At 33.0% G+C, this 71,395-nt stretch overlaps 7 protein-coding genes across 7 annotated transcripts; all 7 read left to right on the top strand.

Moving 5' to 3' along the window:
- Positions 1-19,950: 19,950 nt before the first annotated feature.
- Positions 19,951-23,737, top strand: LOC107911978 (triacylglycerol lipase OBL1). Its single transcript, XM_016840000.2, has 5 exons — positions 19,951-20,407; positions 21,811-22,004; positions 22,096-22,129; positions 22,219-22,826; positions 23,226-23,737. Exons 1-5 carry the CDS (start codon positions 20,095-20,097, stop codon positions 23,526-23,528), a joined length of 1,452 nt encoding a protein of 483 aa, XP_016695489.1. The 5' UTR covers positions 19,951-20,094; the 3' UTR covers positions 23,529-23,737.
- A 4,051-nt stretch (positions 23,738-27,788) lies between these two features.
- LOC107910898 (triacylglycerol lipase OBL1) lies at positions 27,789-30,652 on the top strand. Its single transcript, XM_016838821.2, has 3 exons — positions 27,789-28,164; positions 28,249-29,740; positions 29,830-30,652. The coding sequence occupies exons 2-3, from the start codon at positions 29,171-29,173 to the stop codon at positions 30,124-30,126; spliced, it is 867 nt and encodes a 288-aa protein (XP_016694310.2). The 5' UTR covers positions 27,789-28,164; positions 28,249-29,170; the 3' UTR covers positions 30,127-30,652.
- On the top strand, positions 27,855-28,817 carry LOC107911979 (triacylglycerol lipase OBL1). The gene is made up of 3 exons (XM_016840002.2): positions 27,855-28,164; positions 28,249-28,442; positions 28,806-28,817. Exons 1-3 carry the CDS (start codon positions 27,855-27,857, stop codon positions 28,815-28,817), a joined length of 516 nt encoding a protein of 171 aa, XP_016695491.2.
- Positions 30,653-32,836: 2,184 nt separating the features above from the next.
- On the top strand, positions 32,837-41,978 carry LOC121223652 (triacylglycerol lipase OBL1). The gene is made up of 7 exons (XM_041105589.1): positions 32,837-33,164; positions 38,352-38,545; positions 38,645-38,678; positions 38,771-39,387; positions 39,703-40,772; positions 41,060-41,525; positions 41,732-41,978. Exons 1-5 carry the CDS (start codon positions 32,852-32,854, stop codon positions 39,979-39,981), a joined length of 1,437 nt encoding a protein of 478 aa, XP_040961523.1. The 5' UTR covers positions 32,837-32,851; the 3' UTR covers positions 39,982-40,772; positions 41,060-41,525; positions 41,732-41,978.
- A 15,821-nt stretch (positions 41,979-57,799) lies between these two features.
- On the top strand, positions 57,800-59,836 carry LOC107911981 (triacylglycerol lipase OBL1). Its single transcript, XM_016840004.2, has 5 exons — positions 57,800-58,178; positions 58,265-58,458; positions 58,543-58,576; positions 58,661-59,277; positions 59,361-59,836. The coding sequence occupies exons 1-5, from the start codon at positions 57,866-57,868 to the stop codon at positions 59,628-59,630; spliced, it is 1,428 nt and encodes a 475-aa protein (XP_016695493.1). The 5' UTR covers positions 57,800-57,865; the 3' UTR covers positions 59,631-59,836.
- A 1,838-nt stretch (positions 59,837-61,674) lies between these two features.
- LOC121223651 (triacylglycerol lipase OBL1) lies at positions 61,675-66,302 on the top strand. Its single transcript, XM_041105587.1, has 5 exons — positions 61,675-62,194; positions 64,402-64,598; positions 64,674-64,707; positions 64,797-65,413; positions 65,494-66,302. Exons 1-5 carry the CDS (start codon positions 61,885-61,887, stop codon positions 65,758-65,760), a joined length of 1,425 nt encoding a protein of 474 aa, XP_040961521.1. The 5' UTR covers positions 61,675-61,884; the 3' UTR covers positions 65,761-66,302.
- A 457-nt stretch (positions 66,303-66,759) lies between these two features.
- Positions 66,760-69,275, top strand: LOC107911983 (triacylglycerol lipase OBL1). The gene is made up of 5 exons (XM_016840006.2): positions 66,760-67,148; positions 67,642-67,835; positions 67,912-67,948; positions 68,034-68,647; positions 68,737-69,275. Exons 1-5 carry the CDS (start codon positions 66,842-66,844, stop codon positions 69,061-69,063), a joined length of 1,479 nt encoding a protein of 492 aa, XP_016695495.1. The 5' UTR covers positions 66,760-66,841; the 3' UTR covers positions 69,064-69,275.
- Positions 69,276-71,395: the final 2,120 nt, after the last annotated feature.

Raw genomic sequence — 71,395 nt, 5'->3', positions numbered from 1 at the left:
TTTGAAAAAAGCAATTAAGCCCCTCTTTTTTTACTCAATTGGATAATTGAACTTTCAAAATGTATCAAAAAGACCTTCAAACTTTTTCAAAAAAAGCAACTAAGGCCATGCTTTTATTAAAAGTTAGAAAAAAATTATAAAAAATAAAATCAATAAAAGCTATAAATATTATTAAATTTTAATAAAAAAATTCAATCACTAAAAATTTATTAAAAATTAGAAAAAAATATAAAAATTGTAAAATATATATGAAATTGTAAAATTTTATAAAAATCGTAAAAAATATATAAAATATATAGAAATGCAAAAAATTATAAAATTTTATAAAGTCGTAAGAAAACAATACAAAATGTAAAGAAATATAAATTTCGTAAAAAAATTATAAAAATTATTGTACCAAAAGGAGCATTTTATAATTATTCTATAACTTTTATTGATTTTTATTTTTATTATTTTTTGCCAAATGTCACATTATATTGCGACACGTGATGAATTTAATTAAAAAAACCAGGGGTTGTTAATTTTTTATGATTTTTATAAAATTTTACAATTATATATATTTTTTACAATTTTTATAAAAAATTCTAATTTTTAATAAAATTTAAAATTTTTATATTTTTATTAAAATTTAATATTATTTCTAAAATTTATTATTGTTTTATTTTTTTGTTTTCTAATTTTTAATAAGAGCAGGGGCTTAATTGCTTTTTAGAAAAATTTTAAGGGTCTTTTTGATGCATTTTAAAATTCAAATACCTAATTGAGTGAAAAAAAGTAGGGGCTTAATTGCTTTTTTATAAGAAGTTTGAGGGTTTTTTGATGCACTTTGAAAGTTTAAGTGCTCAATTAAGTGCAAAAAAAAGGAGCTTAATTACTTTTTTTTGAAAAAGTTTGAGGGATTTTTACACCCTTAGGCTTTTATTTTTTTTTTCACTTAAGAATAAAATGAATTTTACTAAAATTAGAAACAATAGAATATTATAGAAAACTAGTTTAGTAGAAGTGTAATTAAACAAAAAATTGCTATAGAAGATAAAACTAAATTTACAATAAACTTAGTTGTTATAAAAGTAGATTATTATATAGAAAATATTGGAGTGATACGTAATAACAATTTTAATTAAAATGTATACTAAATTAGGTTTGTTTGCTTACTTTATTTTTTCTTTTCCTTTTCTTTTTCTTTTTCAAAATTGGTTGCTCCTTTTCGGTTGTCTTTTATCTCATTGATGCAAATTCAAACTTTTTAATAATTTTTATCCTTTTTTTCTATTTAACCCTTGACCAGGGCGAAATCAAAAATTTTTTTTAGACAGAACTGAAATTAAATTGTAATTTTTATTATAGAAAAATATAATTTCACTATTTTAATAAATTATATCTTTATAATTTTTTAAGCATTAAATTAAAAAAATTTTATTTTTAGAAGAGCTAAAGTGAAATTTTACTTTTACTAGTTTAAAATTTTAAAAATTTTAAAAGTCTATATGAAATTTTTTTCATTTTAGGGGCCGGGCCATATTAGCCCCCTAATTTTGCCTCTGCCCTCAACTTTGATTTCTTTTTCGGTCACTTTGGCTCAATGAAAAAATCTATTTCCCTTTCCAGAAAAATCCTAAATTTAAAAAGAGTTTACCTACTCTTCTTGTGGATCTTAGCTGTTTTTTTTTTGTGATTGTTGTATTTTTTTTATATAAATTTAGATTCTGATTGTTTCACTAAAAATAGTTTTTAAAAAATGACTTACTTCTAAGGAAAAGTTAATATTTTTTAGTGTTTAGATGAATATGTGTAAAATATTTTCTGTTATTTGATAGATTTCTTCAAAATATTTCATTAAAATTGTTTTCAATGAAACAAATATACAATTGAGATTTTCTTATCTTTTCATTATTTAGTTGAGTTTATTTTATATCTATAAATTTATATTTTATATTATTTTTTCATATATTAAAAATATTTTGTTAAATTTAAGTTCATTACAATGTCATTTTTTAGTTATATGACTACCAAGTAAGTAATTTTTATTTAAAAATATGACATCAACAAAACTGACAAAAAAAGTTAACAATGTCAACAATTGGATTTTATTTTCAAATCTGAAAAGTAGAGGGACTAAATTCTTGAAAATAAAAGTACAGAGACTAAATTGCAAATTTGTGAAGAGTTCATAGAGTTATGACATATTTTAACATTTATACTACAAAAAATTTATTATTAAAATATTAATCTTGAATATTTTCAATAATATGTGAAGAATATTATTTAAAATTATTATTTTTAAAAATTATTATTAAAATAAAATTGAAATATGAAATAATTTATTAAAATAATAAATTATATTAATTATTTATTATATGACTAAATATAAATAATTAAATATGTATGTTTAATAATATTAAAAAATACATTATTTTATATCCATATTTTAATGATTTAAATAATTAAAAAATGTAAAAAATATTATCAATACAATAATATTAAACTTAATTTAAGTCAATTTTTATATAAAAATAAAATTACCTATAGATGAGCTCTTTTTTGGAAAATAACTTACGCCTATAAGTCACTTTACAAGAAAAAAGAGTTTATTTTATAAACAAACACAGAAAAGTACAAAAAATATTTTACGTAAAACCTTTTACACATAAATAAACGGAACATTATATGATTGAATCATCCAGCCCAATTGTTGTTTTTTTTTTTAAATTTATAAACAAAGGCTCAGACGAATTCTAAAATCCATGTATATATCACCACACATTGGAAAGAAATAGTAAAAGTGATTGACATTCACTTTAGGAGGCCAATTACAAGACAAAACATCTTAATAAAATATTGTGATATTGGAACTAACATGTTTTTTGTTTTTTTTACACGACTTTAAGATTCGTTAACATATTTTATTATCATTCACATACATACTTTTATATAATATATAAATCGATCAAAAAAATTAATTCTAGATTGAATTAATCTAAACATTATTCTTTAATGTAATTTTAATTAAATAAATTATTAAAAAATTAAAAGAAATCTATAAAATCTCATAATTGTTGACACCACTTTTCGAAAACGAGGTCGACTTGGATTTTAAAAAAGAATACGAATGTAAGAGTCGCCACCAATCTTTTTTTTAGGTGTGATCGGATCACCTCACTTAATCATTTTAATAAATGTTTAAATTTATTAAAAACGATAATTTTTGGTCTACAAAATCCAGAAAACGGGTTCGGGAGTTGGTTACATACAAGGAAGGATTAGCACCCTCGTAACGCCCAAAATTGGTACCTAGTTGATTAATTAATGTCTTAAAGTCAAAAGTCGAAAATCTATAAAGAATTTAAAAAAATGCGATCCTCCCTTTTTATTAATGTTAAATTTATAAACGATGCTTGGATAAATCGAGGTGGATGCTAAAGACCTTCTTGTCTCAGAGTAATAAAATGTCACATTCAGTACGTTAGGACACAACATTTTAAACCATCGAGAACAAGCTTATCTTTTGATTTTCAAAACTCATACATTTTAATTTCAAAAGGATATTCGATTGTTTGGGTTAAAGGAGAAAAATCGAAACCCAGTAAATTAGGGCACGATCACTCGAATTTCCCAAATACGGAATATTGCCTTTATTATTTTTAGAAAAATCATCATCTCAAGAAAACAATGTGTCATATCCAATGCGTTAGGACACAACGTATTGAATTCCCGATAATGAGCTTTTTCTGTTTTTTGATTAAAGATCATTCTCGATTATTTAGATTCAACGAAAAAAATTGGAACCCAATACGTTAGGGCTCAATCCTCTCGAAGATCCCAAATACTGAGTATTGCCTTTATTTTCAAAATTTTCTCTTTTTTACGAATTTGGGTAAAAAATCATATATGACGGAATAACAATTATGATAATGTAAATAAAAATAATACGAGCAATAACAAAAATGAACAAATAAAAATGTCAAATTAATAACATGCAAAATAACAAGTATAATAAGCAAGTAAAGTTAAAACATTTTTTTAAAATAATAATAAAACATAAATAAATAAGAGATGAACAAAATTATAAAAATATAAAGTATGTATATATATGGTTAAATCTAAATAGAATAGAAATATAATAACAATAATAATATAAAAATAACAGCATAATATAATAATATAATAGTGAGGAATAAATAAATAAACCGAATTAATTAATAAAGTAACAAAATAACATAAGAGGACTAATTTGAATTTTAAGACAGATTCGGGGTAAAATCAAAATAAAATGCAAGGTAGGAAGCAATTTGAACATGCGCATAACATGGGGGGACTGAAAAGGTAATTTTACCTTCCCCAAAACGACACCGTTTCAGATAGGACCAAACTGAATTCGTAGAAAAATCACGGGGTAAGATTTAAAAAATAAAAATCTTTGATTGGAAAACATTAAAAAAGTGGAAGGGCTAAAAGTGAAATTAGCCCTTCCATTGAAAACACGCGGATCCCCCCTAGAGCAGGTCGGGTTGCACGCAGGTCGCGCAAAATGGCGTCGTTTTGACACTGAGCTCCCCAGGTGAAACGAAAGTTAAACTTTTTTAGAAAAAGCTCATTTTTTTTCTTCTTTCTCAAAAAAGAAACCAAAATCCTCTCCAGTTCTCAACCCCCTTCGAACGTCGGCCAATGGATCGACCAAAGGTCACCGCACCGGCTGCCAGTCGCCGGCGCTGCCGTGCACGGCGGCAGAGAGTCAAAAGGTTTTCTTTTTTACCCCGTTTTTAGATCCCGGCCTCCTAAATACGGATCCGGTCTCAAAACACCAAAAGGAAAACAAAAGGGAGAGGATCACCGGCCTTTCAACAACCGATTCTATCGCCGGAGGAGAAGCCTCCGACGACACAGACGCGAAACGATCCCGATAAGTTCCTCTTTTTCTTTCTTTTTCTTGTTATTTCCGTATAAAATGAAAAAATAAAAAATAAAAATAAAAGTAGAATTGGCCCGATTTGAAACCAAAAATAGAAGTAAAATCACCTTCAAAGTTTTTTTTATTTTATTTCTCTCCTCTCTTCCCCCCTTTCTTTAAAATTACATTGGGTTTTTATAAACAAGTTATTTGTTACAATCACTATTCTCTGTTGCTACCTCTCTTTTTGTTTAGTTTTTGCAGGGTTAGGGAGTCAACGGGCAGAACTTTGCCATTTTGGTGCTACTGAAGGCTGCCTCGGGCGTTGAACGTGCTGCTGAGGCACATGGGCAGCAGGGGAAACGACGCCTTAGGGTTAGGGTTCTGGTTTCTTTACTGAAACCAGTTTAGGTTGTGGGCTTATCGGGCTTGATGTTTTTGGGCCAGTTGGGCTGCTATGTTTTTTTTTGATTTGGGCCATATTGGGCCTGTTTGTAATTTGGACTTTTTTGTTATTTTAGGTTTTATTATTTGTGTCTGTGCCTGGGCAAAATAGGGCCTGTACAATAATCAGCGTTTAAAATTTTTTTATAGTTTTTGTGAAATACAATTGATCTTCAAGTTGTTTCTTATAAAAAGGAGTACTTGTGAGATAGCAAGAAAATTCAATAAACCACCACTTCTCTTTTTTCTTCTAATGTTTTACAATTTCTTAATCTACATTTTTAAAATTTATATCTTGAATCAACTTGGATAAATGATGCTTCAAATGAATTCAGAAGTCTATTTGTGTAAATTTATTTTGAACTTAAAATTTGAATAAATTTAATTTTTTTAAATTTCTTTTAAATTTTTTTATTTTTGCCGATTCACGTCAATATCGCAACAAATGACTCATCAATTATTAATAGCTACGTTAGCACAATCGATAAGATTTAATGGTCAATCGTTAAATCTAATAGTTAATAAGCTTAATTGATGGATTTTATCAATTGGATGCAAAGATTCATAGGTACTTAATTAATCTATGGTTGTTTTGTTGTTAGAATGAGATCCAAGTTTGGTAGCCCATTTGCAGTTTTTCTATTAAGCTCTTAAGAGTTACGATATATTATAATAGAAAATAATTGGTTCATAACATAACGATTTATTAGGTCCTTTACTTTATAAAAATTTATTTTATCCTTTTATTTAATTTTTATACTTATATTTTTTGTCAAATCACTCCAAAATGAATGTAAAGGTTAATGTTTGTTAACTTTGTTGATGTGACATACACATGAATTGCCATGTGGATGACACATCAATATTTAATTAATTTTTAAAATTTTTAAAGATTCAAGAAATTATATAAAAATTATTTTTAAAATTAAAATTATCAAAAATATATAAACAATATAAAAAATAATTTTGATATTTTAAAAAAATTAATTAAATGCTGACATCACAGCCAGGGATGGAGGTTGAAACAATCATTTCTTCTTTCGATATAATATAAAAGATATTGGTAATGGGATGTATAGTATGTATACCACAACAATAAAAAAGTAAATGGATGAAATATAAATGGTATGGTGAATAATTCTTCTAAGCTGCGGATTTTCCATTGGTTTCTGGATAAATTTTACACTGCTTTTTTGGGATTCTTCATACAAGTTGTGGAAGAAAGAGATATAAAATGTAGAGCTGTTCATATCACATTGAATAAGGCCACCGTCATTTAAATTTCAACCTTGATATTCTAAACAAATTTCGGATATATTTTCGATCAAGTTTGTAACTACATCATCCATCGGGCTTTTGTTTTGGTTATTAATTTATAAAATGAGCAAATCTGATTCATTTTATTTGACAACAAATTTAAATTTAAGTTAATTAAATTAAATTATTTGAATTTTTGGATTAATTTCAATAAGTAGTTTGATTTTTTAAATTCAAGATAAATTAAATTTTTACAATTCAAATAATTCACATAATAAATCGGTGTAAATACAAGTTAAGTTCCTGTTAGTTTTGAAAATGAGCAAATTAGTCCCTCTAAAAAATTATAAAATAATTAATAATCTTCAAAAAATCTAAACTTTTATAAACAAAATTTAAAAAATCTTAAAAGGTAGTAAAATTCTTCAGGTTCATCCTCAGTATTGACATGGTATTGAAAGAAGCAATTCGAATCGAGGGATATGGTTCAACAAGATGTGGATTATCCAAGTTTCAAGTCACAATACCGGGTAGATATGGGAGGAGATTATGCCTAAAATGGATAATGTCCCTTGGTGTAGGTTGATTTGGTGTAGTTCCCAAATTCCAAGACACTCATTTATTTCTTAGCATATGGTATAGGATAAGCTTCCAACAAAAGACAAGTTTATCCCTTGGGATTATCAAGTTAGCCCTGATTGCGATCTTGTAGATCAACAACCGAGACAAGAAGTTGTGTTTGATTGGATTGTGTTCACATATTTGAAAGATTGATAATTTATTGAAACAAATCTTTGGGTTGTGTTGATGCTGTCGAACGAAGATAAATTTACTTGGAGAAACATATCTTGAGGATCAGATTGATTGTATCAAATCCCTTGTATCAAGGATGTTGAATCGGATCAAAACTTGGAGATACCAATTGTCCACCTTACTTTGGTGATTATTATAATATTGTATCTAGCTAATTTAGTTGTTGTTTAGAAGAGATTGTGATTGATCTTATTATATTTTAGCAAGTATCGATATCATTTATATATTTGAGAGACTTGTATAGGATTATGTACCGGATATAAAGAGCACTTTTCAGTTCATCAAGGAATGTTATTTGTGAAAGTAAAACCTTTGTGGTTGGTTTTTCGAGCTAAGTTTTTCAGGGGAAGAATTTAGTGGTGACAAATTTAGTCTTTGAGTACAAAAGTGAATATTCCTCACTGGGTGTGTTAAAACTAAGATAATTGGTTTATTGGTTTCAAAGATAGTAGATTATTCTCACTAAACTAGGTTTTAAGACGTAAGAAAACTGAATTATGTAAACAATCTTGTTGTCCCTTGTTTTTACTATAGTTGTCGTAGTTCGAACAGAAGTGCCTACCTTCGCTGTCACTTCTACTCATACTTTGTTCTTGCAATTTAACAACTAGTTCAGGTTAATAATTGGTATCAGAGCTTCTCAATTAGCATAGCTAGTGGAGATTTCTAGTGTTGCTAATTGCAAGATATGGAAGGATCATTAACCGCCCATCCTTCAATGTTGAATTACGGAAATTATGCCTACTAAAAGGCAGAAATGAAGGTTGGTATCAAGTTCATCGATGAAAAGGCTTAACACTCTATTCTTACTGGATTGCAACCACCCATGATGGTAATTGAAGTTGGAAAAGTACCCAAATCTGGGCTAGAGTGGACAACTGATAAGGAACAACTTGCTAATGCTAACTCCGAAGCATTATACATAATTTTTTATAGAGTTACCTAGCAAGAACTCAAGAGGATCTCAAAGTGCACCATTGCTAAAGCGGCCAGGGATATTTTGTAATGACCCGATAGTCAGGGGGTGTCGAAAAGTGCATTTTCGGGACTCCGTTCCCATAAATCAGACTCGTAAATATTTTTATGTAGTTAATTAGGTTTCAATTAAATGAATTTACATGAATTAAGAGTAATTAGGTATAAGGACTAAACTGCATATAGGGTAAAAGTTGAATTATAGATTAAAGAATAATTAAAGGGACTAAAGAAGCAATTTTACCATTGTTTCTTTAGTAGGACGACATTAGGTAAGATATTTGTAAAATTATTATATATATTATATAATATGAAACCTTAATATTAAGTATATATATTATATAATTATAATAACAACAAAAGTAATAAAAGAATGAATATATAAAAAAAGAAGAAAGCCAAACGAAATAAGAAAGAAAAGAAAGAAAGAATAGAAAGAAGAAAAAGAAAGAGACGCACGACCTTAGGGGCTTCAAAATTTTCAAGTTCAATTGGTTAGTCAATTTAGTCCCATTTTATTGTAATTTTGATGTTTTGGGAATCTTGGTGTTAAGTATTACCCGACCCATGTTGAAATTTTAGCAAATATTAAGTTTTTAAGTGTTGTTAAAGTTGAATAATTTTAGTGTTAGGGATTAAATTGAAAGATTTTTAAGCTAGAAATGAAAAAGGATCAAATTGTAGAATACTTTGTAAATTTTGAGTAATAGGGACTAAATTGTGAAAATTTGAAATTTAGGGATTTAAGTGAAAAAAGGGAGTTAAATTTAGTTTAAAGTGGAATTTGAATAAAAATATAGAATTAATTGTAGAGAATAAAAATTAGTCTCGGTTTAGGGACTAAATTGAAATCTAGGCAAATATTGAGTAAAAATTTAAATATTCAATATGAAATTAAATTGTGTTATATTGATGAATTTTAATTGCTTTAATTCAATAGCTAACGTTGTAACGAAATCCTCGACTAAAAAGGGGAAAGATAAAGTAGACGTCGAATAGCTCGAAATTTCTGGTTTGTATTTCTATAATCAGAACCTAGTTGTTAATTGTTGTATTTTGATTTAATGTATACGGTAAGTGGTTGAGGTGAGTATTTGGCATTTTGACTATTGAATTAATTTCATGTGTATATGGGATTATGTGAAAAATATATTTGTTATTTTGATATTGAATTGAATTAAAGTTGATTGAATTGGATTGAACTGATATATATATTATGAATATATATATGTATAAATGTGATAATGTGATAATGTGCTAATATGATAATTAGATATTGGTTGTATTTGGAAAGTGAATTGGAACCCTATTAACTGTATCGGGCTGAGTCGAATATAAACGGCATGCCATTGGATAGGAGGAGTTCAGAGATTTCTTTGACTTTGAGTCGATGAGGCATTGGGTGCCAATTTACTTCGGTTTAACCGATGAAACACTTGGTTTCAAATTTATATAGCGCTGGGCGCATATTACTTCAGATTTCCGATGAGGCACTAGGTGCTAAACTGGTGTGTTGGTTGGATCCGTGTATCCGTCCGAGTCCGAGTCGTGTTAATAGGGGTAATTAAATAAAACGGTACTATGATTGATATTGGATGATATTGTACGTGAATTGAAAATGGGACAGTGAATTAAAACATGAAAATGAGATACATGAATTATGTATTCATGAATTGGAAATGGAATGGTTAATGTTATTGTTTAAATGATATGTGGATCAAATTGTGAAAATCTATTATATAGCAAATGATGAGAATTGATTATGGTATAAAATGATGTATTTATGATTTGAGTATTGATAAGCTAATGTCATTGTATAAATAAATGTGGTTTTAAATATTCAATTGCGCTATAATTAATATGTACATATTATATTATTTTGTCTTTAAATATTCGGATTATAGAAATACCACTGAGTTTTACTCAGCGTACAGTTTTGTTTTTCGTGTGCAGGTTAGGTACTTAACTTTTGATCGTCGATTCAGCATCTAACAACGATCCCGAACTCAAATGTGGTGATGTTTATCTTTTGTGTCGGCATGTACCTAGGGTGTCTAGATAGTAGTTATTTTGTGGATTGATTGTAAATGAGGTTATAAGTTTAATATTGGTTTGGTATATACATATAAACGTGTGTTTGTGTTTGAAGCCATATTATGGCAAGGTAAATTGTACTAAATTTAGATATGTGCATGTGAATTTAAGTTGGTGTTTAAGTGCTCATGAACTAGGCAAAATGGATTGAATTTGGTATGTTTATAATTTGGATTTGAGTGATGCTTTGATGATATGAATTGAGGATATAAATGTGGTACCAATAAAGGTAAATTGGTTAGGCACCTAGGATGATTATTTTGACATGTTTTGATTGTATTTGATCGTGTTTTGAATTGGTTGAACGAGTGGTTTTTGAATTGTTTAATGTCCAAGCTTGCAGAGAATGATAAATTATTGCTCAAGGCACCTTTTAGGTCTACACAGCCAGACACAATGGCGTGTGACTTGGTCGTGTGAGACACACGACTAGCACACGGGCGTGCGAGGCCATTTCAAATGGTACACGGCTTGGCACACGAGCGTGTGGCTTGGCCGTGTGACCCAAGTCAGAGAGTTACACGGGCACAAACACGGGCTGGAACACAGCCGTGTTCCCCTACTTCGAATGCCCGCACGGCCGTGTGAACCCTGTAGTTAAAATTTTTTCAATATTGTTAATTACGTGTAAGTTTTTCAACATTTCTTGGAAATGATGTTTGACGAGCTTGTACCCTGTCGAGAAAAGTGAATAGTTTATCCATCATGCCAACATCTATTGATCGGTTAAATATCAAACAACTGAAATAATGGCGAATACATACCTAGGTTGATCACTTTTGTGCGTTGAGCTGCAGAATCGTGCTGTCCATGGTAGCTCACTGCAACATGTCTTAGACAATAGCTATGGTGGACACGTTTTCACTCTAGCACTTTCAACTCCACACTTTTTCCCACTCACCTATCAGATATCTTGGGGTTCCCAGGATATATTTTTTGAAGATATCTCAAAGTTCGAAAATAATGCACTGAAAAATCTGATCGACCTCAACCTCCTGAGAAAAAATTGATCAAAATTCAATTGCATTAAAAAAAATTACAAACTAAGATTTAAATAAATCAAGTAGTTCGAGTTTCGATTATAAGTCGAATTGAATTTTACAATTCGAATAATTCAAATATACGATTGATGTAAATACGATGCTTCTAAAGATCGAATTAAATAATTATTAACTTTACATCTCAACAAATTATAAAAAAACTTAAAAAAATTTTAAAAATCAAAACCATACAGAACACTAAATCTTAAATCTTAAATTCTACAAAACCCTAACTATACTTTAAGAAAAACAAAATCTTAACCCTAAAAAATGGATTAGAAGGAAAATACTTTCTTCTAGACGCGTTTCTGAAAGCGTCTTTTTGCCAATACATTGAAAACGCTCCAGTTGAAAACGTCTTCCTGCAAATCAGTTAAAAACATTAAGTGTTTTTTTTGTTATTTTAGCCCAATCTCATAATTTTACAGAAACCCAATCTAATTTAATAATTATTTTAAAAAATCATGATTTTTAAGAAATTCACTCTTCAACGTTACTTAGTCATTAAATTAATGATTATTACTCTAATTTATTGGGCGATGAAAAATTTGAGACGCTAATTTTACAATAAAACTCAACACTGTACATAATTTATTTTGGTATACTTAAATGGAAAATAATAAAAGATTTTGGTATATTTTAATAAAAAAACCGTAATTAGTTGATACTGATAGTTATTTGTAGTACAAATTAATTAATAAGGGTAGTTTGCTTGTCTGGAAATGCGTATAAATATATAATCGAATTGCTGATATTTGCAGTGGTGCAAATGTAACAGCTGGACCCCAATTTCCAGATAAACAAGTAATTTTTAAATAAATTATTATTTTAATATTATGCTGGTTTATTTACTGTTCATGTCTAGGTTTATGACTGTCTTTTTTAATAATATTGTCTACAAGGTTCAAGTCTACATTCTTTCTTTATGAGTATAATTAATATATTTTACCATTACACCTAGCCACTTAGTGGTAATAAATTATTATTTTAAAAACACCATGTAAGATTATAAATTTATTTTAATAATAAATTAAAACAATAATTATTGTTACGTTGATATACAATACTTATCTTAATGAAACATTTTAATAGTTTTTGATTACTTTATGGAGACAATAATTGTAATGCTTAATAAAGAGTAAAAAGAAATCGTGTTTTCAAATAATTGGCCGACAGGATTTTATATTTTGTCTTTTCAAAGTAATAAGTATGGACTATGGAAATATAATATTATTATGAAAAGGTTAACATGCAACTTCGTCTACTTGGCTCCATGAGTCTCTTCTTACGCTGCCAAATTGCTGGAATTGTTTATTAACGATATATATCTTGCACGTTCGTTCCAATTTTTAAACTGTTCATTGAAAAAAAAATCATATGCATGTAAGATTTGTCAACGATTGTGATCTACAGATGATTTTTTTTTGAGTAGATATAATATATTATTAAATTTACGTACCATAAAATACAATGACTGTCGAGGGTTGGTTTTGGTTTTACGTTTAATGAAAATGCTTGGGAGTTGTATTGGGTAATATGGATGTTGGTTGTTGGGAATAGGTTTGAATGACTTTTTTTTTTCTTTTTCTTTTTATGATTGGGAGTTATTTTTGGTAAAATCTATATTTATGCTTCCGTTAAAAGAAAATTATGATTCCTAAACTCACACATTTCCCTTTGGCAGGATTCTATTAATCGATTTAATTAGGTTACCTGAAGATTTTAGTTAAACAACACTTATTGAACATGAACCATGTTGTATTGAATCGATGGACCACTTGGTAAGATGGATGTGGTTGTGCCTGTGCATGTTGCTTTACAACTTTTTTTTTTCTGGTAAAGGTCGACAAATGTCCAAGTGCCCAAAAAGGATATTGGGTGGAGTCTGGATTCTTCTTTGGTGGTCTCCTTGTATTGTAACGTTGCCAATACACCATGCGGCCTGGGATATTATTATCAACTAAATTGGTCACTTTCTCTCATTTTCATTACAGAATTGCAATCTCCTTGCCTAGCATTTGTAGACACTTAAATGTTGTAAAAAAGGTTACAGATTGTTCAAAAGTTTGAAATCAGAATTAGCATCAGTTGAAGGGTTAAGCACAAATTATTTATGGATAAATATGACAAGCAATTTTACATACGAGATTCTCGTTTGATTCAATTTTCATAAATCATTTACACAATTATCATTATAGAACCATTTTGCAATTACAACTACAAGCACAAATGATTATATTTTGGTATCAGAGCCAGATTCGTACTTGGGGAATACGACCGTTTACGGTACTATTCACGTATACGGCACTATTCACGTATACAATACTATTCACGTATACGACACTATTCACGTATACGGTACTGTTCACGTATACAGTAGTTGGGATTGAGGAGAAAAATGGCAGCAGCATCGTCATCAGCAAGGACTACTGTGACAAATGCAAAATTTGAAGTAGAGAAATTTGACGGTACCAATAATTTTGGTATGTAGCAGTGTGAGATCCTGGATGTCTTATGTCAGCAAGAGCTGGATATAGCCCTTGAAGAAAAACCTGACAAGATGGATGACAAGGAGTGGGCCAAGATCAATAGACAGGCGTGTGGTACAATCCGCCTATGTTTGGCCAAAGAGCAGAAGTACTCCGTCATGAGGGAGACATCAGCGAAGAAGCTGTGGGATACATTGGAAGAAAAGTTTCTAACGAAAAGTCTTGAAAATAGGCTTTATATGAAAAAGAAACTTTATCGATTCACGTATGCACCCGGTATGTCGATGAATGACCATGTGAACTCATTCAATAAAATTTTAGCAGACTTGCTAAATTTGGATGAGAAATTTGAAGATGAAGACAAGGCATTATTATTGTTGAATTCCCTTCCTGATGAATATGATCATCTTACCACCACATTGCTTCATGGGAAGGACACGATCACATTTGATGCAGTCTGTAGTGCGTTGTATAGATCTGAGACTCGAAAGAAAGATAAAAGAGATCACAGAGATACAACCGCAGAAGTCTTAACAGTAAGAGGTCGTTCACACAGCAGCAAATCTGGTAGAAGGGGAAAGTCCAAAGGGAGACCCGCCAAAGATGAATGTGCCTTTTGTCGTGAGAAAGGGCATTGGAAAAAGAATTGTCCTAAGTTACAAAAGGGCAAGTCTATTCCTAATGCATGTGTAGCGGAGCATGATGAGGAGTCAGACTTTAGCTTGGTTGGCATGACAATGGCATGTCAAACGGATGAGTGGATATTGGATTCGGGATGTACTTACCATATGTGTCCTAATAAGGACTGGTTTTCTAGTCTTGAAGAACTAGAAGGTGGAGTTGTTTTTATGGGCAATGATAGTGCCTGTAAGACAACGGGTGTAGGTACAATCAAATTGAAGAACCATGACGACTCAATCCAAGTTCTGACAGATGTTCGCTATGTACCCAGCTTGAAGAAAAATCTCATCTCATTAGGGGCCCTAGAATCTAAAGGGCTCACAATCACTTTGAGAGATGGATTACTAAAGGTAGTAGCTGGGGTATTGACGGTGATGAAAGGCACTAGAAGAAATAACTTGTACTATTTAAATGGAAGTACAGTTATTGGATCAACATCAACAGCTTCTGCGAAAGATGCAGATTCAGAGGCTACCAGGTTATGGCATAGGCGATTGGGACATGCTGGTGAAAAAGCTTTGCAGACTTTGGCGAAGCAAGGCTTGTTGAAAGGTGCAAATTCTTGCAAATTGGAATTCTGTGAACATTGTGTTCTGGGCAAGCAGACGAGGGTAAAATTTGGTTCAGCAATTCACAATAGGAAAGGAATTCTGGACTATGTTCACAGTGATGTGTGGGGACCTACCAAAGTGGCTTCTTTGGGAGGTATGCACTATTTTGTCACTTTTCTTGATGATTATTCAAGAAAAGTATGGGTGTATCTAATGAAAAGAAAAAATGAAGTTTTGGATGCATTTCTGAAGTGGAAGAAGATGGTGGAGACTCAGACAGGTCGAAAGGTCAAACGACTTCGATCAGATAATGGTACTGAGTACAAAAATGATCCATTTCTACAAGTATGTCAAGATGAGGGCATTGTGCGACACTTCACTGTTCGAGATACACCACAGCAGAATGGGGTGGCAGAACGCATGAATCGGACTATACTGGAGAAAGTTCGATGTATGTTGTCCAATGCTGGATTGGGCAAGGAATTTTGGGCTGAGGCAGTTACATATGCGTGCCATCTAATTAACCGATTGCCATCAGCTGCAATAAATGGAAAAACTCCTATGGAGATGTGGACTGGTAAACCTGCTACTGATTATGATTCTTTACATGTTTTTGGTTCCACTGCATATTATCATGTAAAAGAATCTAAGTTAGACCCAAGAGCAAAGAAAACATTATTCATGGGTATAACTGGTGGTGTAAAAGGATACCGTCTCTGGTGTCCTGATACAAGGAAGATTGTTTTCAGTAGAGATGTAACTTTTGATGAATCAACCATGATGAAGAACGAGGATTCACAAAAGGATGACAAAACCAGTAGTACTTTGCAGCAGGTGGAGTTTGAAAAGGTTAATGATGATCCAGCTAATATTGAAAGAACAAATGATGAAGAAGTTTCGACCCAAGAACTTCTACAGCAACAAGATTCAATTGCATATAGGAGGCCAAGAAGAGAGATTCGTAAGCCTGCTCGCTTTGACGATATGGTGGCCTATGCACTTCCAATTGCAGATGATGATGTTCCTTCCACTTACACAGAAGCAATAAGTAACTCTGATGGTGTAAAGTGGAAGCAAGCTATGAATGAAGAAATGCAGTCTCTTCATAAAAATAGGACTTGGGAGTTGGTGAGACTACCCAAAGGAAAGAAGGCAATTGGATGCAAATGGGTATATGCAAAGAAGGAAGGATTTCCTGGTAAAAATGAAATTCGATACAAGGCTAGATTGGTAGCAAAGGGTTACGCTCAGAAAGAAGGAATAGACTACAATGAAGTGTTTTCTCCAGTTGTGAAGCATTCGTCTATTCGGATTTTGCTAGCCTTGGTTGCGCAATATGATCTTGAACTAGTTCAGCTTGATGTGAAGACCGCGTTTTTACACGGTGATTTGGAAGAGGAAATCTATATGACTCAGCCAGATGGATTCAATGTTGCTAGAAAAGAAAATTGGGTTTGCAAACTGACAAAGTCGCTTTATGGATTGAAGCAATCTCCGAGGCAGTGGTACAAGCGATTTGATCAGTTCATGAAAGGGCAAAGGTACACAAGAAGTAAATTTGATCATTGCGTGTATTTTCAGAAGCTACAAGAAGGAACTTTCATATACTTGCTCTTATATGTTGATGATATGCTAATAGCATCTAAGAGCAAAGTTGAGATTGAAAGATTGAAGACTCAACTCAATCTCGAGTTTGAGATGAAAGATCTAGGAGAAGCTAAAAAGATTTTCGGCATGGAAATATGTAGAGATAGAGCTCATGGCAGAGTTAGCTTGTCTCAGAAGCAGTATTTGAAGAAAGTACTACAGCAGTTTGGCATGAACGAGCAGACCAAACCTGTAAGTACCCCGTTGGCTTCTCATTTCAAGCTTTCTGCACAACTATCTCCTTCGACGAATACGGAACAAGAATACATGTTGCAAGTTCCGTATTCTAATGCAGTGGGTAGCTTGATGTATGCAATGGTGTGTACAAGACCCGACATTTCACAGGCAGTTAGTATAGTGAGCAGGTATATGCATAATCCTGGAAAAGGACATTGGCAAGCTGTGAAATGGATTCTACGGTATATTCAGAAGACCGTGGATGTTGGATTACTGTTCAAGCAGGATAATACACTTGGTAAAGGTGTTATTGGGTACGTTGATTCTGACTATGCCGGTGATTTGGACAAGCGAAGATCAACCACCGGTTATGTGTTTACACTTGCTGGAGGACCAATAAGTTGGAAGTCTACACTACAGTCTACAGTTGCATTGTCAACCACAGAAGCCGAGTACATGGCTGTAACAGAGGCTGTAAAGGAGGCTGTTTGGTTACAAGGTATGGCTAAAACCTTGGGGTTGGTTCAGGAGCATATTAACGTGTATTGTGATAGTCAAAGTGCTATTCATTTAGCAAAGAATCAAGTCTATCATGCACGTACAAAACATATCGACGTACGATTCCATTTTGTGCGGGAAATTATTGAAGAGGGGAAAATTTGTCTTCAGAAGATCAAGACTGCAGATAATCCCGCAGATATGATGACCAAGGTGGTAACAGCAACCAAGTTCGAACATTGTTTGAACTTGATTAATATCCTGCAAGTTTAACAGTTGAAGAAGGCACTATCAAGTATTGTTGTCAAAAGCAGAAAGAATTGTGTGAAGATAAGATTATCCTAATCAAATCTTCAAGGTGGAGATTATTAGAATATACCCATACCCCATACCTTGCCCATACCTTTCCCATACCTACCCATACTTTGGAAATGTCAAAGTTATGGGCACCAAATATTTATTTAGTGTTGGGCATGAGAAAATAGCAATTTTTGGTCCCTAAGTGAATAGTGACTTTGCAAGGTGGCCCTTGAATCTCAACTATAAATAGGCCAACCATTGCTCATTCTCATCATCCCACATTTGCCATTCTCTACTTAAGGCATTGTTCTCTCTCCCTATTTGTAAAGTTTCACTTGTATTTTTGGAGTGAAATATATTTGGTAGTGCCCGAGGACGTAGGCAAGATTTGCCGAACCTCGTTAAAATTCTGGTGTTCTTTATTTTTTTGTTCTGCATATTTTGCAAGTGTCATTGTAGTGATTTATTGTGCTATTAAATTACAATAGAGGGATATTCTGGCTAGGAAAGACTTGGTACTTAAGTGATCCTCGTGATCCACCTCTCTTTCCTGGGAATTGAACTTAGTGTGATTTTTTAGTACAATAATTTTACTCTTTCACACGCTTCCGCGCAACATATTTATCTAATATATAAATAAATTGATATATTTATTTATTTAAATATGTACAGAATTAAAGTATATACATCTAAACCACAATCAAAATTTTATATATAAAATGAATCATTAAATTAAAATTCATATATAATTTTAATATTTACCATTCCAATTTTGTGTCAATAATGGAGTAAGCAAGGCTTTTTCTGAAATCAAAATTAATAAAGGAAAAGACAAAGAATATCTATATTTTGGCCAAGCAAAAAATAATAATACACTATTAATTGAGGAAGATGTTGTTGGTAAGCTGATTTAGGTGTGTATTTTATTTATTTATTTATTTTCTGCTCAGCTACGTTAGTTAACAGTGTACACTGTACACCACTGTGATTAGTTTATTTTATTTGACTTGAAAGAACAACAGTTTTGGTTGGTAGAGTGATTGTTTTCTACAAGGGTATATATGAACATGATTATTAGCTGCGGAAAAATAAAGCTGACTTTTTAAACTCTGATTTAAGTATTTCTGACTTTTATGATAATTACTTTGAATCCCTTTATTGTATATTTTAATTAATTTGTATGTTATTTTTAATATTTAAAATATGATTTTTGAAAATTTTATATTATTTACTAATAAAGTGTTTAAAATTTATATTAATGCACGTACTATCAGTGAATAATAACATGACATCTTATCCAATGGTAAAATCAGAAATTTTTTTGATGGGATGGAATTAAATTATATATATTTTATAATAGTAAAAATGTAATTTCGTCATTTTAATACTCTATATATTTATAATTTTTAGAGAATTAAACCAAATTTTTATTATTTTTAGTGAGGCCAAAGTGTAATTTTACCATTACTAATTTAAAATTTTATAAATTATAAAGGGCCTAAATAGAAAACTTTCCCTCATCATTAAATAAAACAAAAAAAAATAGCAAAGGCTTATAAATAAATACTAATAACTTTATTTAAACAGGCCTAAATAATAATTAATTATAAATAAATACTAAAACTCAAGATCCTAAACCCTAAATCCAAGAGTTATTAATATTTATTTATAATAGTTACTAGTAATGAAATTATTAGTATTTATTTACAAGTCCTCCATATTTTTTGTTTAATCTAATAATGATGTGTCATATTATTATTCACTAATGGTGTATGAGACTTATGCACCAATGATGCATAAAGTGTAGCAAGTACAATACAATTACTAATACAAACTCTAATGACTTTTATTATTATTATTATTCACTGTAACTACCATTTACAAGAACCTTATCTGGACATGATTTTTATGGGAACTGCGTAGAAGAAAACTTAAATATATCAAGTAGGTATATAGAAAAGTAAAAGAGATATGAGAGTACGTCTTTAATATATGGAGAACAAATCCGAATAAAAATTGACAGTGTTTAAAAACACGCGGAAAAATAATAATCAACCCTCTATAATTAATCCAATATAATGCATGTCATTTGCCAGCATCCTACCCAACTTGGAGCCCATCTCCATGTTGCTTCTGCCTATAAATTTGGCATCAAACCTCAATAGCAAAGCATCCCTAAGCTGAATTCCCCCTCCCCCAATCATACAACTTAGTGTTTTCTTTTCGTTTGCAGCGGAGCCATGGAAGTGACGCCAGGCAGAAAGCAGTTCTATAGCAATTATATGCTATTGAACCCTAAGAAAGCCTCTTTCTTTGATCTAATCGCCCTCTTATTTTCTAAAAATTTAAAGAAGAGAAAATTTATCGAAACCAGTATCGAAACTGAGGACAGTTTCTGGTATAGACTTGTTATATTCCTCTCTACTCTGTTACAGAAGTTTCTGCTTTCCATAAAGACGCCAATGGCTTTGGCTGGCCAAACTTTTGAGGATATGCTCAACCTTTTCACTAACAATGGTGGCTTGTTTGGTCTCATTAAAAAGGTCATGACAGGTATACACACTACATACTCACCAACATATATAAAGTAGTTTACTTACATCTATTTCTTTGTTTAGGGTTTTTTTTATGCAGTACTGTTTTCGCTTATATTTACACCCAAAGATGAGCAAATTGATATCTTAAGCATAAAATAATATTGAAAAATTGGCTTCTAATATGTAAATCTATATGTATATATATTATTTCTATTTTCACCATTTGTATATCTTTTGCAGGACAAGAGCTCCTCCAAATTTCTAGTAAAATGGGATATTAATATTTAATTAAGTGGTCACTCTTCACTAAATAAAAATGAATTCTCCATTAATTTTATTACTTGAATATTATGATGAGAACATTAACTAAAAATATTATGATTAAGGGATACAATTTAATAAAAAGATGCAGATCTGAATTTATTTTGACAAATGTTGCTATATTAATTATGGACTGAAAATTTGTTCATTATATTTTTAATTTAATGAGTATAAACAATACAAAATAGAAATATATTGTTTTATTTATATGCAAATGAGTTTACGTTCTTTTTAAAAATAAAAAAAATAAAAAAATGGTTTTATTTATATATTCTCTCTAATCCCATGAGGATAAAAAGGAATCTTGATATCACCACCATCATTTCTCTTTATATTTACAGTTTAGTAATTGAATTTTGCTGAGAGGTTTAGTGATTGAGTTAATAAACACAAAAAAGTGCTTGAGAATATGACTTACTTGAGTTAAATTATTACTGTAGCAATAAATATTTTCCAAAAGATATGAATAATTTTAATTAATAATTGGTAAAAGCATTATAATTTAAACTAAAGAAAAAGGAGTTTTGTTTTAATTTTATTTTCAACCTTTTGAAGATTAATCTAACCATAACTAGTTAACTTGACTCCTACCAAAAATAAATCTAGATCAATATTTTTTAACCGTAAGAATGTGATATTTTCGATCTTAGTTACCCTAGTTTCAAATTTCGACATTTTTCTTACAAATCTAAGATAATATGAAAGAATCATCATTTCATTTTTTAAATAAAAGTTTTGGGTTGAATTATCCTACATAAGTATAGTGCATGCATGGAACTAAAAATAAGAAAATTAAGGAGGCTGACGAGCTTTTTTTGTTCATGCTGTATTAAATATTTCTGTCTTGTTCTGCTTATTTTTATTTATTCTGCAACAAGACTAAAGTGAAATTTCATCCTTATTGTAGAAAGCTGAAAAAAAATATCTTAGCCGAACAAACCAAAACCAAAAAACAACAAAACAGATTAAAAAAAAGAAAAAAACCAAACTAATATAGAAACCGTTCATTTAAGAGACTTGTGTACATTTTCCTTTTTATTATAATAATTAAAAAAAGGACATACAGCGATGAATTTTAATTATCTGTACGATGAACAGGGAAGGTGGTGATTCCAAGCAGAGAAGCAGCAACCTATGTCTCTGCTGTTGGATATACGGACTTGAGAATGGATTTAGACAAACAAATTATATACGGGAATTCTATGTATTATCCAGCACTTGCGATTATGACTTGTAAAGCTGTTTATAATAATGCTGCTTACAACAAATCTATAATCGAAAACAATTGGGGGGTACGATAATTTTTTGTTTTGTTTAGTTTTTATTTCTGTTGATAATCAAACATCATTTGATTCTTACATTGTTTGTTGTCTTTGTCTGCAGATGGAAGTCATCGGATTCTATAATTATTGGAACGGTATCAACAAATACATTCGTTACTTCTTTTCGTTTAAAATTATCACTTTTTAACAAATCGACGTTAACTGGATGGATTTGCTTTGACAGATTACCTGAGGCAACCGGATACCCAAGTGGTGATGTTCCGAAACAAAACTTCGGAGCACGACACTATTGTTGTTTCCTTCCGAGGAACACAACCGTTTAGTGCCGACGATTGGTGTTCGGACGCCGATCTGTCTTGGTACGAATTCCCCAACATTGGGAAGATTCACAGTGGTTTCTTGAAAGCTTTGGGGATGCAGAAACTTGTGGGTTGGCCCAAGTTTGTGGTTCCAGACCTTACCCGCAAAGCACCCTTGGCTTATTATGACATAAGGGATAAGTTGAAAGACCTTTTGAAGAACAACCCTCAGGCGAAGGTTATAGTGACGGGCCACAGTTTGGGCGGCGCCTTGGCTGCTCTTTTCCCGGCGATTTTGTTTTACCACGACGAACAGTTGGTGCTTGAGAGAATGGAAGGCGTTTACACGTTCGGGCAGCCCAGAGTTGGTGACGAAGCCTTTGCCGGCTACATGGAGAAGAATTTGAACAAAAATGGGATCCAGTTTTACAGATATGTTTACTGTAATGATATAGTTCCTAGGGTTCCTTTCGACGGCATGTTCAAGCACTTTGGTACCTGCGTTTACTACAACAGCAAATATCAAGCAAAGGTATTTTTTTTTTACAACATTATATAAAATTTAAAATAAAATAAAATACAAGATTTCGGAACCAAAATGTTTTAGATGAAGATATTGTCTTTTTTTGTTTGATGTTCGAATAGATATTGTCAGGATCCTGTCATTCACTATACACATGTGCTTATTGACAGACACATGATACCATATGTCAGATAATTTAGAAATTAAAAAAAAAACAAACCCAGATCTGCAATAATTATGTGGTTGATATAAAACATGAAAATGGTTCCCTCGTTTCTCATCAAGAAATTAATTTTCCCAAGGGATGAAGACAATTATACGATATCCTCATTGGGTATGAGCAATGCATTTATTGTTTTATAAATATATCCCCTAACCTTTTTGGTAAATCCTATTTATTAAATGCAGATAGTTGAAGAAGTACCATACTTGAACTACTTCTCGCTGTTTGGATTCTTTCCGATGCATATGAACGCCATTTATGAGGTGATAAGAAGCTTCACAATGAAGGTTAAATATGGAGCAGATTATACAGATGGGTGGCTGATGTTTGGTGTGAGATTATTTGGAATGTTAATCCCTGGAGTTGCAAACCATTGTCCCCAAGACTATGTCAACTCCACTCGTCTTGGCAAACCCGATGATGTTTTATTCCTTCCTCTCCACACTAAAAAGGCACTTGGTTTTGAAGTCCCTTTGCTTGCTGCCTAATGCATCTTCCTCCATAATAAATATCTATCTGTGTAAACTTATCGGGCTTGGGATTTGGGAGTTCATGATGAATTTCCATTTCCATGATATCTGGGAGAATAACTGGAAGGTGTCCCAATACCACCAGGGCTGAATCTAGCCGTTGTGTTTACTTCCAAGTTTATGTATTTTCATCTCTGTTTGTGATAATAAAATTGTACCTTCGTCCACTTTGCATCCTTTTTTGTTTTCTTTTTACAGACTCATAATATATACTTTTAATGGAGTATTGAATGCAAATTCAAATTATAAATATTTGTATCCAAATTAATAACAGGAGATTCTACTTTTGGGATATACTAACAGTTATAATTCATAAGTTCATAATCATGTTGGGATTAATTACAGCATTAGGAACTGTAAATATGGGAGTGCAGCTTGAAAAGTTTGATGAAATGGGGTCATCCCTTTTTAAAAGTTTGCATTTCATTCACATTTTTAAATCTGTTTGGACACAACTTTATATTTTTTGCAGGACAATTTCAATAAATAATATGTTTGGTTTCCCATCAATCTGGTTGTCTATTCAGAGTGGGAACCAATAATGGCATGCGAAGAAGATAGGGGCTATGATTGACCATAGCGTCTGACATTTTATTAAAAGGTTCCCTCTCTCGTAAAGATAGCGTTTCTCGTGGAACATGAGTATCCCACTTTATCTTCTGTTGAATTTTCGGGAAGGCAATATTAATGTTTTTAAGACTACAGCTCTAATCATTGGCTTTTAGTTTAACTAGTGTGACCGATTGTATAATTTAAAATAAATATTATTAAAAAATCACTTTAAATAAAATCTGGATCTCTTAAATGTTTAGTTTATAAATATTGTTAAATGTTTAAGCTCATTAAAAAAAAAACCATAATCTTATCATTTTCTACTATTACAGCATCCCATCTTCCCTAGCTCCCTTTTCTGATTTTTCATCTTTCATCACTCTCTTCTTCCTTTTTTTTTTTTCCCACAAATAAGTGTTATCTCAACTCATATATAAATAGATAACCAAGTCTTCAATATATAACAATATTAGACATGTGATTCTTCAACTCGTATGCTCGGGCATTAATGATTGGTTGAAAGTTATCTTCCTCAGAGTTTTTGCCTCGAAAAGTTCTCCGAAATGGGGGATATATAAAACGTTTTGTAAACATTACCATCCTCATCGTAGTGGGTCTTGATTCCTAAAGTGCTTTGTATGGAGGAAATCAACGAACGATTAAAATAGTCAAGGCGATTCGAGATGGTATCAATAACGATCTAAGTTGAGCCTCTGCCAACAAGTCCAATCTCCTTAGCTTTTTCAAACACATGGATTATTATTGGCAATGATGATTGAAGAACAATGTAAACCCCAGATTGAATTGAGTTGCTTCATCAGGACAATTTTATTTAGATTAGAAAGTAAAGAAAATGTTGAAAGGATCAATCAATATTCGATCTCCGAACCGACATCTCCTTCATAAATTACAACTACTCTTTTCCAGTTAAATGAAGTAATGGTAGCTGCAATGCATTTCATTTGTTCAAAATCACCATTGATCATTGTTACCAAGAAATATCAATTTCCTTACTGGGGTTTCTGAATTTTGTTCTAGAAAAATAAGTTAGAAAATATATTATTAATTATATATATTTTGACAAAATATGTTATAAGTTTTTGTACGACCACTTTAAGGGGTAAAGTATTCTACCAACCACCTAAATTGTTAGTGTTTTTGTTTTGGCCATCAAATTATAAAATTTTCAATAACATTTTAGATTGTTTCTGTTGTAATCACTTTCCATTAAATGGTTAATAGAAATGAGGAGTGACTTTTTTTTTAAAACGGTACAGTAGCAGATTTAGTCCTCAATACTTATACATTCTATCAATTTGATTCTAATTCTAAATAATTGAATAAATTTAATCCTCCACATTCATAAATTCTATCAATTTGATGCTCAAACACATACAATGAAATATAAATATAATTAAATGATTATAATGAAAAAGTAGAAAATATATATTATTTATATATATTAGGTTTGTTTTGCATCCAAATTATATTTTGGGTTGGATGACTATAATTGTTGTGGGCTTTGTAAAGAACCCAAAGCCTAAGATTCCATTGTTGACTTGAAATTGACCGTTTGATTGTAAGATGAGTGGGGTCACCTCCCCTCGCCTTGCTATCAACAATGTTATATGACTTTTTTAAAAAATAATTATCTTACTGATCCTTTTATCAAATATTTAAAGTAGAAAATGATATCTTTCACTTTCAGATGCTTGAATGTGGAAGTGGAGATCATTATCATTCCAGGAATATTGCTACAACTATCCACTGGACTGCCTATTTAGTGCTTTATAAGGAGGAGTGAAAAATAATCATTTTTATTGATATCAAATGCGGCAATTCCCATCCAGAAACTGGAATCATATAAAATGCCTAAAAATCCAACTAAAATTCTATCAACTTTTCCATTCATTTTCATTTTAGGCAGTTAGACTCTTTTTTTATTTAAGTTCTAATCCAAGATGTTAAGAACCCTACAGAAGATTGAAAATAATACAGTAAATGAACACATAAACTTAATATTTATTAAAATACCAAGGAAAACTCAATCAACTAAACCAAACGTATTAAAAGATTTTCTTTTTCTCACTCACAATCAACTCATTACTTAGACCAGCCCAAAACTCGGCCTTTACCTCATCCAGTCCAAAGCTACATTGCCTGCCATTCAATCAGTTTTGCTTTATTAAGGACATATATACATATCATTTTAAAACGCTTCAATCATAAAATATTTTACCAAAAAATAAACATGCAGCTTATAGTTTAGCTAAGGTGATTTTATTGTATGCAAACCGTTTTATTTATGTAATTGTTTCCATTTGTCTTATAAGTATTTTGAATAATGATGTTTTTTTTTGGTTTATTCATGAAAATTGACGAACCTAAAAATGGGTGTATAAGATAAATCTATCAACTTAACATTTTGATAGCTTCATACTAATGAGACGCTTTTATTAAAAAAAAAAAAATCCTCCAACTTCTTCTAACATTTTGGTGATTTATTGGATTACATTTGTTGTATAAACTATTTTGTTCTCTTGGTTATTATCTTCAACATTTCAGATTTTTAATGAAATATATTATTACTTGGAAAAAATTAATTTTTAAAAATAACATCCATCATAACGAAAAGTTCCTACATGATAAATATATAACCTACAAGATCATACCAAATCGATTTCCGGTATAATATGAACGAATGTATTTAATTATTTTTTTATATATATTTAATAAACAATAATTACTTTTTATTTATATATAAATAAACACGCATCACATAATTACTTGTCAATTGATATTGATGATGTTATAATAGTATGAAAAACATGGACTCTAACGGTAAAACCCTCCACTCTAATGATTGGGATAACAGCAATGGATGTCAAGGTGGGAGAGGAAGACGTAGGCAGACAAGTGCATGGATATTTGGAGTAGAGCTGAATTAATACAGAAAAAAATGACGATTAATAGTATTGTTGATAGCGGAGGCAAAGACGGGCGTCAGGAAGGGGTTTGGAAGCAATCCAGGGCCAGTGCGTTTGAAAGTTCAAGGTAAAAACAGGCTGCCGCTGAACATACCTCCATCATAGCTCCATTGAGGTGATATCTATCAGCCGATAAGATTTTAAGTAAAAATTCTATTGATCGGTAGATGTCAAATTTTTCTATTTTTTTTAATGAATTTTTAATAATTTATTTAATCAAAGTTTGTAGAAAATTAGGGAAGGAAATAGAGTTTGAAAGCGGACAGCAGTGAGGAGGGAATTACGAAATAGTTGTTGAATCCTGAAGCTGTTTGGGAAAGGATAGTAGGGTGTGGAATCATGAAGATGCTTTGTTTTATGATTAGATTTAGTCCATGTGTTGATTCTTACTTCAACTCACCAGAATCTTAGAATCTCTCCTGGGTTAAGCAAATATATGTATATAGTATTCGTCGGAATCTTCATCGTTGAAACGCCAAGTAATTCCCTAATAATATTCCATTCACTGCTTCAACTAAATGCTTAATTATTAATTAAATCAGATGATCAAATATCGTTAGAGGTAATACGTTGTTGCAAAATTGCTGGATTACGAAGCTAGGGATATATACCTATACAAATCGTGTCTACAATGTCTACATTAACCGAATATAAACAATTTAATTAACACAAATGCGTTGTAATGATAGTAATTAAAACAAATAAAACCAACTCTCGAATACATTTCCTTCGACCCAATAAGCCTATGGCTTCTCAGTCTCATAATTTTTCCGGAAATTATTTAGTGTTGAGGCCAAACGAAGTGAGTGTTCTCGATCTTTTCCGCCTCCTATGGGACCATGAACTTGAAAAGAAAGCCTTTGTGGAGTGCCCACCGGAGAAATTCCAGGAAAATATCCGCCGGAAATGGCTTATTTTCATGTCTCTATCGTCCCAAAAGATGCTTCTCCATGCAGCGAAGCCCCTGAGATGGATCGGCGAAAAGCTGGAAATGTGGGTGAACTTGGTCTCATTGAACGACAACATTTTCGTGCTTTTCTTCAATCTTTTGCGAGGTTATAATTAACCCACATTGACAGATAAATTGCTGTAAATAAAAACAGAGAATGTGCATGGATTGATGATTAGCTTGACTACAGGTAAGGTGAAAATGGTGGATCGAGAATCGGAAGCTTTCGTGTCCTTCATTGGAAGCCTAGATAGGCGAGTTGAATTAGATCAGAATATCAAACCTGGAGATTGCAGATACTTTGGAGCATTGGCGGCTATGGCGGCTAAAATTTCTTACGAGAACCAAGCTTTTGTTGAAAGAGTTGTTAGAGATTACTGGAAGGTAATTTCTTTAAAATTGTAATTTATTTTTCTTCTTTTTCTGAAAACTCGTGTACGCTGCATGCAATAAGTTAATGCATATATTCTTTTCTGTGTTAAAAATAAAGTGAATAGAAGTGAAGGTCGGGCAAATTTCATTGTTTACAATTGTGTATATACTCCGGCTTTTGTTTGATTTTTCGACTGTTGGATGGATTATATATCGTAGTTAATGGGATATATATATATGTATTACTACATATCTAATTTTACTATTTGAAAGATCAAATGTTAGTCAATATAAATTATTTAAAAAATTATACATTTTTAAAATTTATTGAACCAACAAAATACAAAAATAACGTTTTTTTTTTGTAATTTGTAGTCAAACAATTGATGACAATTCTTTTTACACTTTAACATCGTTCTTACAATTCTTTTCCTATCCATCCATTGAAAAAAAATATATCCAATTGATTGAATATTGAATAATATGAAGAGGCTACCAATTGGTGCAGATGGAATTTATTGGGTACTACTGCTTCTGGAATGGTAAGAAAAAATCCAATCTTTCACAAATATCTCACTCGTATTTATATTTGTAAGATCATAATTTCTGTATCTATATTTTAAAAATAAATAAATAAAGAATCGGATCCACAGAATTCTTTTATTATTTACAAAATTAAACTCCGAAGCACGGAAACTCCTTTAGCAGATTATCAAAAGAAGAGCAACACACAAGCCTTTATGGTCCACGATAAAACAACAGACATGATAATCGTAGCCTTCAGAGGAACCGAACCCTTCAATGCAGATGATTGGAGCACCGATTTAGACCTCTCCTGGTACGAACTCGACGAGATGGGAAAGATCCATGGCGGATTCATGAAAGCTTTGGGGTTACTCATGGAAAAAGGTTGGCCACCTCACATCGACGACCACCGCCGCTCACTGGCTTACTACACCATACGGGAGAAGCTGAAACAAAAACTGAATCCGAACAACGAAACCAGATTCATGGTGGCTGGTCACAGTCTGGGAGGGGCTTTATCGATATTGTTCGCGGCTGTTTTGGCGTTGCATAAAGAAACGTGGCTGTTGAATAGAATGGAAGGGGTGTATACGTTTGGGCAGCCGAGGGTCGGTGACAAGAAGTTCAAAGAGTTCATGGAATTACAGTTGAGGAAGCATGGGATTAGGTATCTGAGATATGTTTACTGCAATGATATGGTCCCTAGAACACCTACCGATGATTTGACCTTTTTGTATAAGCACTTTGGGGCATGCCTTTACTTCAATAGCTGCTACAAAGGGAAGGTGAGAGTCCCAAAAACCTTTAACACATCGGATTATTGTTTCGGTTTGGTCAGTTTTCTGGAATAATGAAATCTGATTTTGTGGAGCAGGTACTTGAGGAACAACCCCACAAGAATTACACCTCACTGTTTGTATGGATACCCAGATTCTTGAATTCGGGATGGGAACTTGTAAGGGGGTTCATTCTGCCATTGATAAAGGGTCCAGAATATAAAGAAACTTGGTCGCTTATTGTGCTTAGATTATGGGGACTTGGTTTCCCAGGCCTATCTGCTCATAATCCCCATGAATATGTTAATGCAACTCGATTGATTTCTCGTCGGATATATCACCAACTTCAACATCATCGCCATCCATGGAAAACTGTCAATGGATGCCTAAAATAAGAGACCTTTTTAACACCCATTTTAGCTAATGAGTTAGAGATGCTGTACTTCATTTTTATTCTTCAGAACAAATGGAAATGATCATTTTAATTAGGGACTTTGGGCCATTGTTTGAAGATTATTGCTGTGATTATAAAGATTCATTAATAGAATTAAAGAAGTAATACTCGTAATGATTTGCAAAAAATGATGAATTCATTTTGGTGGAGCTCCAAAGCTGATGGAAGACATAAAGCTCATTGGATGTCTTGGGATTGTTTTGTCAGGGATTTAAATAGCGGTCCGTTACTAAAATAGCGGCCGTTATATAGCGGTAGCGGCACCATCTGAAACCGTTACTGCAGAAACCGCGGGCTATTATATTTTACAATAAGTTGTGTGAATTTTTTTTAAAATTCAGGATCGCGATACCCGCAATGACCGCAATAGCATCCGTTATATCCACAACCGCGAAAATGCAATGCGACCGAAAACACGGCCGTGACCGCATTTAATTCCCTGGTCTTTGTGTTCCTAAGAAATTGGAAGGTATGGGGTTCAAAAGTCTTCACTGGTTCAACTTAGCGATGCTTGCAAAACGGGGTTGGAGGTTCTTGTCGAATCCTATTTCTCTTCCATCACAAATCTTCAAAACCAAGTATTATTCTTATTAGTGAACTGACTACGCTCAGTTAATGACTGTTAACAGTTTGTTAGTAGTTAGGTTTCAGTTTGGTCGGCGTTAATCAGTTTGCTATATAAACACAGTCCATCTTCTATTGTAAGTAAGAGTTTTAAGCTGAAATAAGAAAATTTCATCATCTTCTTTCTTTAGTTTCTTGTTTTGTATATTCTTAAGATTCTTGATTTGTGTTCATGGTATCAAAGCTATTGCGTAATAGCTTTTGGAGTCCTGTTGAGAATTATTTATATTGACTGAACTAGTGCTGTAAGGTTGTACAGTTTTGCTGGCGTTTCTATTGGTATTCAGGGTTCTAGTGTAATGGCTGTTGTGACATACAAAATTCAAAACAATCCTGTAAATCAACATGATCGTGGTGACCCTATCAATGAGGAGCTTGAATTGACAGCCTGTGTTTCAATCAGGTACAGGGATGATGCCACCACCGTTTCACCTAGGTACAGGGATGTCTTCTTAGAATGTTAATGAGTTTCTTGGTCTTCTTTTTTACCAACCCATCAGTTTCCAAAGCATGAGATTGTCAAGTTGACTGAGAATAATGACATTGTATGGAAACATCAAGTTACATTGATAGTTGAGGGCTATGGGTTAAGTGGTTTTGTTTTAGACACTATAGAAACTCCTCCTCAGTATGTCAAAAAGGAGGACAGTCAAGGAACTGAGAATCCACAGTTTGTTGGTTTTAGACAACAGGATAAGCTACTTGCATGGTGGTTAGTATCAACAGTTAATGATGATATCGTACCTCATCTGATTGGTACAAATACTGCTCTTGCTGTATTCAATTGCAGATATCAGATACAGTACTTAATTGCAGTTAAGAAAATAAAGGAATTCATCTCGTCCCTGCTAAACAAATGGAAGCCACTCAGAAGTTTATCGCAAAATGTCATCAATAATGACAGATAAAAGTAGTAATAATGAATATTTAAACCATGCATGCATCTGACACTTTCAATTTAAAATTTTAATATAACGTTTGATTAAATATTTATAACCGTGCATGGTCTATCTTGTGATGTACAAATGATTCTATGCATGACACAAGCTAGATATATAATATCTTATTAAAAGATATAATGTGTTAAGCGTCTGGTGCTCACATTTCACTATTATTATTTATTTTATTAATTTCTCTTTCTTCACAATTCACGAGAGGTTGAATTAAAGTTACTCACCCAACCTTCAATATTATGAGGGTGTTACGTTTTCATCATTTCATTATCATAAAATTAATCAATAATTGAATTATATTTATTTACTTTAACTATAGATAATTTTTTTTAAAAAAACATCAGAAAATTCAAAAAAATTAAAATTTATAACTTATTTTCAAAAATTTAAAAAATTTATTTAAAAATTTATAATTATACTAATTTTTTTTAAAAAAAATTATAAAATTCTAATCAAATTCATAACAACTTTAACAATTACTATTATATTTAAAAAAAAAGCCTCACCACATTAAATCTAATTCAATTAAATATATGTAATTAAAGGTGGAAACCTAATTTAATAAAAAAAATGGTATGAATTTTAATAGTTGAATTCCAAAAAATACTAAAATTATAAAAATAAAAGTAGGTAAACTAAATGAAAAGCGTAGAGTAACATAATAAGAAAATCAAGGTGAAAAGGTATTAGAAACGGTAGGTGAAAATAAAGTTGTGAATAAAAAGGAATTTCCTTGCAATTTCTAGTATTAGGGTGGCATCTGATGACTTTTAAACACTCACCGACTTACACCTTTTAATGATTTTAAATTTTGTCAACAGCAGAGTACCCAAGTATTGACGGATGGATTTATATTACTTGATGGAATCAAGAAGGCTAAGGTTGAATTTTTTTACTTTATAGACAAATAATTGTGATAATAAATACACGTGAAAATAAATATTTACTGTGCCAACTGCCAAAGACCTGTTGTATATCTCTAGGTAATATCTTTCTGCCTATAAATTTGGCATTTAAAGCTGATTCTCAAGCATCCCAAAAAGCAATCGAAGCCCCCCTCCCCACAAATAGTGTATTCCAGTGTCGATCATGGAAGCCAAACCCAGCAAAAAAGACTTGTACACAAGTTATTTGCTTATAAACCCTAAGGAAGCCTCTCTCTTTGACATTTTTAGCGTCTTATTTTCCAGAAATGTAAAGAAGAGGAAATTCATCGAGTCCTCTCTTGAAGAACTAGAAAGTTTCCTGTACAGACTTCTTATAGTCATTTCTGCACTGATACAAAAGTTTCTGCTAAAGTTATCCATGCCGATGGCGATGATAGGGAGAACCATAGTGTTTTTACTCAACTTTTTCTACATTAATGGTGGCTTCTTTGGTCTCATAAGAAATATCATGCAAGGTATATAAATATTTATGTCCTTCACTTTGAGATATTAGCTTTGGGTGCAATAAATATAATCATGTCTGGTTGTACGTTGATGTTAAGAAATGGCTTAAAATTGGTAGTGGATTGTTGTTGTTGGTAGTGGGTTGTTGGTGGTAGTGGATTAGTGGATGGTTGTTGGTGTCCATTTTCAACCACAAATCTTTGCCAAAGTTTTGGACAATTATGTCCTTGAACTCTCTTATAAATAGAGAGGTTCATTAGCCATATTCATCATCCCAAACCAAGAGAGAGCAAAGCTTGTTCTTTGAAAGCTAGGATTTTAGCTTTCGGGTTTTCTATAGGGGTTGAGAGTTGTGAGGTTCTCGGGTTGTGTCTTGAGTGTAAAACACTTGTAATCTTCATCTTGTTATAGTGAAATTTCTTTTCGCCTCTGCCCGTGGACGTAGGCATTAAAGCCGAACCACGTAAATCCTTGTGTTCACTTTATTTTTCGTTCCGGTCAATTTACTTGTAGTCATATCGGAGTTCTCGAATCGATCCTTTCCGCAACAAATTGGTACCAGAGCGTAGTTGAAGGAGTGATAATATTTTCTGAATTGCCCTGTGACTGCAGCTTTGTCTGATCTTTCACATCAGGAAGAAAATATTATCATTCATTCAAAGGTTCCAAATTATGGCTACAAGTGTTTCATCGACTAAGTATGATGTCGAGAAATTTACCGGGAAAAATAGTTTCAGTTTATGGCGCATCAAGATGCGGGCAGTGCTGGTTCAACAAGGATTGCTAAAAGCATTGTCTGGTAAAGATAAATTACCAAGCACGCTTTCGGAAGAGCAAAAGGATGACATGCTAGAAAGAGCACATAGTGCTATTCTGCTATGTCTAGGAGATGAAGTGCTACGAGAAGTAGCGGATGAGAAAACCGCGTCCGGTTTGTGGCTCCGGTTAGAGAGCAAGTACATGACGAAGTCATTGACGAACCGGCTCTACCTCAAGCAAAGACTCTATGCCCTGAAGATGGAGGAAGGTACACCTGTTTCCCAGCACCTGGATAAATTCAATTCCATTATCATGGATTTGAATAATATCGATAACAAAATCGATGATGAGGACCAAGCAATAATTGTTTTGTGTTCTTTGCCTCCCTCGTATGAGAATTTTGTTGATACAATGATGTACGGTCGTGATGACCTGACTCTAGAGGAGGTGAAAAATGCCTTAAGTTCCAGTGAGTTGAGGAAGAAAATCACTGGTAAGGTGGTCGAAAACAATGAAGGCGAAGGCTTGGTTGCTCGAGGAAGATCCAAGGCAAAGGGTGGAAGTTCAAGTAAAAGCCATCCTAGATCGCAGTCCAAGAAGAGAATACAGTGCTACTACTGTAAGAAGTACGGGCACATGAAGGTAGATTGTCCGAAAAGGAAGGAGAAATCAGAATCACAGGAGCAACAAAATGATCGTGCGAATGTAGCTGATGCAGATTCTTCAAGTGATGCCGAGATCGTTCTTGCAGTATCCGACTCTTACGCTGGTGGGAGATGGATTCTTGATACGGGAGCTACATTTCATATAAGTACTTCGAAAGATGCATTCTCAACATACGAGAAGCATTCTGGTTCAGTACTAATGGGAAATGACCACGCATGTCAAGTCATGGGGATTGGCACAGTTCGTATAAAGATGTTTGACGGTATTGTTAGAACTCTAACTGATGTTCGGCACATTCCAGAAATGAAGAAAAATTTGATCTCTTTGAGTACGTTGGACAAGAAAGGCTTTCGGTACTCTGCTGAAGGTGGAGTTCTCAAGGTATTCTCGGGTGCTTTGACTGTGATACGTGGTAATTTGGAGCGGGGCCTTTACTTCCTCGATGGTTCCTCGGTTACAGGTGTTGCGGGAGTGTCATCATCAGATAATCTAGATTCTGACACCACGAAGTTATGGCATATGCGGCTCGGGCATATGAGCGAGAGAGGCTTATCGGTGCTAAGCAAACGAGGATTATTGTCTGGGCAGTGTACAGGAAAGTTGAATTTCTGTGAGCACTGCGTCTTCGGTAAGCAGACTCGGGTAAAGTTCAGCACTGGGATTCACAAGACAAAAGGCACAGTGGATTACTTCCATTCTGACCTTTGGGGGCCTTCTCCGACAATTTCTAAAGGTGGTTACAGATATCTGCTTACCTTTATCGATGATTACTCGAGAAAGGTTTGGGTGTATTTTCTGAAGAGCAAGTATGAGGTTCTCATCAACTTCAAGCAATTTAAAGCTTTGATCGAAAATCAAACAGGAAAGAAGATCAAGCGATTCCGGACGGATAATGGCTTGGAGTTTTGCTCAGGTGAATTCAATGAGTTCTGCAAAAATGAAGGAATAGTGAGACACCGCACTGTTCGTCGAACACCACAACAAAATGGAGTTGCAGAACGCATGAATAGAACTCTCTTGGAGCGAGCTCGTTGCATGCGATCAAATGCTGGGCTCGGTGAAGAATTTTGGGCTGAAGCTGTTAATACTGCTTGTTATTTGGTTAACAGATCTCCGTCAACAGCTATTGAGCTGAAGACTCCTGAGGAAGTATGGTCTGGTTCTCCTGCTGATTACTCTGGTTTAAGAGTGTTTGGCTGCCCTGCGTATGCTCATGTAAATGAGGGAAAACTCAAACCGAGGGCGAAGAAATGCATATTTCTTGGATACGGCCAAGGGGTGAAAGGATACAGGTTGTGGTGTCCTGATCCGGTTTCGTCCAAGTTCATCATCAGCAGAGATGTGACTTTTGATGAGTCATCCATGCTTCGATCCACCACAAATTCCCGGGAAAAGGAGGAGTCAGATAGAATGGGAGATCACGGTGTTGAGAAGCAGGTGGAGTGTCAGGTGGACGCTCCAATTCCTACGGAAGGTACTTCAGTCCAGGATGATCAAGTTGAGGTGCAAGATTCCGATGAAGATGAGTCACCTCAAGAAAAACCATATAGCATTGCCACTGGAAGAACGAAGAGACAAATCAAACCAAATCCGCGTTACGCTAATCTGGTGTCTTTCGCGCTCAGTGTGGCGGAGTCCATTGGTATAGAACCTTCCAGTTATAATGAGGCTGTCACGTGTGATGAGTCGGCACAGTGGGCAATTGCTATGAGTGAGGAGATAGAATCTCTTCACAAGAACCATACTTGGGAGTTGGTTAAGCCGCCAAGTAACCAGAAGATAGTTGGTTGCAAATGGGTCTTCAAGAAAAAGGAAGGCATCCTAGGGGTTGAAGCAACTAGATTCAAGGCACGATTGGTTGCTAAAGGCTTCACTCAGAAAGAGGGGATTGACTACAATGAAGTTTTCTCCCCAGTCGTAAAGCATTCTTCCATTCGTGTATTACTTGCCATGGTGGCCAAGTCTGATCTAGAACTTGAGCAGCTTGACGTAAAAACGGCGTTCTTGCATGGTGAGCTCGAGGAAACAATCTACATGCGTCAACCAGAGGGTTTTACAGTTCCTGGTAAAGAAGACCATGTCTGTCTATTAAAGAAGTCTTTATATGGATTGAAACAATCCCCAAGGCAGTGGTACAAGCGGTTTGATAGCTTCATGATTCAGCATGGTTACACAAGATGTGACTATGATGCTTGTGTCTATCATCGGAAGCTCTCAGATGGTTCGTACATTTATTTGTTGCTGTATGTTGATGACATGTTAATTGCTTCCAAAAACATGTCGGAAATCAACAAGTTAAAGTCGCAGTTGAGTGGTGAGTTCGAGATGAAGGATCTGGGTGCTGCCAAGAAAATTTTGGGCATGGATATTCACAGAGATCGCAAGGCGGGCAAGCTTCGTGTGTCGCAGAAGAACTACATTGAAAAGGTTCTTCAACGCTTCGGCATGGATAAAGCGAAAACTGTGAGTACTCCGTTGGCACCACATTTCAAACTCTCTGCAGAGTTGTCACCACAATCTGATGAAGAAAAGCAGCAAATGTCTCACATTCCATACTCGAGTGCAGTTGGAAGCGTGATGTATGCAATGGTTTGCACTCGTCCAGACATTTCACATGCAGTTAGTGTGGTCAGCAGATACATGAGTTGTCCTGGCAAGGAACACTGGCAGGCCGTGAAATGGATTCTCAGGTACTTGAGAGGTTCTGCAGATTTATGCTTGGTATATGATCAGAGTGACTGCACTAGCAGTGTCACGGGCTATGTGGACTCTGATTATGCTGGAGATCTGGACAAAAGAAGATCTCTGACGGGTTATGTTTTCACTTATTCTGGAGGAGCCATTAGTTGGAAAGCTGTGTTACAGTCTACCGTAGCCTTATCTACGACTGAGGCGGAATATATGGCGTTAGCAGAAGCAGTGAAAGAAGCATTGTGGATGAAAGGTCTAGTAAGCAGTTTGGGTTTACAACAGGATTTCACTGTTGTATTTTGCGATAGCCAGAGTGCCATACATCTGACTAAAAATCAGATGTTTCATGAACGGACCAAACACATTGATGTCAGATATCATTTTGTTCGGGAACATGTTACGCAAGGTGACATTGTTATCAGCAAGGTTGCTACCGAGAAGAATCCTGCAGATATGTTAACTAAGGTGATCCCTGCATATAAGTTCAAGCATTGCTTGGACTTGATAGGTATTCGGGATTGATTAGCGCCAGAGAGGCGTTTGGAAGAGGTGATCCAGTTCGAGGAATTCACTATGATGTTCAGCTTGGTAAATTTCAAGCCAAGGTGGAGATTTGTTAAGAAATGGCTTAAAATTGGTAGTGGATTGTTGTTGTTGGTAGTGGGTTGTTGGTGGTAGTGGATTAGTGGATGGTTGTTGGTGTCCATTTTCAACCACAAATCTTTGCCAAAGTTTTGGACAATTATGTCCTTGAACTCTCTTATAAATAGAGAGGTTCATTAGCCATATTCATCATCCCAAACCAAGAGAGAGCAAAGCTTGTTCTTTGAAAGCTAGGATTTTAGCTTTCGGGTTTTCTATAGGGGTTGAGAGTTGTGAGGTTCTCGGGTTGTGTCTTGAGTGTAAAACACTTGTAATCTTCATCTTGTTATAGTGAAATTTCTTTTCGCCTCTGCCCGTGGACGTAGGCATTAAAGCCGAACCACGTAAATCCTTGTGTTCACTTTATTTTTCGTTCCGGTCAATTTACTTGTAGTCATATCGGAGTTCTCGAATCGATCCTTTCCGCAACAGTTGAACAGTGAGGGTTGTGATTCCAGACAAGAAGGCTGCAACCTACCTCTCTTTTGTTGGATTTACAGACACGAGAATGGAGTTAGATATTAATATTAAATATGGAAATGCCATGTATTATCCAGCACTCTCGATTATGGCTTGTAAAGCAGCTTACAATAACGCTGCTTATAACCAAGCTCTTATCGAAGGTCAATGGAAGGTATGTATGGCGATGGTTTCCTTTTACTTACTGTTATTTATAAAAGAAATTAGGTTAATATTCATAATTGGACTTACAGTTTGCTTGGTTCGTGTGCAGATGGAGTTCTTGGGATATAAAGATTATTGGAATGGTATCCGATTACCTCTTGATTTGCAGTATAATTAATTATTTTCAACTTATTAATGGAATGATTTGTTAATTAATTGTTAATGACATGGACAGATTTCCTTGGAAGAGCCGATACACAAGTTGTAATGTTTCGAGATAAAAGTGTTGACCACGACACCATTGTTGTGTGCTTCAGAGGAACACAACCGTTTAATTCCGAAGATTGGTGTTCGGACGTTGATTTGTCATGGTACGAATTCCCTCACATTGGAAAAGTTCATAGCGGTTTCTTGAAAGCCCTGGGGATGCAAAATAATGCAGGGTGGGCACAACAAGTGGACCACGATTCAGCTCACCCTCCACGCCGAGCACCCTTGGCTTACTACGACATAAGGGATACGTTGAGATACCTTTTGCAACAGGACCCCGAAGCCAAATTTATAGTGACGGGCCACAGTTTGGGCGGGGCGTTGGCTATTCTTTTCCCGGGGATACTGTTTTACCATGACGAGGAATTGTTGCTTGAGAGGATGGAAGGGGTTTACACGTTCGGACAACCCAGAGTTGGGGACGAAGCGTTCGGGCAGTACATGGAGGAGAATTTCAGAAAGAATAGGATTGAATATTACAGATATGTTTACTGTAATGATATGGTTCCTAGGATTCCTTCTGATGGCCTCTTCAAGCACTTTGGTACCTGCGTTTACTATAACAGCCAATATCAAGCATCGGTAAGAAAGTCAACATCATACATATTTCATCAAATTAAAGGGGTTTTCAATATAGCTTATAAAAAATTATGTTATTTCCCGTTGATTGGAAATCTTGTTTAGGGTTAAATCTAGATAACATAATCCTCTTCTCCTTCTATAAAAAAAAAAGTTATAATATATTATTGTGGTCAATTCAACCGACCAGAGTTATCATCTTAAATGTAATAGTCAAGACCCAATTTAGTTACTAAAAATGCCGAAGGCGACATTATTTAATCAAGCCTTTCTTGAAAGAGCTTGACCCGGTCTGATGAATTGGGAAATGTAATGCAGATAGTTGAGGAAGAACCATACAAGAACTATTTGTCAATTTGGGGCTCCATTGACATGCGAAGAAACGCCATTTATGAGCTGATAAGAAGCTTCATTATGTTGACCAAGTATGGAGCAGATTACAAGGAAGGGTGGCCGCTATTTTTTATCAGAATCTTTGGATTGATGATCCCTGGTATACCAGCTCACTGTGCCCAAGATTATGTCAACTCCACTCGTCTTGGATCCCTCCGCCATCTTCATTTGCATCCTTTCCACCACAAAAAGAACCGTTCCTAAACAAGAGTTTCGTTTGCACTTTTAATATTTCAACAGAAATGTTAAAAGTTTAAATGTGTACTAAAGAGTTAGTGTGATAGGTTGTTAGCTGCATATGAGCTTTTTTTATGGTTTCTATCTAATCCTCTTGTATAAATCTAGCTCATCTCTATTAAGGAATGAAAGTAGTTGTGGTAGTTAGCTGCAGTTGTGGTAGTTAGCTGGTATTCTGGTAGTAGTTAGTTAGCTGTTAATACTTAGTGTTATAAATACAGTGAGCTTGTATTTCCGATGTATGTTAAGAATATACAACTATTATTTAGTTTCTCAATGTTCTTCTCTTAATTCTCTTTATGGTATCTGAGCCATAAGTTGTTTTCTTTAATGGCAACAGATGCAGTTTCAGGTAATGATAATGGTAACCATCCCTCCATTCATATTTCCTCTTCTGATCCTGATCCTGGGTGTGGTTTTTTGAGGAAAATTTAGCAGTTTCCCAAACATGATACAATAAAATTAGGTGAGCGTAATTTTCTATTGTGGAAACAATAAGTCTTGTTGATTCTTGAAGGGTACGGACTACAAGATTTCGTTCTTGGCACTGTTAGTGTTCCTCCATAGTCTCTTGTTGACAGTGATGGCAATCTTGTGGCTAATCCTGACTTCTTGGTTCACAAACAGCAAAACAAGCTGTTGGCTTCTTGGCTGTTATCCACGATTTGTGATGATATTCTGGTACATCTTGCTGATGCTCGTTCGAGCTTTGATATCTGAAGTGCTGTTATTTGGAGGGTTGCTACTAAATCTATTATGTCAGTCTCTACTTTACGACATACTTTTGTATTCTCAAAAGAAAGGGCATCTCACCATTAAAGAATATTTGTCCAAGATAAAAATTTTGTTTGACACATTGGTTGCTGTTGGTCATCTCGTGTCTGCACTAGAACATAATAGCATTATTCTTGCTGGATTGCCCATAGAGTATGAGTCAATCCGTGTTGTCGCTTCAGCAATGCCTGTTTCTCTTGATCTTCTTGCTGAAATGTTGATTAACTGTGAGGCTCGACAGCAAGACTCAGTTTTGAGCATGCCTTTGCAGGTTAATATGGCTCAACAAAGTGCAACTAATGCCAAAAATACTGAGCAGCTTGAAAGTGGTTCTCGACCACCTTATAGAGGCCGTGGCTCTCGGTCGTTTCGAGGCAGAGGTCAAGGAAGGCGTTTTGTTCACAATAAGCCTCAGAGTTAGTTGTGTGGTCGCATTGGTCACACAGTTTAAAAATGCTATTACGGGTTTGATGAGTCATTTGAAGGTGTGTCCAACCAACCTATGCAAGCTCATTGTCATCAGTTTCAGGATATTTCAAACTCATTTTGTGGAGGTCCTCATTGCTGTTCTCAGAAGCCCTCTGTGCATCATTCTGACTTGCAAGTTAATACTACTTCTACAAATAGTCATTTTTCCACAGGATCTTTGAATACAAAGGTCTGGTATCCTGACTCCACAGCTTCTAATCATGTTACCAGTGATCTAGAAAATTTGCATGAGGCTACCCAATACACAGGTAACAACTCGCTCTTCATGAGCAATGGTATATCTGTGTCAGTAGCTAACATTGGGTCTTCTTCCTTTGCAAGTTCTAATAAAGTTTTTCATCTGAAACGTGTATCGCATGTCCCACAAATCTGCAAGAACTTATTATATGTTGCTAAATTTGCTAATGATAATCAAGTTTTCTTTGAATTTCATCCATTCCATTGCTTTGTGAAGGATATCAAGACAAGGAAAATACTGCTGATGGGTCGCATTCATAATGGCTTGTATCAGTTCGATTTGTCAGACACTCAAAGCTGCACTGCTGCATTAGCTTCATCTACTACTGTTCACACCACCTCCCTGGAGCTACCTGGTTCTAATGTTTCATTTTTTGACCTGTGGCACAAACGCCTTGGTCATTCTTGTAATAAGACTATTATGTCAGTTCTTCAAAAATGTAATCTTGCTTCAAAAGTTTCAATGATGAATTCAATTTGTTCAGTCAACTTGGCAAGTTTTATAAGTTACCATTCTCTCCTTCTACAACTGTGTACACAGCTCTTTTTGAGCTTCTTGTCTCTGACTTATGGGGCCCTGCTCCTACGGCATCTGAAGGATATTTTTATTATATTTCTTTTTTGGATGCACACTCGAGGTACGTTTGGATCTATCTTATCAACCAAAAGTCTAAGGCTTTAGACAAATTTCTTCAATTGCAAAAATTGGTGGAGGTTCAATTTGGTTACAAAATTAAAGCTCTTCAAATAGATTGGAGATGAAAGTTTCGTTCTTTTCCAAAGGTTCTTTCTCGACTAGGGATTCAGCACAGGTTGTCTTGTCCTCATACATCTGAACAAAATGGTTTGGTTGAGAGGAAGCATAGGCATTTGGTTGACACTGGACTAACCTTGCTAGCTCAAGCTAACATGCCTATGCACTTTTGGGCTCATACCTTCGTTAGTGTTGCATATCTTGTAAACAGACTTCCACCTACAGTTCTAGCTGGCAAGTCACCTTTTGAAGTATTGCATAAGACTGTGCCAAGCTACAAGCATCTAAGGGTGTTTGGATGTAGGTGTTATCCTTATCTTAGACCATTTAATACTCATAAACTTAAATTTCGGTCCAGACCATGTGTATTTCTTGGTTATAGTCCTGTTCACAAGGGATATAAGTGTCTTGATGACAACAGCAGAGTGTTTATTTTTAGGCATGTGGTGTTCGATGAGGGGTGCTTTCCTTTTGCCAGTTTTGCTAGCTCTACTGGTGATTTGTTACACACACAATTTGGTTTACAGCATCAATGGTCTTCAGTTCCAGTTGTGGTGCCTTTTAAGGGTCACTCCGGGTTGGTTCTCCTAGTGTCTCTATTTCATCAAATCACCAGGTTTCAGGTTCCATGCCAGGGTCTGCTCCTTCTCATTCTACTCCACTCCCCTTTAAGTCCACTAGTTTTCGAGTGCAGCCTCATACTCATACTTCACCAGGGTCTGCATCTTTCAGTAGTAATTCTGATTCTGCCTCATTTTTTCTTCCTGATCCTATCATTCCTCCAGTTTTGGTTGCCCAGAATCCTCCTGTCAACTCCCATGCCAATGCTCATCCTATGACAACCAGATCCAAGAATGGTATTTTTAAGCCCAGGGTGTTCTCTGCTGAGCTGAGTGAGACAGAGCCTGCTACAATTGACAAGGCCCTTGCGAGCAAGGAATAGCCGCTCGCAGCTTAACAAGAGTATGATGCTCTCCTGAAGAATGATACCTGGGATTTGGTTCCCTTACTAACAAACCGACGAGCTGTGGGGTGCAAATGGGTTTTCAAGCTCAAAAGGCGTTCAAATGGTACCATTGCTCGATACAAAGGTCGTCTGGTGGTTAAAGGTTATCTTCAAGAAGCTGGAGTTGATTTTCAGGACACATTCAGTCCTATTGTTAAGTCAACAACTATTAGAGTTGTCTTGGTGTAACAACCCGGTTTTGACCCTAATCGAAATAGTGTTTTCGAGACCACAAATTCGAGTCAGAAAAGTATTTTAATATTATTTTTTTAGTCTACAGTATGTTAATTTATATGTGTGAAAATTTCGTGTGAAAATTTTATCGTTGGTGTGCTCGATTTAATTAAAAGGATTTAATCGTGTAAAATGCAAAATTAGCATGCTATATGCAAAGGTACCTATTTGCTATGATTTTTATTATATGGAGTCCTTATGTTGTAATTTAATCATTAGAATTATGCATGGACAAAAATAGACAACCATTAAATAGTTTTCTAATTAGATCATTAAGGTTAAAATTGTAAAATGTATATTAATATGTATTAAATAAATAAATAATGGCCGTGCATGTGTTCATCTTTCTTGGCCGATTCTAAGAAGAAAAAAAATAAAACTTTGGAAGCTTTAAACATTCGGCATCTTTGGGAGCTTAATTCGGGTATCTGTTTTGTTCGGTTTTCGATAATTTTTACGTTTTTGAGATTGTTGCTTTGTGTTCTTCAAAACCCATGTTTTAATTTTTTGAATTGTTGATGATTTTGAAATGTGCCATTGATGAATGCTTGGACTTTGTGATAGTTGATGATGAAAAATGAAAGATATGTGATAGATTAATATGTTTTGTATTGGAATTTTTAGTGAAATTGAGTAAATAGGGCTAAATTGTGAAATTTAATTTTTGGGGGACTAAAATGTGAAATAAATGCAATGTGTGGACTTGTATGAGAACCATGAATATTTGGCCCTTGTGTGGTATGGGCAAATTTTGTATAAATTGTGTTTTATGCAATAGGGAGTAAATTGCAAAAAGGTGTAAATATTAGGGGCAAAATAGTAATTTTCCAAATTATGTGTTTTTGGATTAAATTGAATGTGTTAATAAATAAATTATCTTATTTTGAATATATTTAGATCGAGAACCAAAGAAATCGGAGTTAGATCGGGGAAAAGCCAAATTAGTCGAATAATCGTCCGATTTTGATTTTTCCATCGTCCGAGGTAAGTCTATTAGCTATTTAATTTTATTAAATCAGCATATGAGTATGTATATCAATGGTATGTGTGTTGAGTTGATTTTAAAAGTATAAAAATTGGAATTGAAAGTATGAAATTATATATATGCTAGATTCGAATGACTATGAATATGCAAATATGCATATGAATGTCCTTGAAATAAATTTAGGTATGAACATATATGTACAAATTATATTCGAATATACATGTATATACATGTAAAATTTGTTGTATTGAAATTAGGTATGAAATTACAAAGGTATGAGATATATTCGAACATATGTATGTGTGTGTGAATAAGGTGTGAATTTAGTATAAAATAGTTGTATAAGTTGGAGTGAATAAGTATGTATACTTATGAATAAATATTTATATTGAGTATAAGTATGAAATTATATTTATATATATATGTTAAATTTGAATATGTATGAGTATATAGGTATATATTCTTGTTTCGAATATAAGTATAGAGTAATATATGTTTGTTATATTCGAATATGCATATATGTACATGTATAAGGTCCTGTATTGAGATGGTATATGAAATTGTATGGGTATATATGGAATTCAAATGTTAAAGGTACCTAGTATATTATAAGTTAAATTTTATGATATTAGAAGTGGAATCTAAAGTATGAGGTTATATATACATAAATGTGTTTTGGTTGAATTATTGAGTTATTTAAGTTAAATTTGATGATTGGGATTTATATTTATCCATGTGTTTTTAAAGATATAAGTTATGAATATTGAGCTGAATTTTGTGTGGATTTTATATACAAATAAGATATACAACTTCTGTAAATTGAGATTCTTTTGTTAAAGCTCAGTATCAGTCGGATTTATTGCCAGTGAAATTATTCAGACTATATGTCTAGCAGGCTAAGTGCCGGTGAATTGAATCAGGCTATAAGCCTAGCAGGCTAAGTGCCGGTGAACTGAATCAGGCTATAAGCCTAGCAGGCTAAGTGCCGGTGAACTGAATCAGGCTATAAGCCTAGAAGGCTAAGTGCCGGTGAACTGAATTAGACTTTAAACCTAGTAGATGAAGTGCTAGTGAATCTGTTTAAATTAAGTGGTTATATGCATTGGGTATAAATATATATATATGCTTTTGATTATATGTAATGGACAAATATATGAACATTTGTTTCAATGTGTTTGATGAGTGTATAAACGTTTGAATCTTTGTGATTATTGAGTATGTGCATATATTGGTTGTCATGAAATTGTTGGATATATATATATGAACGCATTCGGCATATGTGGGTTATAATTGTATAAGTGTATTCGGCACTTGTAATTGATAAGTATAAAAATATGCTATTGGTATATGTATTTGGAAATTTATATATAAATGGATCCGATGAAGTGCGAACGAAAAATACACTAGAAATCAATATATGCAGTTAATGATTATGTTGGTAACTTGATTATATGCATATAATGTCTATACATATGTCTGTTTATGTGTATTAGTTAAATATACATTCTTTTATATGTATTTTAGATATGCTATAGACTTACTAAGCTATGAAAGCTTACTTTGATTGTTTTTCTCCATTTGATTTATAGATTTTGGAGACGCATTACGAGCTCGGGGATCATCAGCATAGTCTATCACACTATCGACTTCTTTTGGTATTTTGTTAAAATTTTGAACTCGACCTTATGGCATGTATAGGTTTGAATATGATTTTGGTTAGATTTGGATTGTAAAATATAAATAGCCACGAGAAAATGGTTTAATTTCCATGTTTGTGATCAGTTTGGTTTTTTTTTTTTAAATGGTTGTGTTTGTTTGGTTATGCCTCGTAACCCTAATTCGGCGACGGATACGGGTTAAGGGTGTTACACTTGTTATTGGCGGTTTAGTTTGGCTGGCAACACAAGCAGGTGGACATCAACAATGCCTTTCTCAATGGTGACCTGTCGGAGGAAATTTATATGCTTCAACCACTTGGATTCGAACAGAACCATGGTGACAAATCAATGGTATACAAGCAAAAGAAGGCTCTGTATGGCCTTAAACAGGCTCCTAAGGCCTGGTTGTAACATCCCAATTTTGGGTCTAGTCAGAACAGTAGTTTTTGGACCACAAATCCGACGAGAAAAAAATTATTTTTATTATATGTTTATGGTCTACAATTTCATGAAATGATTTCGTGCAAATTTCGTTCGAAAATTTTGACGTTTGAGCACTCAATTTATTTAAAAGGTCTAAATTGATATGTGATCCCGAAAATTTTTACAGTAAGAGAGTAGGTATTCTTGATATAGTAAAATAAGGAAATTTCGAGGACGAAATTTATTTTAAGGGGAAGAGAAATGTAATACCCCGAAAATTTTTACAGGAAGATATTATCTTTGATATAGTAAGGAAATAAAGTGACAAAAAGAAGAATTTTGAGTTATGACAACATTGGAAAATATATGAATGATTTGTGTATAATTGGTCATAGGCTTGATTATAATTGATAAACGATGAAATAGAAATTATGCTTATATTTGTGCATATTGGTCTTGGTTTAAGCTCGTGTGTGAAAATAAAGTTTCATAGTATGTGTATGGTATATTCGGTATATGATTTGGCATGAAATAATGACATGAATGGTTTATGAATTAACACATGTTGGTAAGCGTGATACATGAATAAATGTTGTGCTCATCCATACTTATAATGCTTGTGCTATATGTGTATTTGGCTAACATATTTGGTGTACATGCTTAGGCTTTGGCCAAGTAGTGGCTAGATTATGCCACGTTAAATTTATAAATTATGCATTGAAATGGTAAGTGCCTAATTGAAAATATGCTTGTGATCATGAAAAGGGTGGTAAGGTTTAAATTATGTAATCTCTAGTGAAATGGTTTAACATGTGGTTAGTTCAAAAAAAGAGTTATGTTTAAATACACTAGCTTGCGACTATGGTTGAATGATATGTTTATATATTGTGTGATGTGCATAGAAAACGAGTGTGGAAAGGTAATGAAATAGTAAGTTCATATGACTGAAATTTAATGATTAAATGTTAATTTCATGAATTATATAGTATATGATGATATATATTTGTTGATGGATTGAGAATAAAATAACAATACGAAAAACCGAGTAAATGATCAAATTGAGAGGGTTGGATTTGAGTACTTCTAACAAGTGACATGTAACAGCCCGATTCTAGGCCTAGTCGGAACAGTAGTTTCGGGACCACAAATCCGACAAGGTAAAATATGACTATTATTATATTTTTATGGTCTACAATTTTACGGAAAAATTTCGTAAAAATTTCGTTCAAAAATTTCGACGTTTGGGCACTTAATTTAGTCAAAAGGACTAAATTGTAAAAAGTGAAAAAGTTGAGTTCTACATGTTAGAAATGTCAAATTGTTATGAAATTATAATTGGAGGTTCTTATGTTGTAATTAGACCATTAGTAAATTGATGGACAAAAATGAGCATAGAATTAGTAAAATAGATTTTTTTAAGTAAAGGCATTTTAGTCATTTAGTAATAAAAAGAAATAAAATGGGAAAAAGATGGAAAAGTGGTGTCATCTTCATTAAGTTGCTGCCAAATTTTGGAAGACACCATAGCTAGGGTTTCTTTGCTTTCTCAAGCTCATAGTAAGTGCATCCTAGCCCCGTTTTTAATGTTCTTTGCATTTTTGAAATCCTCGTAGCTCGGTTTAGTTTATTTTACTGTTAATTCATGTTAGGGTTTATATTTGGAAAAATACCCACAGGTGAAAAGTGTTTATTTTTCTATTTTATGGTGGAATATGAAGCTAGAAATTATGTTAAACAACTTTTGCTAAGCGATTTTAAACGAAAATGGGTAAATTGACATAATCGGTAAAAATAGTTAATGTTCAAAAGTATGTGTTAGAGTGAGAATTTGATGTTTCCATCGAAGGGAAAATTGTTCAGCATGTCATAAAACATAAGAATAAGTGATGAAGTTTAATTTCTGAGCTTGGGAACAAAAGTGTAATTATGCAAAAGTTTGGGGGCAATATTGTAATTTTTCAAAAAGTTGGGTGGTGGATTATTTTAATAAATGTGGACATTAAATGAGTTAAATTTTCCATTATAGATCAAGAAAGACGAGAAGACTACTTCAAACGAGGAAATTGGGAAGGTGAATATTTATGTATGGTGGACAAATTTATGGGAGGAATATTGGGTTTGATACATAGTCAACCCATGTATAAGGTAAGAGGAAGTATCAAAAACTACAAAAGAGCAAATTAAATATAAAAATGTTTTGAACAACGGCAGTTGGGCAACTTTGAAAAATTTATAAGTGGTTGAGTTCTAGTAATACCTCATACTCTGTTTCGACAAAAAACACGGGTAAGGGGTGTTACATGACAAGTGATAAGTGGTAGCTTTAACTACACTTAATTGATCAATGACAAGTGATAAGTGGTAGCTTTAGCTACACTTATCTTATCAGTGACAAGTGACAAGTGATAAGTGGTAGCTTTAGCTACACTTATCTGATCAGTGACAAGTGACAAGTGATAAGTGGTAGCTTTAGCTACACTTATCTGATCAGTGACAAGTAACAAGTGATAAGTGGTAGCTTTAGCTACACTTATCTGATCAGGGACAAGTGACAAGTGATAAATGTGATCCGTGTAAGACCGTGGTAGTGCTATGGCTTCAGAAAGTTATAAGTGATCATATGCAAGACCATAGTTATACTATGGCAAAGTGGAAGTGAAGTACTCAATTTTCCATAAACGTTCCCTAATTTGATTAAGAATGGTAAGTGACAAATGAGCCCAAAAGAATTAAAGTAAATGGATAAGTGGTAGTGTATTTATACCAGGATGATGTTGTTATTTAAGCTAAAGTGATATTTACATTGCAAAATTGAGAATTTCATAGATGCGTTAATGAATGGTATAATCGATAAACGTTGAGTTAAATGGTAATTACTTATTAGTGTTGAACTTAATGACATTGAATTGTACGTGAATTAAATGGAAATTGCTAGTGATATTATTTAAATTATGAGCATGAAAAATTACGAATTGAATGAAATGGAAATGATGCATTGAATTGCATGAGTATGTATCGGGTCTCGTAGGCCCTATTTATTATGATTATAAATTGTGAAGAATTATAAAAGCATGTTAACAAATTTGAAAGTTTTAATTTAGATGTAATTTTATAACTTGGTTAAATACGTTTACAAGTGAATGTGTTCTGGTAATGCCTCGTACCTTATTCCGGTGTTGGATAAGGGTAAGGGGTGTTACACTGGTTCTCTAAACTTTGAGATTTCCTACTGTCTTCACAGTTTTCTTTGGCCAAATCCGATGGCTCAATTTTTATTAAGAAGACTGATGATGTGCTTTTATATGTCTTGTTCTATATCGATGACATAATTATTACTGGAAACCATCAGGCTAGTATTGATCAGTTTGTTACAAACTTGGATACTCAGTTTTCTCTGAAGGATTTGGGACATCTCAGCCACTTTCTTGGAATTGAGGTGTCTTCCACCTCTGTTGGCTTGTTTCTCAGTCAGCGTAAGTATGTGCTCGATCTTCTCCGAAAGGCTAAAATGGATCATGCTAATAGCTTTCCTACACCCATACTCGCCTCTTCCATCTTGTCTCAGCACACTGGATGTGAGATTGAAAATGCATCTGAATATCGCAACATTGTAGGAGCACTGCAGTATGTGTCATCACTAGACTAGAAATCACTTTTGCTGTCAACAAAGTTTGTCAATTCATGTATTGACCTCTTGATGCACATTTTAAAGCAGTCAAACACATCCTTCGATACCTGCAATGTATTTTGGATTATGGCATTCAGTTTACTCCCACTGCTACTTTGGATGTTGTTGGCTATTTAGATGCGAATTGATGTACTGATGTTGATGATCGAAGGTCAACCTCGAGGTTTTGTGTCTTCCTTGGCGGTAATCCTGTAGCCTGCGGATCGAAGAAGCAACAAGTGGTCTCTAGGTCCACTGCAGAAGCTGAGTATAGAGGGCTAGCTCATACAGTGACTGAGGTGGTTTGGCTTGAGTCTTTATTGTCTGAACTCCATGTTTCACCTTCAAGGAAGACCACTGTGTGGTGTGATAACTCTGGAGCTGTTGCGGTTTCTGCTAATCCAGTGATGCATTTGAAGTTTAAACATGTTGAATTTGACTTATATTTTGTTAGAGAAAAGGTTGTTGTTGGGAAGCTGAGTGTGGGACATGTTCCAGTACAGGAGTAAGTTGCGGATGTGTTTACAAAGCCTTTGACAGTGCCTTTGTTTACAAAGTTTAGATCGTGTCTTAAGGTGACTATGAAAGCTGATCACTCAGCAGGAGTCAAGACGATGAGAGCATGTTAAGGAATGAAAGAATTTGTGGTAGTTAGCTGAAGTTGTGGTAGTTAGCTGGTATTCTGGTAGTAGTTAGTTAGCTGTTAATACTTAGTGTTATAAATACAGTGAGCTTGTATTTCAGATGTATGTTAAGAATATAAAACTATTATTCAGTTTTTCAATGTTCTTCTCTTAATTCTCTTTAATCTCCATTTGGAGATATTAGAGATTATTGAATAAAATAGGTAGATCTGTTTTTTTTCTCCCAGCTTCATTCTTTCTGGTTTCGCTAGTTGAGGCAAAAGGTGAATAGTTTTGGGGATTTGTGGGTAGATATGGAGTGGGTTGGTGTCGATGATGAAGATTGTTGGCAATAATATGGTCTATGGGTGACTTTTCAAGGGCAAATGATTTTTTTTTAGATTTGAAGAATTAATGATAAAGTTAATTAAATATTTTTTTTAAATGACGAAACGATTTTTTTTAGGTACTAACTTGATGATATGACAAGAACACATTAGACGAGATGTTTTTTAGTGGATATGTCAATATATTCAATAAAAGTTTGAGTGTTAAATTTTTGGACGTACTAATGTGGCAATGTGCTGGAGCACCAAATTCTTTAGGGCTAACTAAAATTTACATTAGGGTTAACTAAATTCTTTTAAAATTATTAATTTTATCGAAATAAGGGTAACTGAACATGAATTTCAAAATTTAAAAGGTTAAAAGATTAATTTCTTAAAAAAATTGGCATATGTTAACCATTACAAAATATGTTCAACATGATCTTGTATTTTTCCTTTAGGCTAGAAGCCAACAAAATGCAAAGGAAAAGCTTTAAGCATATGTATAATTAAAGAGGCTAAAAACATCATCATTCAGCACATCAAGAATCGTTTTAAGAAGGTTTAAAAGTACTTGTAGCCCAGGTCCATTTGTTAGAGCTAATTTCGTATCTATATAACTAAGGAGGCCAAAAACATCATCATTCAGCACGTCAACAGCTCGGTTTTGACCCTAGTCGGATAGTGGTTTCAGGACCACAAATTGGAGTTAGAAAAATATTTTAATATTATTTTCCGTGCTTAAAGTATGTGAATTAGTATGTTTGAAATTTTCGTGATTTAATTTATCCGTTTGTGTGTTTAATTTGATAAAAAGATTTTAATCGCGTAAAGTGTAAATTTTGAAGTCTATTTGTTAAAGGCATTAAATTGATATAAAATGGAAATGTGGAGCACTTGCATGTCAATTACACCATTAATAATAGTGGTGGACAATATTAGACAAGGTTGTTGAATTTTTATGTTAAATAATTAAGGCTAAAATAGTAATAAGTAAATAACATAGTATTAAATAAAATAAAACACCAAATTTTACATGCATTTGGTTTGGTTTTGCCGAAACTTGAAGAACAAAAGAGATATATTTGTGTTTTAGGTATTCGACACATTAGAAGCTAAAAATTGGTATGTATTTTGTTTGATTTTTGATAATTTTTACGTTTTTGAGATTGTTGCTTAGAGTACTAGCTAGCCCATGCCTAAATTTTAGAATTTGGTGATGAATTTGAGTTATGCCATTGTTGATTTTGTAAGCTTTGTGATGTTAAAAGGTGAAATATGAAAGCTTGATGTTAGATAAATATATTTTGTATTGGGAATTTTGATGAATTTGAATATTTTGGGTTAAATTATGAAAAGTAGAAAATTTAGGGGCTTAAATGTCTTCTCACTCTTTAGCCTTCTCTTTTCCTTTTTCTTCAATTAGGTCCTCTTCTTTCTTTTCTTTCTCTTCAATTTCATATAAAACATATAATATTTATATATTAGAGAAAAACAATCAAATGATTTTCCTATATTATTTAATAAAAATAAACATGTATGATATAATAAATTCATCATTTCTTACCTTAGCTCACATTTCAATTTAATTCATAACTATAATTATTTCTATTTCTATCACAATCTATACCTTATTTTTACTTAAATTCTACTTATAACTTAACTCAACTCTCAAGTTTTCACTAATAAACCCTAATTTCAAATTTCTTACAATATTAAAATAAAATTTCTTTCTAGCTCAGATTTTGGTTTCGAAACCATTATTCTGATTTACTGAAAATGGGTCATTACAACGTCTAGGACGTTGGCCTCGATTTGAGATTTACATGTAAGACCATGTCTGGGACATTGGCATTGTATATAATTACGTGTAAGACCCTGTCTGGGACAGTGGCATCGATATTTAATTACATGTAATACCACGTTTGGGACGTTGGCATTGTACGAGCTTTATGGAACTATCCGAATATCCTTATTGATTCTGAATAGTTTAACGAGCAATGTCAAGTTATGATCGAATGTGAAAATCTAACTAAATGGTTCGGGTACGTGTGAATTAAAATGATTATAAAAGTAAGGTAAGTATAGTATTTGAGATGAAGATATGAAATTTGTTTGTTATAAAAGGCTACTTATTTGTACATGTGATTATTCTTATTCGGCCAAATGACATTATAAGGTTAATGTTCATGTGATGATATAAATGAATTTGCAAGTATGATAAATGTATATGTGGTTAAGGCTTTCTTGATTTGGCCTAATTTGGCCTAGTTTAATTGAATTATGTATGTCATTGAAATGATTTAATTGCTTATGACTTACTAAGCTATTTAAGCTTATTGTGTGTGTGTTTGTTCATTGTTTTATAGATTTAGAAAGCTAGTTACGAGCTCGGGGATCGTCAGAGAAATCCGTCACACTATCGATTACTATTTCGGTATTTTTTAAAAAAAAAAGCTTGAATTATGAACCTATGGCATGTATAGGCTAGTACTTGTTTTGGTTGATTTTGAAATTGTAAATATAAAGCCATGCGAAAATGGCTAGAGATGATGTTTATGTTTTTTTTTTGTATGTTCGGTCATGGTATATGTTCATGTTGGAAAAATTATGTTTCATGATATTTATATATGTGGTAGGATTTGCAAATATGGATTGTTATGACTCGGTTCAAGTGAATTTGATATGGTTGATGAATGTGTTTTAGTTGTGATTATTGTTGGCTTATTAATGAAATGTATAATTGGTATTATGAATTGGTTTAGAAGTGATAAATGATGTGATTATATGTTTGGTTAATGATAGGTTGATTGAATATGTATATATATAAGTATGACATATTTGTTAATGAATGAATTGTTGGTAAATTATTTGATTCGGTATATATATATTCTGTTCAATTTGGTGTATAAAATGTTGTTCAATTTGGTGTATATATGTTGTCCAATTGGTGTATAAATGTTGTCCAATTTGATTTATATATGCTGTCCAATTTGGTGTATATATGCTGTCCAATTTGGTATATATATATGCTGTCCGATTTGATGTATAAAAGCTGTCCAAAACAGGGTAGATTACCTATGTTTGTAATATGTTGTATAGTTAGTAAATTGAAATGAAATAAATGTGTACAAATAGATGTTTTGATATATGCTTGGTATATGATATGTAATGATAAATGTTTGAAAATGTTTTTAGTATTTGAATGATATCAAATTTTGATTAGGTAAATGATAATGATATGGTTGAATTATGAAACATGGTTGGTGTATGTTATTTGATTAATGATGCATGTTTGATTTTAAATGGTTATGTGCTTATATACATATGAGAGAAAAAAAACAAATATATATACGAAATGAAATTTAGTGATTGGGTTAGTCTAATTTATGCATAATTTTAAAATGAAAGACTGTTCTGAGTTGGATTTTGATCGGTAATGCCTCGTAACCCTAATCCAGCTACAGACACGGGTTCGAACTGTTATAGAAAGTCTAAAAGTACTTGTAGCCCAGGTTTATTTGTTAGAGCTAATTTTGCCAGGCGATCAGCTACCACATTACCTTACCAACCTTCAAATATGCCAAACATGCACTATTTAGTTCATTCTGCATAAGTCTTTTAACTTTTTGAAACGGATCAAATTCCACTATATCATCACCTTGACAATTTGGGAGTTAACAAAATGGATCAAATTCCACTATATCATAACTTGAATTAGTAAGGGGGTTAACAATTTGAAGATTATCACATTCCAACATTATTTGCCGAAAGCCTTTGTCTTAAGCAATATACAAGCCATCATGAAAACATGAGGTCTATATCTGTTCATTGGTTCGGTCAGCCGTCCAGATCAAAAAGCTTGTTCAAAAAGTGGAGAAGTTTAGACAAAAATATAAGTCCAAAAAAATAAGCTTAAACAAAAATTAAGACCCGTTTTCTAAATGGATCAAGTCTCGGGTAGAATTTTTTTGCCCAGACTTGGCTTGACTCGAATCAGCCTAATTTTTTTCTACTATTGCTTTGTTGTCATTTCGCTATTAAATTGCTACTATTTTATTATTATTATTTGGATATTGTATAACTTTTGTTTTATTGTTAAGTTTGCTACTATTTTAGAGGCATTTACTTGCTAAGTTGCAACTATTTTAGTGTTATTTAAGTATAAATTTTTTTAAATATAATTTTAATTTGTCGGGAAATATTTATTTTAATATTTTTAATATATTCGATTTATTATATTTTTAAATTTGTTTTCAAGGACAGGTTGGGTCAAGGTTGGATTTAACATTTTTAATTTAGGTCGAACTTCGACAATATTTTAAGCTCATTTTTTGAGTCGAGCCCAAACTTAAAAAACGTACTTAAAATTTTGCATTAACCCAATCTGATCTATGATCAGGTCTAATTAGGGCATCCTAAACAAAAGAAAGACGCTGCTAATTATGACAAGTACTAACCTCCCAAAAAATTATTTAAAGAAAATGAATACCCAAGATTAATTTGATTTTGAATTGTTACTGTAAAATCTTAAATTAGTAATTTTTTTTTTTTTGGGTACATAATTATTTATTTTGTAAAAGCATGTATGCACTTCACACGTTCACATATATAATTATTTTCCAATGTTTTTGTTCACTTTGATTACAAGTTGTAAAAGGAAGGCAAGTTGAACTTTGCATCGATTTTTGTTCTTCAAATATATATCAATTATTGCGATATACCAATGATTGTATGCATGATACGAGGCAGATAATAAATATATAGAAGAAAAAAGAAATCTGTTTTTATATGATTTTGCTGCTCAATTGATTGGATTCGTTTATTGTTTTTTTATTCAAATTATACTAATCAATCAAAAATCCAAACTGTAGCTTGGGGGGAAAAAGGTGTATATGCCTGCTGGATACAAACCATTAATTATATTTATATCATTTTAAATTCAATTGAGGGGAAGGTACTTTGAAGCGTCCATTGAGGGATTGTAGATCCTTCAACAGATCCAGTATTAGGTTGAGAATTTTTATGTCTCGACTTTGCTGTTAATATTTGTGGGATTTGAACCTCAATAACACATCGTAGGTTTCTTTTTGAGCAAATTTGGCCTTCCCTTAGCACAACAAAAGTTTATTCAATACAAAGATTAAACATTTATATTTATTACATCATGAATATACAATCTAGTTATATTTAAATAATTGGTTGAATTGGTGACATAAATTAACCGATTTCTAACTTAAACATCGATGTTTTTAAAAAGATAAATTTTATTATAGGCGAATATATATTTTATAAAATAACAACTTTAAGTTTTAAAAGAAATATTAACGTGGGTTGAATTGTGAAGGAAGGTTTCTTTTTCTTAATTCAAAGTTAAGAAAGGAAGTTAAATCACTCCCACTTGCACCTAGGGGTGTGCATAATTCGGGTAAAACCGAAAAAATTCGGTTAACCGACCGAATTCGGTTAATCGGTCGGTTAACCGAATTTTTTCGGTCGGGGGTCGGTTAATTTTTTTATGATTTTTCGGTTAACGGTTAATTCGGTTCGAAACCGGTCGGTTAACCGAAAATTTTCGGTTAACCGAAAAAATTAATAAATAAAATTATCCAACCCAACCCAAACTCAATTACCCAACCCAATAAAACTAAAACTAAAGTTTACCCAATTACCCAATCCAATAAAACTAAAACTAAAAAACAACCCAATTTACTAAAGTCTAAAACCCAATTTACTTTAATAATTTATAAATTTTTTAAATTTTAAAAATAAAAAATAAAAAAAATTCGGGTATTTTTCGGTAATTCGGTTAATTCGGGTAATTCGAGTAATTTTTAACCAAAAATAAAAAATACATAATTTTCGGTTAATTCGGTTAACCGACCTTATTAACTGAAAAAATTTCGGTTCGGTTAAATTTTTTTTAAAAAAAATCGGTTCGGTTAACGGTTAAAATTTTTAGAAGGTCGGTTAATTCAGTTATAGTAATTTCGGGTCGGTTAACCGAATGAACACCCCTACTTGCACCAACGCTTTTTTTTCTTTTTCAAGTTCAGATTTGCACAAGTTACATAAATATCTCACAATTAATAAAAGATTATTATCCATAAGTGGTTAAGAAAATGGAAGAGGAATTCCTTTTTGGGATTAAATTTATATTGTTAAAAGTTTTTTACATGAATATTATTTTGATTCGAATAAGATTAAGCTGAAAATATATAATTATAAAAAAGAAATTAGGTACAACTTACTAGACAAAGGTATCTCTGTTGCTTCAGCTGCAATGAAGCCAATGGTAAAGGAAAGGAGTGTTAAAGGGGTTAGTGAAGTGGATTAATGGAAGAGATGGTTTTCTTCTTTAGGGTTAAATTTCTGTAAAATGCATTTCAATAATAGAAATTTAGACTTGCTTGCTTCATTGAGATGCCCGAGAAAGATGTTGTCTCCAAATAAAATATGAAGCTATTCTGATCCTATTAAATGCATTTCACGTGGGAAAAAAATTTATATAATGTGGCCTGACAAGTGATACTTCTAGGTAATGTATCCTGCCTCCCACATTGTGTCGTATCTCCATTATTTTGATGCCTATATATTTGGCACCATAGCTGATTATCAAGCATCCCAAAAATCAATCAAATCCCCCCTCCCCACTAGTGTTTTGCAGTGTTGACCATGGAGGCCAAATTGAGCGAGAAAGTGTATTGTTCAAATTATTTGGTAATAAATTCCAAGGAAGCCTCATGGTCTGATACTGTTAAAGTCTTATTTTCTAGTAATTTAAGGAAGAGAAAATTTATCCACTCCTCTTTTGAGAGACAGGAAAGTGTCTTCTATAGATTTCTTATAGTCATCTCTGTGCTCTTACAAAAGCTTCTGCTTAAGATAGCTTTCCCAGTGAAGATCATGGGGAGTATCATAGTGTATTCACTCAACTTTCTCTATGCTAATGGTGGCTTCTTTGGTCTCATAAGAAATATCTTGCACGGTATATATCTTTACGTCCATTTCTTCAATCATTATTTTCGACATTATTTGGAAACTGACGAACCAACCTAATGATGTCCTGAACAGTGAAGATTGTGATTCCAGACTATAAGGCCGCAACATTTATGTCTTTTATCGGATTTATAGACATGCGAACCAAGTTAGATAGTGATATTAAATATGGGAATCCCATGTATTATCCAGCAGTTTCCATCATGGCCTGTAAGGCGGTTTACAATAATGCTGCTTACAATAAGGCTTTAATCGAAGGTCAATGGGAGGTATAAAGATGGTTTTCGTTTCTTCTATTGTTATTATTTGTAATACCATAGAATTTTACATTCATTATCAATGTTTGTGTGCAGATGGAGTTTTTGGGATTTAATGATTATTGGAATGGTACCCAACCTAACCTCTCGATTTTCAGTATATTTATTTATAAATTTGATTGTTTCATTATAAATTATAATGACTTTTGGGCAGATTTCCTTGGACAAGCTGACACACAAGTTGTCATGTTTAGAGATAAAAGTGTTGAACACGACACCATTTTTGTGTGCTTCAGAGGGACACAACCGTTTAATTTAAATGATTGGTGCTCCGACATTGATCTGTCATGGTACGAGTTCCCCAACATCGGAAAGATTCACTGCGGTTTCTTGAAAGCCTTGGGGATGCAAAATATTGTAGGATGGGCGCAAGAAGTGGAGTTGGAATCAACCCACCGTCCACGCCGAGCAGCCTTGGCTTACTACGACATAAGGGATAAGTTGAGAGTTCTTTTGAAAAAGAACCCCAAAGCCAAATTTGTAGTGACGGGACATAGTTTAGGCGGTGCATTGGCCGCGATTTTCCCGGCCATTTTGTTTTACCACGACGACCAATTGTTGCTTGAGAGATTGGAAGCGGTTTACACGTTCGGACAACCCAGAGTTGGGGACGAAGCCTTCGGGAATTACATGGAGAAGAATCTGAAAAAGCATGGGATTCAATTTTACAGATATGTTTACTGTCATGACATGGTTCCTAGGGTCCCTTTTGATGGCATCTTCAAGCACTTCGGTACCTGCGTTTACTACGACAGCAAATATCAAGCGTCGGTAAGATAAATTATAACAGTTTCCTATGTATTAACTTAAATAATTTTTGAGAGGAGAAATAAATGGTGGGAATTGGAATGCAGATAGTTGAGGAAGAAGTACCATACAAGAACTACCTGTCGATTCGGGGCTGTTTTACCATGCGAAAGAACGCCATTTATGAGCTGATAAGAAGCTTCAGAATGTGGACCAAGTATGGAGAAGATTACAAAGAAGGTTGGGTGCTGTTTTTCCTTAGAATTTTCGGACTGCTGGTTCCTGGTTTGCCACCTCATTGCTCCCAAGATTACGTCAACGCCACTCGTCTTGGATCCCACCACCATCTTCTTTCCCTTCCTTTCCACCATAACTAGTGCTGCTCATGAACCACAGTTGCAATCGGCATTTCTTTCGCAGAGTTGGACACAGATAACTAAATCAATATTGTTTCAGCCCTGTTTAAGTCTTCATGTGTTTTTTTGTTTTAATTTGACCGTATGTGATTCACTTTGTAGATTATCATTATTAATATTCTTATCTATTTATCTCAATAAATGATGATCTAATTGCAGTTTAAAAATATTATGTGGTAAAATCGTCTATAACTCCTTTGATGACTTGCCTGCAAGTGTTTAATTGTTACAGAATCAATAAAATCAAAAGCATATATTCCATAATAACCAACAGTATAAAGAGGGAATAGATCAGAACAACTGAGCATAAAAGGATTACTAGCTACGTTACATCCAATCAGTGAACAAACTTAGAGCTATGCTTTGGTGTTGTTGAATCCTGGGAGTTTTCTGCTGCCATGGACACTGTTAAATATATCAAGAACTGTTTTGGAGTGAGATTGTACGTATTTTTTTTTTTTTTATATCTGTAATGTCGATTTTGTTTGTCTGTAGGATCTTTTCTTATTTACAGTCACAAAGTCATTTTCATTAGAAAATTAGAGCCCATAACAAAAGTTGAAAGATGGAAGCATTCAGAAATAGAAGCAGAACAACACTCTGGTTTCGTTATAATCCAGCCTACTGCACTTACTATTACCATCTGTTAGAAACGTGACAAAAGTATGACATGGCACAAATTACACCGTCAAACGCTGACTCAACTTCCATGTTTACCGATTCTCATACCAAAACAAGCAGATTAAACTATCCACTTTATTCAGCCGAATACCATTTGGGTTTTGGGGTAGACTTTTATTCGAATCTCGTTTATGGAAGCAGGTTTACAACTTCTTTGTCTAATTTTTTTTTATTTAATTAGTATTTAAATTTAAATTTTGTCATCTACTATTAGAAAACAATAACATGACAATAATAATAATTAATAGTATAGTGACATGTGATAGCTTTATATCAAGGTACATGACAAGCATTCATGCAAGTGGTGGAACAAAAACGATATTAGAAGTAGCTGTCAAATTTGGGCATGCGAAAAGAAGCCATTTATTAGCTGATAAACAACTTCAAAATGTGGACCAAGAATGATCCAGGTTACAAAGATGATGGTCTGGTTTTTGTCGTAATCTTTGAATTGCCATCTCAATCTGTTGTGCCCAAATGATTTCAACGATCCACTCACCACCACCACCATAAAAAAAAGAGTGGAATTTGGCACTTCTTTTGCATTTTGAATATTCTAATGTTTCCATAATGTCATAATTCTGGATTTATAGTTGGCTGTTATTGTTAGCAGAGGATTGTAGCCTATTTCTGGGACTTTTGTTCTGAATTTTAATAATTTTATATGGTTGGTAGAGAAAAACAAAGCAGCAGCACATTCTAATAATTATCTTCCAAAATTTGTCTTTTCCGCTTCATTATTTTCTTATAATCAAATAATTTACCTCCATTTATTAAACTATACGCATGTACCGCGTTCCCCTTTTTCTACAACATCCATCACCTTCCCAGTTCCCACCCACAACCACGTTCTTCACGATGAAAACGAAATTTGAAATTAATAAAGTGGAGGGGCCAGATGTTAACAATTCATTTCTTGGGTACTACTGACATCAATAATACTTCAAATCATAATATTTTAAAAGGTCATTGTAGTTATTTATGGTCACCACTTCAAATTTCAATTGAAAAAAGAATAAAACAAGTTACAAAATAGTGCTTTGTTTCACATCAAAATTCTACAAATGTTGAATCGGTATCTGGACCCTTCTAAACACACACAGATTATTTGGTCTGGCATAAAAATATTTTTTTATAATATAAGAAAATCATCTTAAAGATCAAATATTCTTTTAAAAAATTAAATTTGAATATGGTTATTCCTCTAATTATTTCAATTCAATTGTAATTAAAATACTTCAATTACACCAAATTTAATAGGATAAATTAATTATAATAATTACCCGAGTTAGTAAATGACTTTCCAAATACTTCGTTACCAAGATGCTAAGGATTTTTTTTTTTAAATAGTTGGGATCCTCAAATGTCAAATTAATTACATTATTTAATCATTAGCATGACAGCATACAAATCAATGCTTTGTAAAGAAATATAATAAAATCGCCTCACTGCTGCTATCTCAAAAAAAAGAAGAAATTAGAGGCATAGTCGAAAGTCGAAACCGAGAAATTCCATCATCTTCTCTGCAGTAGTAATGGAAAAGCAAGAAGAAAGCAGGGAATGCGACAAGGGTTTCTCTTGCAGTTTCATGCTATTGAAACCCGAAGAAGTTAAACTCATTGATCTGTTTCGGATCTTGTTTTCAAGTAACTTGGAGGACCGGAAATTTGTGGATAGTTCGTCGGAAACTGAAGAGAGTTTCAGATACCGATGGCTGATATTCATCTCCATTCTGGCCCAGAAGATGCTCATGCTTACGTCCAAGCCAATGGCATGGATGGGATCCAAGATCGAGATGTTGCTAAATCTTCTCGCTATTAACAACTTCCTTGTGCTCCTACGAGGTATTTATCTTTCTTTCTCTGCTATCAACGCTCATAGAATTTGTTTTGCATATGATGTTCTTGATGATCCTTCACCAAAATTTTTTTCAAATAAAAAGTCGTCTCAGTACTACTTCATAGATCACTGCAACTGGTTTTCATAATTAAAATCTTGAGCATCAATTAATTATCAAACCACCAAATTAATTAAAAGACAATGAATTTTCATACTACTGTTGTCCCAAAAAAAGGATTTTCTTAACACCGTTTTTAAAGCAATTCGTATGAATTGTCTTGTTTTTTTAAAAATAATTATCACTTTACTTAATGTCGCGTTGATTAAGATATTTCGTTAATTTATTACGTGATGACTTTAGTTTCAGAGTTAATTGTATAATTTTTTTTATTATAAAGGAAGCTAATAGTAAAAACTTTTAATGTTTCCTTTAAACTTGGAAAGTGAACAGAACATTGCCTTTTTACTTTTATTGGTTTGTGGGATTGATTCTTTTGTTGACTTACTGTGTGAGAAAACCAAAAGGAAAGCTAGTGGTACAATACATTATCAAAATTTGTAATGATAAGATTAAACTTTGTATATTAAATTAATTGGTAAATTGGACCTTTCATCTCTACTATTAAGAGTTCACAGAATAACCAGACAATTACACATGGTACATCACGTGTATCTCATGTTAACATATAAAATTAATTTATTTATTTTTTAAATAAAAAAGATAAAATTCTAGAAAATAAAAAACCCATAGATTCAATATATAAGGCATCATAAAGATACTTAATAAAAAACTTTAACTATTTTTTTAATGATGCTTTTAATCTTCGTTATACTGGCAAAAAGTAATTCATATTAAAATGGGTTCATAAATTATCTGTAATATAATATGGGTGAAAAGTTTAATAATATATACTTATAAAAATAATATAAAATTTTAGTAGTTTTTATTAAATAAGGGACTTATTTGAATCGATTATTTAAGAAAAAGTTATTTAAAGTAGGTAATTCTTTTTATAAAATAGTTATTTGTTAAATATAATGATAAGACACGAAGAGAATTTAAGACAATATTATTAGAAAAATCCCCATTACATTTTTTTTTTACTTTTCTAAATTATGATAGGATATGGGTGAAAGAATTTATAAAAAATATATATTTATTGATTAAATCATAGGTGAAATGATAAATCACTCGTACACAAATCTTGACTAATATTGAGTTTTGGAAACTAGGTTCATTTTAATTATTAATTATTAATTGTTTTATTTAAAAAATAATATAAGACAAAAATTTAAAAAAAATCAAATTGATTATTTTTATGGATATAAATTAAATAATAGTTTGGTACACCAAAGCTTACCTGGTCCACTATTATTTAAAACGATGAATGTGGGCCCATGTCGGTGGTGCACCAAAGCCTACCTACCCTGCTCCGCTATTTTACTACCGTCACTTAGCAGCCTCTTCCTTTTTTCTTAATTAAAATTGAATATAGTAAAAGTCCTAGTTCAAGTCTCCTCATCTGCATCTTTTGTCTTAAAAAAAAATTAATAGTAAAATATTTAAATTTAATTATAAAAATATAAATATAAACAAATAGTGGTGATATTAAATAATAGTGAGGCTTGCGTAAACTAAAACTAAATCAATCAAACATTTTTGTACCGCTTTATTTCTGGAGAAATTATTACATGGTCCCTTCCAATAATAAGTGTTTTTTACATGTCACTTCTTATTTCTAATTCGTCACATGCATCTCTATCTTGCCTTCCTTCTCCCTCCGTCTTCCCTCTTCCTAACCACTAGAGAATCACAGAAGAAAACCCAGTACAGAAAGGATGAATCAAAAGGAAATAAGTAAAGATAGAAAACCTAAAAAGTATGACTTAATGTTTTCTGATATCTTAATTCATGAACCTGCATTTTCTGGAATGAATTTTATGGTGGTTTGATTAGAAAGAGACCATGTTTGAAGGGATTTGGTGCGAAAATAAGATTGACATGTAAAAAGATGCTTATGTAAAGATTGACTTGTGTGGCATTTTTGGGTGTATATATAAAAGAATATAATCTTCTGAAGATCCATCAAAACTTAAAAAAGAGTTCAACATACATATACTTATTTGGAACGATCATACCTGAGTACGTAACATAACAGTTCTGCGTGTCGAACAATCAATAATGTAATCTTTTTTCCCCATTTCCATACAGGAAAGACTAAGAAGCCAGATAAAGATTCGGCAACATTCATCTCTTTCATCGGTAATATGGACAAGAGAATGAAGCTGGACAGTAAGATCAAACCCGAACATGGATGCCACTATTATTCGGCACTGTCGATGATGGCTTCCAAAGCGTCGTATGAGAATCGAGCCTACATTGAAACTATTGTCAAGGATCATTGGAAGGTATATATGAAAGAACTGAGAGAAATTTTATTGAAATATGACAAATAATTAACTCCTTTTGTAATCTTTTGGCAGATGGAGTACTTGGGGTTTTTTGATCACTGGAATGGTAAGACCAGATAATTTCTTCAAGTTTGTTAGACTTAAATCCGCAATGGGGATGCATCACCATTTGTTTGCGTGTGTTTGGTTTGGCAGATTACCAAGAAAAAGCCACGACGCAACTCTTCTTTATGCGTGATAAAAGTGAAAACCATGACACCATAGTTGTTGCCTTTAGAGGAACGGAGCCATTCGATGCAGATGCATGGTGTTCGGACTTCGATTTGTCTTGGTATGAGCTTCAAGGAATGGGGAAAATCCATGGCGGATTTATGAAAGCTCTAGGGTTACAAAAGAACGTAGGGTGGCCAATGGAATACAAAGCAAACGAAACCCGGAAAGAACCCTTAGCTTATTATTTCGTTAGAGACAAGTTAAAAGCACTCTTGAGCGAAAGTGAAAACACAAAGTATATATTGACAGGTCATAGTTTGGGCGGGGCATTAGCCATTCTTTTTCCTTCAATTTTGTTTCTCCATGAAGAGAAATTGTTGTTGCAGAGATTAGAAGGGGTTTATACATATGGCCAACCTAGAGTCGGGGACGAGAAGTTCGGGAAATACATGGAAAGCAAGTTGGAAGAACATAAAATACATTATTTCAGAATTGTTTATTGCAATGATATGGTGCCGAGGTTGCCATACGATGACAAGGATCTTTTGTTCAAGCACTTTGGCACCTGCGTCTACTATAACAGGCACTATCAAGGAAAGGTAAGACATTGTCCCTTTCTATCTTTCATTTGATAAACAAAAAAAGGTTGCAAGTAATAAATGTGTAGTTTTTGTGGCAGGTTGTAGCAGAAATACCAAACAAGAACTATTTCTCACCGTTGTCGGCAATACCAATGATGATAAACGCCATTTGTGAGTTGATAAGAAGCTTCACTATATGTTATTCAAAAGGAGCGGAGTACAAAGAAGGTTGGTTTTTAAGAGTTTTTAGGATAATTGGATTGGTGATCCCTGGAGTTTCAGCTCATTCTACTCAAGATTATGTTAACTCTACTCGTCTTGGTTCCTCCGATGTTTTTCTTCCATCCGAGGAAACGATTCCATAATTCTAATCCTTTTACTTCCAACATTATTGAAAACATCAAAACTTCATATTTATGTCATTACGGAGCATAATATTGTGAATATATATAGTTAAGGGTATTTTTACACTAACTGCAGATAAACACGCCGTTCATACAAACTTATCTCACCCTGAATATATATATAGTGCAGTGTATTTAGTTTACTTTTTGTCTCACATTACAGTATCTAATCTCACCGTCACTGCTGTTTTTACATTAACCGCAGATAAACACGCCGTCCATCTAAACTTATCCTTAATTTTATGGCTCCCTCGGCCCAAAAGTATGAACCCAAAATTTAACATTTGTGGCTGGCAAAGATTTCAGAGGTGTAAAAAGCCCAAGTTGATTTGTATGATAAATTTTGTTTAGCTTGTCTCCCATGTGTTACATGAAATGGAGTGAAATGTGTTTCTCATGTAGTTGTAGAACCAGTGCTTTCCCAAATTGTCACTCTTGGGATATATATATTCATTTCAATCTTGTTATTCTTGACCAAACAAATTAAAACTTTATTATTAGAATCCGAATCTCCATTTGCTAAATGTAAAAGCAATCGCCATGTCATGATCCTCCTCTTTTACTCAACTTCTTTTTTCTTGCTAAATGCTAACTCTTAATGATATGATTATACAAATCAATTAAGTTGTAGATTCAATTAGGTTGCAACTTCTATATAAGATTCAAAACATATAAAATGCTGCTTATTAAAGGTGATTGGATATTAACCCAAATGAAATAAATGATCTATGATTTAATTTATCAAACGTGACACATGCATTGATTAAGGAGCTAATTACACATTAGCAAATGCTGAAGAGCCTTTGGTTAAATATAGTTGAATGTTTCTACTTTATTTTACCCCATCTATAAATTCCTTATTCCTATGGTTTTCAATTCCTTTGATGAGTGAGAAAGCAAAGCATATATCCCGCAATGCAAATGTAAGTTTGCGACAATATTTAAGCAGCTGATAATAGGTTATGAAATTCACACCCAAATCAAACCAAAGCCTAGTATTCTCTTCTTCTTCTGTGTGTTTTTTGTCTGGTTAATTAAAGCCATGGCTGTTAACAAATACCAAGCAGACCATTATTTAATGCTGAAACCAGATGAAGTGAGTATACGGAAGGTTGTTCGATTATTATGGAGCAAAAGAATGGAGGAAAGCGATTACTTTTATATACGAGAAAGTGATGAAAAGGAAGATTTCATTGAAAAGGGACTTGCCATCGCCTCGCTCTCAGCTCAAAAGGGTCTGCTCCATGCTGCCAAACCCTTGAAATGCTTTGGACAAAAGCTGGAGATGTGGTTGAACCTCGTCTCCTTTAACACCAACATTTTCATGCTCTTCTTCAACACTCTGCGATGTTAGTCACTCCTTTCTTTCTTTTCTTTCATGTTACATTATCTTTTCGATAAAAATATTGATTTTATTCAATTTTAAAAAAAATTATTTTAAATTTTTTATATTAGAATTTGAGTAAGATAAAATTATTTTAAACAAAATATATTATTAAATTTAAATTAATTTAAGGTTAGCAATTTACAAATATGAATAAATTGACCTATTTTTATTACAAGACTATACTTAAGTAAACATGTATGATATACATACGTCAGCCCAACACGAACGCTTGCACCAAATTTTAATATGTATATGTTGAATATTTTTAGTCATAAATTTTGAGATGAGATTATTATGTTAAAATTCAATTTGCCAAAGTTTATTTGTAGCAATAGTTAGAACTCTTATTTGATACTTATATAATACGAATTCAAACCTTATTATCTCCCTTTCCCTTCTCAATTATGTAATGATAAAAAAATATTTCATTAACATATTAATTTGTAAGTATATAGGTAAAGTGAAAATTCCAAAGCGTAAATCAGATGATTTTATGTCGTTCGCGGGGTATATAGACAAACGGGTTAAATTAGATGAGAAGATAGAACCTGGAAATGCGAGATATAATTCAGCACTGGCTATAATGGCGGCTAAACTAGCTTATGAGAATAAGGGCTTTATTAGGAACACAGTTGAACAACATTGGAAGGTAATTTTCCTTCCTGCCTCTTAATTATGGATGATATAACTTGTTTATCTCACTTTGAAGAATGTACATGGTGCAGATGGAATTCATTGATATGGACACCGACTTTTGGAATGGTATCAAATTCCATTTCTATTTTTGTTTCTTTTGTATTAATTTCAAATTTATATACACAAAATTAATTATATTAAATTTGGACAGATTATTTAGAGAATTGTCATACCCAAGGCTTCATGTCTTATGATGAAAGGGTGAATATGATAGTGGTATCTTTCAGAGGAACAGAAGCTTTCAACGCATACGATTGGTGTACAGATTTCGATATCTCCTGCTTTGAAAACCCGGAAATGGGGAAGATCCATGGCGGATTTATGAAAGCTTTAGGCTTAGTAATGGAACATGGTTGGCCACCTCATCTCCCTGCCGATAAACGAGACAAGAACTTGGCTTATTATGCCATAAGAGATAAGCTTAAAGAAAGGATAGATTTAAACAAAGAAACCAAGTTCATGGTGACCGGTCACAGTCTCGGCGGTGCATTGGCGGTATTGTTCCCTGCGATCTTGGCATTGCATGGAGAAACAAAGTTGCTGGAGAGATTGGAAGGGATTTACACGTTTGGACAACCCAGAGTTGGAGATGGCAAGTTTAAAAGTTTCATGGAAGAACAAGTGCTGGATAGATATGGCGTTAAATATTTGAGATTTGTTTACTGCAATGATTTGATTACCAGATTGCCTTTCGACGATCCTGTAACTTCCCTTTACACCCATTTTGGAACTTGCCTTTACTTCAACAGCTGCTATAAAGGACAGGTGAATGGTTTGAATTAAACATGCACAACAATGGTCGAAACTGAGATTGATTTTAACAATTAATTTATTTTTCATTTTGGGGTTTGCAGATATTGCCCGAAGAACCACACAAGAACTACTTTGAAACGTTTGGAGGAACTCGGAGGTTCTTGAATGCACTGTTTGAGTTAGTGAGGTGTCTTTATCTGCCATTGTTGAAAGGAGGAGATTACAGAGAAGGTTTAGCGATGATATTGATAGTTAGGTTTAGTGCACTGGCTTTTCCAGGGGCGGCGGATCATAATCCTTTGGATTATGTTAACGCAACTCGATTGGGATCCATGGAAGTATTTCAAAGTGCTGAATCTTCCAAGAAATGGCTCAAAAATTCAGCAACTTCTGGTCGGGAGGTCCAAGATAAGATTAAATATTGTTGACAGTCCAATGTACACTATTTTAGGTGTCCACTACCGTACAAACTTTTATAGCGAGAACCGTGGAATTAAAAAATAACCGGCACATCACATACGAAGTTTCATATTTGTTGATTTGTCCATGTCTACATAACTTTATTTAGCTGATGCAAATGTAATCTAATAAATTACACAAGTAATAAAGCTACAATTATTTAATAGAATAATATTTAGTATATTGTGAAGTGAACAAGTAAAATTAAAGGGTTGATAATAATCCTACAAAAAATTTAGTAAAATATTTAAAATAAAAGACACATGATAATTTTTTAAAATTATTTATAGAATAAAAAATAATACTGTACCAAATACGAACCCTTATTTAATTAAATAAATGTACATACAAGCGATGTCATTATAACCACATATAACTTCACTCAATTAATTGTAGAATTCAATCCATTACGAATTTAATTAGAAAATGTGTATGTATAAGTAAAGTTATAATATTGAATGATTATACAATTAATTGTTTACAAGGCACATTTCAGTCTTTCTCTTCTCTTTTTTTTTTTTTTGCATTTTTACAGAAAATAGGTCAAATATCACTTTTGCTCCCTCTATTAGGCCTAAAATTAAGATTTAATCTTTATACTCAAATTTCTACAATAATTTGGTCCTGTTTTTTTAATTTTTTTTATAATGTTTAGTCCAAATAGTTAATATTGTTGGTTATTTTGATAAAAAAATTTTACATGAAATTTTTTTATCAAAATACTATTTTAACAAAAAAAACCACATCAACTATCAAAATGATTAACAATGCTAATTATGTGGACAAACTAATGACATGATTTTTTGCCTTTTCAGTCATAAGATAATGATAAAATTGTAGTTTTGATTTCTCTACTATACTTACATCTGATATTTAAATTTTTATATTTTATTTTTACATAATTTGGTCTTTCACTTTTACAATGGCATTGATTAGTCCAAATAATTTACACACTTATATGTGATAGTTATCTTGTTATTTTATTATTATACCCTTTGTATGCTGATAGGTGCCCAAGAATAAAAAAAAGAAGTTATTTCTAGTTGAAAGGCTAATGGTGATTATTTTCAACTATTTATAAACGTCTTGAAAAAAAAGAGACTATGAACATGGCAAAATGGCATGACACTGTATTTTATCTATAGATTATATGGCAATGGCGAAGTTTCAATTTTGATCTCTATTCCATGTTCAAATTTAGATTTAATCTTTATATTTCAATTTCTTTGACATAAATTGGTATTTTATCTATAGATTATATAACAATGGTGAGTATTAAATGCCAACATGCATATCCAGCCAAACGATATCACTTATGTTTGAATTTAAAAATTCAATTAATTAAATTTATTTAATTAAAACATCAATTAATTTACTTGGTTAGACATGCACGTTAGCATTTAAAACCTATTTTAACTGCCACGTCTGGCTATCGTTTGGGAGTTAACAGATTTTAACGATAGAGTAACAATTTTGTAACAAAACGATCACGTAAATAACTAAAACATAAATAATTAGAATATAATTTAAGTGAAACAAAAGTACCGTATTGTTTTATAATAGGTTTGTTAATAACTTTGGTAATAAAAATTCCGCGTATCACTGTTGTAAAACGTTTCCACCTTAAATTAGTCGAAAATTGACAAAACAGAGATATAAAAACAAAAAATAAAAAGCGGGAGAAAAAGTCAAATTGATGGGTGTCTTTAAAATTTTCCAACATTGATGCTCTCACGTTTATTTCCACAACTCTTTATGTCCCGTCCAATTCACGCTATATGTTAACACAAATTTATTTAATATTGATTGGAAACCACACCCAATATTTGTGTTACATTCTGGTGTGGTCTATCAACAAAGTCATCATAGCACACGTAACCTTTTTGTCTTTTATTTTTAAGAATTATTGAAAATTAATTTTAAGAATTAGTACCTAGTTTATTATTTGAATTTGTTTAAAAATATTTAGTTGGTATATCAATTTATCATATATATTATTTTAATTTGTTCATGGTGTTAATTTTTTTTAATTATAAGAGGAGAGCAAAACCTTAATAGTAAAGCGACTCAAATCCAGGTCATATCTGGGGCGGTGAATACTCTGACCATTAGGCCAACACACGGGATCCAATGGTGTTAAATTTTTAAGTGCTAACATGTAGTTTGTCCACTAAACTTATCCAAAATTACTTAGTTGATACTTAAATTTACGTCTACTATATGTCATACTGAGAGGTTGTGTCACTATAAAATTAGCCATCAATACCAAATCAACACAAACTAATGATGTTAATGTGGAGT

The sequence above is a fragment of the Gossypium hirsutum genome, chromosome D11 (assembly GCF_007990345.1).
Source record: "Gossypium hirsutum isolate 1008001.06 chromosome D11, Gossypium_hirsutum_v2.1, whole genome shotgun sequence".
Taxonomy (NCBI): Eukaryota; Viridiplantae; Streptophyta; class Magnoliopsida; order Malvales; family Malvaceae; genus Gossypium; species Gossypium hirsutum.
This window is presented reverse-complemented; position numbering and strand designations above follow the sequence as displayed.

What these genes read in the sequence shown, in the direction of transcription:
- LOC121223652 (XM_041105589.1), top strand. Translation starts at nt 32,852, where the DNA reads ATGGAAGCCAAACCCAGCAAAAAAGACTTGTACACAAGTTATTTGCTT. An exon ending in CATAAGAAATATCATGCAAG is followed by an intron (nt 33,165 to 38,351) that starts GTATATAAATAT and finishes ACAGTTGAACAG; the next exon opens with TGAGGGTTGTGATTCCAGAC. An exon ending in ATATAAAGATTATTGGAATG is followed by an intron (nt 38,679 to 38,770) that starts GTATCCGATTAC and finishes TGACATGGACAG; the next exon opens with ATTTCCTTGGAAGAGCCGAT.
- LOC107911978 (XM_016840000.2), top strand. Translation starts at nt 20,095, where the DNA reads ATGGAAGTGACGCCAGGCAGAAAGCAGTTCTATAGCAATTATATGCTA. An exon ending in TAATCGAAAACAATTGGGGG is followed by an intron (nt 22,005 to 22,095) that starts GTACGATAATTT and finishes CTTTGTCTGCAG; the next exon opens with ATGGAAGTCATCGGATTCTA. An exon ending in ATTCTATAATTATTGGAACG is followed by an intron (nt 22,130 to 22,218) that starts GTATCAACAAAT and finishes TTGCTTTGACAG; the next exon opens with ATTACCTGAGGCAACCGGAT.
- LOC107911983 (XM_016840006.2), top strand. Translation starts at nt 66,842, where the DNA reads ATGGCTGTTAACAAATACCAAGCAGACCATTATTTAATGCTGAAACCA. An exon ending in CTTCTTCAACACTCTGCGAT is followed by an intron (nt 67,149 to 67,641) that starts GTTAGTCACTCC and finishes GTAAGTATATAG; the next exon opens with GTAAAGTGAAAATTCCAAAG. An exon ending in CAGTTGAACAACATTGGAAG is followed by an intron (nt 67,836 to 67,911) that starts GTAATTTTCCTT and finishes TACATGGTGCAG; the next exon opens with ATGGAATTCATTGATATGGA.
- LOC107910898 (XM_016838821.2), top strand. Translation starts at nt 29,171, where the DNA reads ATGGTCCACGATAAAACAACAGACATGATAATCGTAGCCTTCAGAGGA. An exon ending in ATAGCTGCTACAAAGGGAAG is followed by an intron (nt 29,741 to 29,829) that starts GTGAGAGTCCCA and finishes TTTGTGGAGCAG; the next exon opens with GTACTTGAGGAACAACCCCA.
- LOC121223651 (XM_041105587.1), top strand. Translation starts at nt 61,885, where the DNA reads ATGGAAAAGCAAGAAGAAAGCAGGGAATGCGACAAGGGTTTCTCTTGC. An exon ending in TTGTCAAGGATCATTGGAAG is followed by an intron (nt 64,599 to 64,673) that starts GTATATATGAAA and finishes ATCTTTTGGCAG; the next exon opens with ATGGAGTACTTGGGGTTTTT. An exon ending in GTTTTTTGATCACTGGAATG is followed by an intron (nt 64,708 to 64,796) that starts GTAAGACCAGAT and finishes TTGGTTTGGCAG; the next exon opens with ATTACCAAGAAAAAGCCACG.
- LOC107911981 (XM_016840004.2), top strand. Translation starts at nt 57,866, where the DNA reads ATGGAGGCCAAATTGAGCGAGAAAGTGTATTGTTCAAATTATTTGGTA. An exon ending in ATTTAATGATTATTGGAATG is followed by an intron (nt 58,577 to 58,660) that starts GTACCCAACCTA and finishes ACTTTTGGGCAG; the next exon opens with ATTTCCTTGGACAAGCTGAC. An exon ending in ACAGCAAATATCAAGCGTCG is followed by an intron (nt 59,278 to 59,360) that starts GTAAGATAAATT and finishes ATTGGAATGCAG; the next exon opens with ATAGTTGAGGAAGAAGTACC.
- LOC107911979 (XM_016840002.2), top strand. Translation starts at nt 27,855, where the DNA reads ATGGCTTCTCAGTCTCATAATTTTTCCGGAAATTATTTAGTGTTGAGG. An exon ending in TTTCTTCAATCTTTTGCGAG is followed by an intron (nt 28,165 to 28,248) that starts GTTATAATTAAC and finishes GCTTGACTACAG; the next exon opens with GTAAGGTGAAAATGGTGGAT.